Source organism: Helianthus annuus, chromosome 13 (assembly GCF_002127325.2).
Source record: "Helianthus annuus cultivar XRQ/B chromosome 13, HanXRQr2.0-SUNRISE, whole genome shotgun sequence".
Taxonomy (NCBI): Eukaryota; Viridiplantae; Streptophyta; class Magnoliopsida; order Asterales; family Asteraceae; genus Helianthus; species Helianthus annuus.
In genome coordinates, this window is record NC_035445.2 from 68,047,107 (window position 1) to 68,119,195 (window position 72,089).

General features: G+C 36.6%; 3 protein-coding genes across 5 annotated transcripts; 2 read left to right on the forward strand and 1 right to left on the reverse strand.

Moving 5' to 3' along the window:
* Positions 1 to 2,407: 2,407 nt before the first annotated feature.
* Positions 2,408 to 28,697, forward strand: LOC118485773 (glutathione S-transferase T3-like). The gene is made up of 4 exons (XM_035982220.1): positions 2,408 to 2,825; positions 2,904 to 2,942; positions 24,789 to 25,078; positions 28,659 to 28,697. The coding sequence occupies exons 1-4, from the start codon at positions 2,429 to 2,431 to the stop codon at positions 28,695 to 28,697; spliced, it is 765 nt and encodes a 254-aa protein (XP_035838113.1). The 5' UTR covers positions 2,408 to 2,428.
* On the forward strand, positions 27,849 to 32,681 carry LOC110898050 (BEL1-like homeodomain protein 8). 2 transcript variants are annotated; one of them, XM_035981953.1, is made up of 6 exons: positions 27,849 to 28,081; positions 28,290 to 28,358; positions 28,659 to 29,792; positions 31,355 to 31,749; positions 31,835 to 31,895; positions 32,045 to 32,655. In XM_035981953.1, exons 3-6 carry the CDS (start codon positions 28,725 to 28,727, stop codon positions 32,516 to 32,518), a joined length of 1,998 nt encoding a protein of 665 aa, XP_035837846.1. In that variant the 5' UTR covers positions 27,849 to 28,081; positions 28,290 to 28,358; positions 28,659 to 28,724; the 3' UTR covers positions 32,519 to 32,655. The 2 variants fall into 2 exon arrangements, with proteins under 2 accessions (XP_035837846.1, XP_022000478.1); XM_022144786.2 differs by lacking the exon at positions 28,290 to 28,358 and having other exon boundaries at positions 27,853 to 28,081; positions 32,045 to 32,681.
* A 1,629-nt stretch (positions 32,682 to 34,310) lies between these two features.
* On the reverse strand, positions 34,311 to 55,648 carry LOC110898051. Of its 2 annotated transcripts, none has more exons than XM_022144787.2 (2): positions 55,478 to 55,648; positions 34,311 to 34,755 (listed from the first exon to the last, which is right to left on the reverse strand). In XM_022144787.2, exons 1-2 carry the CDS (start codon positions 55,596 to 55,598, stop codon positions 34,328 to 34,330), a joined length of 549 nt encoding a protein of 182 aa, XP_022000479.1. In that variant the 5' UTR covers positions 55,599 to 55,648; the 3' UTR covers positions 34,311 to 34,327. The 2 variants fall into 2 exon arrangements, 1 of the variants encoding a protein (XP_022000479.1); XR_002569205.2 differs by lacking the exon at positions 34,311 to 34,755 and adding an exon at positions 36,231 to 36,270.
* Positions 55,649 to 72,089: the final 16,441 nt, after the last annotated feature.

The following is a 72,089-nucleotide window of genomic DNA, read 5'->3' on the forward strand; positions in this document are numbered from 1 at the left end:
TTGCATTTTATAACTGTTTTAGCCCCTAACACTAACTTTGTTACTTTTTTGCATTCAAGTGTGAGAGTAATTAGGTAATTATATACCTTAGGGCTTTTTTTGATAATTACAAAGTTCTTTTAATATTTAAGAGATTATTAATGCAATTACTCAAGTTTTTTTTTATTATTTCGCTATTTTCACAATTATTATTTAATAAAATACGTTTTAAATATGCAAATAAATTTGTATTTTCATTAACTGTTTCTTTTTATAATTATCGTTTTAAAAAATAATTTGTTTTTAGCATTTTGTTTAAAGCGTCTATCGTTTTTTAAATTGTTCCTATTTAAACCATTTGGTTTTCTTAAAATCGTTCTTTTTAAAGTTGTTTGTCTTTTAAAGTTTTTTTTAAACACTTCATTTCATACCATTCTTTTTAAATCATTTTGAATCACCTCATTATTTTAAGTCGTTCATTTTTTTTTTAATTTTACAAAACGACATGTATAAAAAACAAAAGAAATGTAATATTTGAAAAAAAGATGAAACATTCTAATAAAAGATATGCAAATAAACGTTTATTTTTCAAAACTTTTTTTAGAGTGGTTTAATTCTTTTTCAAATCTTCCATTTCTTTGGACCGTTGTTTATTCAAAATTCGTTATTTTTTAACATTTCGTTTATTAATTTAGTGTGTTTTTTAAAATCTTACACTTGTTAACTTATTTTTTAAAGTTTTGCTGTTTTATAAACGTCCTTTTTTTAATCTTCGTTTTTTAAAACACTCGTTTGTTTAAAATCAATCATTTTTAAATTCCTTCAATTTTTGAAATCGTTCACTTTCTGAAATTCATTTTTCCTGACGGCTATAAGTAAACCGAATATAAAAATGAACGATTTCAAAAACGGTTCTAAAAGGAGTGGTTTAAAAAGAAACGCATTTAAAAATCAACAACTTAAAAAAACGAATTGTGTAAAAAAGTTTAAAAAATGATTTTAAAATGAACGGTATTAAATGAATTGTTTAAAAAAACTTTAAAAGACAGACAACTTTTAAAAGAATGATTTTAATAAACAAACGATTTAAAAATGAATAACTTTAAAAACGATATACGGTTTTAAAAAGGTTAAAAAACAAATGATTTTAAAAACGACGTTTATAAAAAACAAACGCTTAATGAAAATACATACTTATTCGTATATATAAAACATATTTTATTAAATAATAATGTGAAAATAACGAAATAATAAAGACCTAATTACCCTTACACTTAACTATTAAAAAGTAACAAAGTTAGTGTCAGGGGTCAAAACCGTTATAAAATGCAACATCGGGTTCTGATATGTTAAAATATTCATTTTCGGGCTGAAATGGTTAACCTGACTAAATTACAAAAACCAAAATAGTAATTTACTAAAAAAAATCCACATGTCAACCCAAGCCCCCAACTCACGCCACTACCAAACCCCACTTTTTTGGGGGTGACCTGATGGATCCCATCTCCGCCACATGTCAACCCAAGCCCTACACCACACCCAGCGGTCTAACTAAAAAGTGGATAACTTCCTATTACGTAAGCAATGGATTTTAACTAACTCACCCTTCAACAATAGCGTTATGGTTTAACTAAAAATAAAATAAAAAACCTTAAAAAATAAATGTGTGTGATTAGTGAAGGGTGGTGGACTCTGACTCCCTTTAGTCTTTCGATTAATAAACTTTAAGGGGGGATACGCCTCCCCTTTTGACGCCCCCCTTAACGTTGGTGTGCCGGTGTTTGGCGCTAGTTTGAGGTTAATGTCGCATGGGTGTCACCCACAACAAGTAATATATATGGCATGTTTAAGCTCATTTTAACCTGGACTTGATTGTCTCCTTAAATCATTTCTCCCTTGCAATACTCTCAAACCATTAAACCAAACAAACCCTTGGTCAGTCTTGGTATTTGTATTGGATTGGCAAATTTTAGTTAACATATTGAAATTAATAAATCCGAACTGATTGTATATTTATTCATGTGAAGAAATCAATCATAACCATGACACACTAGGGACATGTAATATGAACATTTATCTTGTTAATCCTAATGAGGCGTGTAGAGGTGTAAGACCAAGCGTAATGGGGCGTTTTTTTTTTTTAAAAATTGCCCGAAAACGCCCGAAAACGCCCAACCCCCCATTACAGGGGGCGTTTTACGGCGTTATTTTCGAAAAAAATCCCCTCCGGCGTTTAAATTATAACGCTTAAAAATGTGGGGGCCACCATATTCGACCGTTTTCAAACGGTAACTTTCTTTTATTTTATTTTTTTTTAATTTAAAATAATCCCCACTATATATATTTACCCCACATTCACACCATTTTTTATACAAAAACTCACTATCTCTCCCACTTTCTTCCAACTTTTATAAAAAAAAACCCACTTTCTTCTAATTTTTATACAATCATGCATCCATTCCGCCCTCCTTTTGGTGTCCCCGCTAGACCCGCAAACCCGAACTCAACCCAACCGCAAACCCCATACAACCTTCAAGACATGGACCCGAGCTTTTTAACTTACGCGGCTTACTTGAGTGGCGCCCCTCCGTTTGTTCCTCCCACTTTCGGCTATGGTCAAGCCGGCGGGTCTCAACCGTCACAACCCGAAGCCGAACCCGATGTGGAAGTCGTACCGAAGACGCAACCCGAACCGGTGCAAGAAACATCGAAACGCGGCAAAAGGTCGCATAAGAAGAAGGATAAGGACGCACCGCGGCGTACAAAAAATATAATCAAATGGACGAAGGAAGAGGAATACGCGTTGACTCGGGCGTATGTCGACATTTCGGAGGACGAAGAGACCGGTAACTATTTTATATAAATATTATTTTACTTATTTTGTTAATTTATTTTTTAACAAACAACTTATTTTTTTTTTGTAGCAAACTTTCAAACGGGCCCGGTTTTTTGGGATAGGGTTCGTGCACGCTTCTTTAGCACGTGGGGTCAAGGCGAACATCGTGACAAAGACTCCATTTCTAGCAAATGGACCGACATCAACAACAAGTGTCATGGGTTCCAAGAAGTCTTCCAACGTAACTACGATAATCGGCCGAGCGGTGAAGGTGACGTGGGGGTTTTAACGAAGAGTTTAGAGGAGTTCGAGAGGACAAAAGGCCCTTTCACGTACTACAAGTGTTGGGAGCTACTTCGAAAAAGTCCAAAGTGGGCGGTAGTTAATCCAATGACGTCTAGTAGTAGACGTCGGGCTAAAAGGTCAAAAACATCATCCTCCGTTGACCCGTCAACTCCGACATCGGATGCCCGCAATGTTGATTTAAATGAGGCGGTGGACGAGGGCATTCAAGAAGAGTTGGTCCGACCCACCGGTAGAAGAAAGGGAACCGGGAAAAAAACGGTCGAGTCGTCTTCCGATCTCGAGTTAAAGGATGATTTCGAGGAGATGAACCGTCGTCTCCAAGACATTCGCGACCTCGGCCACCAACGTTATGAGATTATGAAGGAACGAGTGGCCGAAACAAAAAAATTTAACGAGATGCAAGAGGCGAGGCAAATGGAAAAGGACATCGAGTTTTTGTCCAAACCTATCGACCACCTACAAGGCGATGCGTTGATCCTTGCGCAAATGCGTCGCCAAAAAATTAAAGAAAAATATGGACTCTAGATCATGTTATTTTTTTATGTTTTTTTTTAATTTTTTTCAGCTTTTTTTCTGTTTTTTTTTATTTTTTTTATTTTTTTTCAAGTAATGTAATTTTATTTTTAAATTAATGAAGTTTTTTTTTATGTTTTAAATTAAAAAAAATAATTGGGAAATGATTGTAAAATGATTGAATGGGGGTTATGGCATAATGCCCCACTACACCACTTTTGCTATAATGCCCCTTTGCTGACTAGGACGCCACGTGTCGTATAATGCCTCATGGTGGGGGCATTATAAGCTTCTACCACTACACATGGTCTAAGGAGATCAAAATCAAGTGTAATTAATTTGAAAACGGGTTATACATGGGTTGATAAGTTGAGCACAAAAATGATATATTTATAAAAGAATGTCATGTTTGATAATTGATGGATTGACCTGTTTAATAAAATTATACATACTAACCATCATTTGCTTATGAAACGGTTTAGCATGGCCAGCCCTGAGGGTGGATGGGAGGACCACTGGTTAGGGTCCGATATTTTTAAGGACACGTTATTTAAAAAAAAATCCGACATGTATGTGTAAAAAAATAAATTAATATGGTATACTCATACAAACACCAACATAGGTCCACTTACAAAACTATTTTTATGATTTAGATTAGTTATTAATCTATTGACACTAGATTTAGACCTTTAGTGAGTCGAATACCCAAATTTATCAAGGCTTAAGTACATGTTAGCTCAATTGCCATTCATACTTTCAGTCTTTATCCACTAATAAAAATGATATACACCTAAACATGAATCTAGAGATAGATCAGTATAAGAATCGTGACATGTTAAAAAATAATTAAAAAGTCAAGGACACGCATTAACTTACATTTTTCCCACTATTATTCTTGCAAAACAGGAATACAGTTAAGACCGTGAGGTATGGTGGGGCTTGGGTTGGAGCATTAGTTGACACATGGAATTTTAAAACTCAAGTCTTCAACCCACTTTAAAGGGGGTATGGTGGGCATGGCTTAACTGGTGTGGCCAAGCCACATTAGCTTTTTTTTTTAATATATATATATATATATATATATATATATTTATAACCAAAAACTACATAAACATATAACATAATTATTAAAATAAACATACAAAATAATTATCAAAATGGAAAACTATCATTCTTCGTCGTCTTCGTCGGTTTCGAACCCAGGAATCCTTGAAACATGTTCCACCAAATCAGATCGAAGGTTGTGATGTATATCCCTTGACCACCACCGTCTCTTCCTCATCGTCTTCGTCTTCCACGATAGCTTTCACCACGCCGCGATCGTTTGTAGAAATATTTCCGCACCATCGTCAGATGATGATGATGATTCACTATAACTTGAATAACTCATGTCAAGATTGTGTTTTATGTGTTTGATATTGTATGAGAAAAATGTTAAATGTGGTAAGTATTTATAAAGGAAAAAACAATTTTTTTTTAAATAGCCCCCAACGGCTAGTTTGAATGGTCCTCACAACCCGCCATGTCAGTTTGCTCCCCCGCCCCACGCCCGGCTTGAAACCCAAGCCCCAAGGGCCACGCCCAACCCAAGCCCACCCGGGGTGGTGGCTTGGGCGTTTTTCCCCAACCTACACCCCAACCCAAACTCCATACCCCATGCCCTAATTAACCGTCTTTAACTTTTCTTAATAACTATTTCTAGATTTTCTAGGATAGATGCATTAAACATGCACTTTGCATGATCTAAACTCACAGTATTAATAAAAGAGACACGGACATGCCTTAACTTACATTTTTTCCACTATTTTTTTAGACTGCGGTTTTATAAATATATTCTTGCAAAAAAGAATACAACTAATTAACCGTTTCTATAACAATTTCTGAATTTTCTAGAATAGATACATCAAAACTTGCACTTTACATGAATTAAATTTTCAATATTTAGGTTGTGAAGCACATACTTAAGCACCACGACTCTTACTATTTTTTTAATAACCCTAATCTAATTCTAGTATATTCCAATCAAAAACTATTTCACGTTTCAAACGAGGCTAGAATCCAAATAACCTCATGAATGAAAGGCATACACCTATCCAGACAAGTTGGTCTAGTGATTAGTGTTAGAAATAACCTGTTGATGTGGCCTTACGGATCATTCTGTAACATTACCAATATGACATAATTAATCCCTGACAATTACTTGATGGTAGTAATTGTAATTATTGATTAGTTTAAGGGGCAATTATAATTTCCCTTTAGGTACCTTTAATAGAGAATGTAAAGAGTTTTCATAACCTACTATCACTTATGATCATTATATATTGATCATTGGTATTGATAAAAAGGTATGAAAAACTCCTTAAGAACACCAACACTAAAATTCTCTCTAAGGTGATCCATCAACCCAAGGTACCATAACGGGAATCATGGCCTTATCTTCGTCTTCAAAGATGACCACTCCCACAAGTAAGTGTCTCTAACTTGGTATCTATATTTACGTTATGATTGAATAAACATGATTACGTTCTATATTTTGACCCATGTTTATAGATATAATCAACATGTGGTATCAGAGCAATGTTAATTATATCAGGTTGATCATATAAATCGATTTGTTGCCATGTTTTATGTGACATGATCTTCTGACCTGCAAGTTGATTTAGAAATTAAATCATGTAAGTCAATTTGTTAATAATATCACGAGCTCTTTTGAACAATTCAAATAACTGGCAATCATGATGTAATGGCTTTCTTATGGAAGTAAAATATATTCATTCTCAAATGTTTCATTCTGGCACTCTTGATAACCGAAAATATATGACATACAATCCAAAACAAAGAATTGTCTTTTTAACTATATTTACATCATCTTGAATTGCAATTGATGGTGATTTTAATTAGTGACATATTTTTAATTGTGTTTTGTCTATTGAGTTTCACAATACTCTATTGCAATTCTTTATTCAATGTGATTAATTAGTGAATTAATGATATATTAATTTTATATTTATGGTATATTAATTTTATAAATGCATGGATCAATTCTATTAATTCTCACGTAAATAATTTTAGTGTAAGCAATGTTTTAGTTGCATTTCATGAATTGAATGCATGAATCAATTCTATTAATTCTCACATAAATAATTGATTGGAATGATTTTTCTTATGAATTATTATATACTAATATGTATCTGTCTTCGTTCACGATTATGATTATTGGCAATTTTAGTTCATATATATGAACTATGTGTGTTAAACCTTAATTGATGGGTTTAGATTGCTATGATGTGTTTTATATACGGTTAATTGATCAGTCATTATATTTAAAATTTAGTGCCTTGCCTTATGTCGATGGCTATCAAAACTAAATTGTATATATTTGTTGGTGTGAATCCTATCTCCAATTTCGCATGGCTCATTTAATTTATTAAATTAATTAATTGACTTTTTTGTATGATCCAAAAAAAAATTCTATATTAAGCTTTCGCATGTGATATTTTGTATAAATTATTTCTGCATAAATTTTCGCATAACGTTTATACGAATTCGCATGCCTTATGTTAACTTTTGGAAGCCTTATTTTATTTGGTTTCGTATGACCATAACTTGCGAATGGCCCAACTTTAATTTATGTCATTTTATGTTATTATGTGTATTATTGGATAATGAACCCAACAACTAATTGTTTAATGACATACATAATGAATTATTAGCCTAATTTACATAAATATTTCATTTCTAGCCCAAAGGTGTTATGTTATATTTATGTGTTTTACCTTATTGTGTATGTATGTTCATCATAATACACGAATTTTGGTCAAAGCCAAAGCGAAGCTAGAGTTCATGTAGAACATTGAGACAGTCTATATTTATGTGTGTTCATAATATGTGAATTTTGGTCAAAGCCAAAGCGAAGCCAGAGTTCATGTAGAACACTAAAGACGGTCTATTATTTATATCGTTCATAATGCTGAATTTTGGTGAAGCCAAAGCAAAGCCAAAATTTAGGTAGAACATTAAGCTGAGATTTATTATTTTATATCGTTCATAATGCGTGAATTTTGGTCAAAGCCAAAGCGAAGCCAAAATTCAGGCAGAACATTAAGTTGGTTTTATTTATTTATGTTCATAATACATGAAATTTGGTCAAAGCCAAAGCGAAGCCAAATTTCATGTAGAACAATAAGTCAGTCTATTATGTATGTTCATAATGCATAAATTTTGGTCAAAGCCAAAGCGAAGCCAGATTTATTATAGGACATCAAGACAATTTGTTATTTATGTACGTTCATAATGTCTGAATTTTGGTCAAAGCCAAAGCAAAGCCAAAATTCAGGTAGAATCTTAAATTAGTCTGTTATTTTGGTGTTATAGTAGACTATATCTTCAATATAATAATTTGTGTGTGCCTTACTTGATTACCCCATAATGTAAATCACTCCAAGCTTCTTCTTAGGTTTGTATCTCATCTATTTCATCCACTCTAATTTCAAAACCTAAAATGTTTTGCTTACTAAAGAGTTTCTACAAAATTTGCTCTTGTTATTTTGTTGATTATTTCTTAAGATATGATAATCCTACTGCTCTTTTCTGATAAAAGTTTTACAGAAGACAACTAGAGTATGACTAGTGGGATAAGTCAACCATTATATCTTTTATGATAATCAAGAACTAACTTAATTATTGCTATCATGTGAGCTATTATAGATTCTAAATTTCCGAAGACTAATTTGTTTTCTTTGGAAGAATCAAAATAACTCCTAAGATGCATGCATTACTCTAGATTCTTACTAAAAAGTTAGTGGCATATGCGAGTACATCATGGTGTACAATACCATGACCCATAATTTAAAGGTTTACACATGGAAATCAGTACACTTTTCCGGTGCATTACATATAACTTTTCCACCAATACCATAAGTTGCCTTAAGAATCAACTATACCACTCAAGAGTACCAAAGGAAAATGAGTGTGTTGATTAGCAGCATATGTACAGGAAAAGGAATGCATAAAACTGGAAAATTAGATGTTGTTCATCTCACCACCACTAAACCTTAAAGGAGGATACTTTTAAGATTCAGCGATAGTGTACAAGTACTATTTCCAGCTATAAGTTTCTTCAAAAGGAAAGTCTCGCTGCAAATTTGTGTCATTAAACCAGGCATGAGCATCGAGACTATCCATTATTCAATGGAACAGCTGGCTAAGATAAGTAGTCAGAAATTTATGATATTTAAGTCTGCTAATGATGATATTCCAATCAACACATGACGAGTTGACTCTAGTTCTTTGTGTTTCCTTACCAGAAATCAACAAATAATTAATATGAGAGTTAGTGGCAAAATTTTATGTTAAGACTATAAGAACCATAATAAACTGCTTTATAATTAGGCTTTATGATACCTTATATATTCTGTAGATTATTCAGAATTTAGTATCAATATGAAAGCTACATTATGACAGTTGTGAGGTTTGCATGGTTAAAACAAAGTCACTCTTACCTTAAACTCTCATATTATTTGTCATCTCAATCTGGATAGAAACCTTATAAGATAGCACTAGATGATGCTACACTTTTTCACAACCTTTTGTTATCATGAAAATGAAAATTTAACAAAAGAAAAATGAGACTTACAAATTCCATCCATTAAGACCAAATTTCATGAGAAATCATGACTAGGTTAATGAAGGATGAAATATTATCAAATCTCATTCTTAGTGACTTATGAGCATGTGTTATAAGCCTTAATATTTAAATGGCTAAGGGAATAAATTAAGTTCCATTAGAAGTTATATTTCATTGGAACTTATCCCAAAATGGAATATTCAGACATAATTAATTTATCATAATATTTACTTGTATTTAATATGTCTTATATGAATAAAGATATTAAAGAAATTAATTCATGTATACTATGATTCCTTCTAAATATTTCCTCAAATATTTTATAGCATCTGGACATTAAGGAAATCAAGTCTAACATATATGAAAGGTTCCCACAACACGTACATCACTGAAACTCATCTTGTAGCATTCCTAGAGATCTAAAAGGTTAGTGGGAGCATTAAGTGTCTTTATCTTAACTTGCGAGAGTTGCAAGAGGTAGGGGAGTGAATGCTTGTTGTTACATCAATTTGTACCTCTTGTACAAGACCCTTCTCCTTCACAACTTTTCTCTTTAAGAATATACTGCTACTTTAACAAAAGTTTCATTGTTGCTTAGACGTGGGCACAATCAGATTTCTTGCCATAATTGGAATCCTCAAACAGAGAAACTACAAGGAGTAACTTCATTAATTTGTTACTCTATTAGAATTTATTGGTCTCTTAATGTTGACCATAAGCATGCTAAATTGTTAAAGATTTCTAAGTCAGTGGGAGCAGTAATAGTCCTTATCAGGACTTGCAAGAAGTACAAGAGGCGGAGGAAAGAGACTTATTAATTTTTACTCTGATTACACCTCTTGTACACTGTCGCGACCCCCGACCCACCCTGGACGGAATCGGGAGCCGCGAGCAGTCCCAGTGGTACCCGTGGTATTTACTTTATGCGACAGCGGAAGTCTTTAATTAACAGGATCTTTTCACCGGAAAATACTTGTTTAGTATATTACATAAAGTTTAAGGGATAAAATCCAAAATTTACAATAAGTTGATTTCACACAGAAATCTTTATTTTTCCAAAACATGTTTTATTTATTTACAATGAGCCACTTCCCTGAGCTTGATAGTGCTTTACTGCACTTTTCCTGGATCACACAGATCACCTGAAACATGTTTGAAAAATGTTTTGTCAGCGGGGAAATACTGAGTGAATCATTCCATTTTCTAAAACGACCCGTTAGTTGTAAATTACAGTATTAAGAGCGATTACAATGTTTCTATCAACCAATTATCAAGAATGGGTATTTGTCACTCGACCGGATCTGTGACTGTGGTCATACCACTATTGGGTCCCGTCGCCCCAATAGTGACGGTTTACTCACACAGAGTAGTAATCACTCACATAGAGTGATACTCACTCACATAGAGTGATAAAATAGTAATGTGCACAATACCCCACATACCGGCTGTAATTTGGTGATTACAAAGACTTAATCCCTGTAATTATAACCTTGAAAATAATTTTGAGGTATTGTAATACTTACTCACAAACTGTGAGAAAACAGTTAAAAAGAAGAATGACTCACATTGCAGATTAACGAGCAAATAGATAAGCCTACTGATTAGCCTTGATTAAACCTAATTTAACACAATGCACACACAGGCAGGTTAGTAACTAATACAGCAATTACGTCAATTCACGAGATTAAACCTTCACAACGATTAATCAGTGCAATACTCGGTAATTCAATCGGATTCACAACGAACAATAGAGCATAGTCCGAATTCGAACAGCACTCTAATATTCAAGTCGAAATCACGATGAATAATCAAAGTACAAGCTCAATTTGAGCAGCACTCGGACAATCGTTGGATAGTTATAATCGATCGGACGTTGAATCGTAATAGCAATCGAGTTATTACCCTGATTGCGGCAGCACTTTGTGATCGGTGTGTGTTTTGTGTGAACGATATTCGCTATAACTCGATGGTTACAGAGAATTTGGACGTCGAATGAACACCAAAATTCAAGTGCCAACGTCCCCTATTTATATCTGAAAAATGTGCTCCCTCGCGTGTCGCGACAGGGAAACCTGGTCCTGTCGCGTGGCGCGACGGGTTACATTCTAGGCTAGGTTAGGTTCGTGTCCCAGTAGCTTGGATGAGTTGTTAATCAAACGAATTTTTACTTCTCCAGCAAGTTTAGAGGATAAACATCCACTAGGGTTTAACCCCCCTGAGTTTTAGGGGCCCTGATCCTGATTCCGATTGTTATGAAAATTTTAGGGTTTATGCGGAATCACTTGGGTTTCTTAATTAGGGTTTCCTTAATAGCTAATTACCATCCTAATTATGGATTTTAGTGGCAGTTGTTACATCCTCCCCACCTTGAGAAAAATCTCGTCCTCGAGATTTATGGGAATAAATGAGGATATTTGCGCTTCATTTCTGATTCTAGCTCCCAAGTGTATTCTGGTCCTCTCCTTGAATTCCATTTGACTTTGACCAACACCAGTCGTTTGTGTTTGAGAAATTTGACTTTTCTATCTTCGATCTGTAGTGGTTTCTTTATAAACTTCAACTTTTCGTTCACCTCTACATCTTGAAGAGGTACTATCAGGGACTCATCTGATAGACATTTCTTGAGATTAGATACATGAAATACATCATGTACTCCAGCTAATTCTTCTGGTAGTTGTAAACGATAAGCAACTAGTCCTATTCGTTGGCTTATTGGAAATGGTCCTACGTATCTGGGACTCAGCTTTCCTTTCTTACCGAATCGTACTACTCCTTTCCAAGGAGAAACTTTTAAAAGTACTTTATCTCCGACTTGAAATTCTAAAGGCTTGCGACGATTGTCTGCATAGCTTTTCTGACGATCTCGAGCTGTTTTCAGTCTTTCCTTGATCTGAGTTATCTTGTCAGTAGTTTCTTGTACAATTTCAGAACCTGATAATTGACTTTCTCCTATTTCTGCCCAACATACTGGGGTTCTACACTTGCGTCCATACAGTGCTTCGAATGGTGCAGCTTCGATGCTTGAATGATAACTATTGTTATAGGAGAATTCAATTAATGGTAAATGGCTATCCCAATTACCACCAAAGTCAATTACACATGCTCGGAGCATGTCTTCTAGAGTTTGTATTGTCCTTTCACTCTGTCCGTCTGTTTGTGGATGATATGCGGTACTTAGATTTAGTCGAGTTCCCATTGCTTTCTGAAAACTTGTCCAGAAATGAGAAGTAAAACGACTATCTCTATCCGATACAATGGAGAGCGGGACTCCATGTAGGGATACTACTTCGTCCACGTACAGTTGTGCTAACCTTTCCATGCTAAAGGTTTCTTTCATTGGTAGGAAATGAGCTAATTTGGTTAATCGATCGACAATTACCCAAATAGCATCATTACCTTTTCTGGTTCTGGGTAACTTGGTAACAAAATCCATTGTTATGAGTTCCCATTTCCATACAGGCATTTCTAATTGTTGTAGTAGTCCTGAAGGTTTCTGGTGTTCAGCTTTAACTTGTGAACAAGTTAAGCACTTGGATACGTATTCGGCTATATCCTTTTTCATTCCTATCCACCAGAAATTATTCCTTAAATCTTGATACATTTTATTGTTTCCTGGGTGCATGGTATACCTAGATTTATGAGCTTCTTCTAAAATCTTATTTCTTAACTCTCCTTGCTTAGGTACCCAAATTCGTTTCTTATGGAATTTCCAAATTCCATCATTTCCTTGTTCTAGTTCTTTTAGGTAACCTTTCATTCCTTCAGCATCATCTTTGATTGCTGTTTTCTGAACTTCTTTGATTTGTGCCATTAAATCTATTTGTAGATTTAACCTTAGAGCACGGACTCGTTTCTGTTTCTCATGGTACTTACGACTTAAGGCATCGGCAACTACATTTGCCTTTCCTTCGTGATATTGAATATCACAGTCGTAATCGCTCAGCATCTCCATCCATCTTCTTTGCCTCATGTTTAACTCTTTTTGCCCAAATATATATCTTAAACTCTTATGATCTGTATAAACAGTAAACTTACTTCCATACAGATAATGTCTCCATATCTTAAGGGCAAAAATTATGGCTCCTAATTCTAGATCATGAGTCGTATAATTTTCTTCGTGCTTTTTCAATTGTCTAGAAGCATATGCAATTACCTTCTTGCATTGCATTAACACACATCCATAGCCTAATTTTGAAGCATCACAATATACTTCAAAGTTTTCTGTTCCTTCGGGTAAAGCTAAGATTGGTGCATTCGTCAATCTATGCTTTAAAATCTTAAAAGCTTCTTCTTGTCTAAGTCCCCATTCAAACTTAGCAGCTTTACAGGTTAACTTAGTTAATGGTACGGCTATCCTAGAAAAATCTTTGATAAATCGTCTATAGTATCCAGCTAAGCCTAGAAAACTTCTTATCTCCATAGCTGTTTGTGGGACTTTCCACTTTGTAATTGCTTCTATCTTAGCAGGATCTACATGGATACCTTCATGATTTACCACATGACCTAAGAATTGTACTTCTTGCAGCAAAAATTCACATTTCGAGAATTTGGCATAAAGCCTTTCTTTTCTTAACAAAGTTAAGAGAACGTGTAAAGTGTTCACAATGTTCTTTTTGGCTTTTGGAGTAAATAAGTATATCGTCGATGAAAACGATCACAAATTTATCCAAGTATGGTTTACAGACTCGATTCATCATGTCCATGAATGCTGCTGGGGCATTCGTTAATCCAAAGGGCATGACTGTAAACTCATAATGACCATACCTAGTTCTAAAAGCAGTTTTAGGTATGTCTTCTTCTTGCACTTTCAATTGATGGTATCCGGATCTTAAATCTATCTTTGAGAAGTACCTAGCTCCTTGTAGTTGATCAAAAAGATCATCAATCCTAGGTAATGGGTATCGATTCTTAACCGTAACTTTATTCAATTCTCTATAATCGATACACATTCTCATTGATCCATCTTTCTTTTTCACAAACAACACTGGTGCACCCTAAGGGGATGAACTTGGTTGTATGAATCCTTTGCTTAATAATTCATCTAATTGCTTTTTCAATTCTAGCATTTCGGTAGGTGCTAATCTATATGGTGCTTTGGCTATTGGTGCAGTACCTGGAATTAAATGAATTCTAAATTCTACTTCTCTATCAGATGGTAATCCAGGTAATTCTTCTGGAAAAACGTCTGGGTATTCTGAGACTACGGGGATGTCCTGGAGTTTCTTATCTTTAGTGTTAATGATTACGGAAATCATATACACCATTTCCTGTTTTCTTGAATAACTAGCCAATTTCATTACTGATATGAATTTCAATGGCTTTCGAGGTTTATTTCCAGTAATCAAAATTACTTCTCCTGTAGGGGTTTGAATTTCTACGGCATTCTTATCACATAGGATTCGAGCATGGTTGGCTACTAACCAATCCATTGTTAGTACCACATCGAATCCAGCTAAATTTATTGGTATCAGATTTGCAGAAAACTTATGGCCTAATAATTCTATTTTTCCTTCTTGCCAGATTTTATCTATGTTCACAGAATTTCCTTCTGCGGTTTCAACTGTGAAAATTTGCCTAAGAGTGGTTAATGGTATCTTAAGAGCTTGACAAAATGAAGTATTAATAAAACTTTGGTTCGCACCAGAGTCAAATAATACTTTTGCAAATACGTCATGTACTAGGAACGTACCAGCTATCACATCCGGAATGAGTTCGGCCTCTTGAGTGGTCAGCTGGAATGCCCGCGCATTTCTCTTGGTTGCTCCTTCAGCTGGTTTGGTTTGGTTGGCTACAAGTTTAGCTAATTTAGGACATTCAAATTGGAAATGACCTCTTTCTCTGCAATTATAGCAAATTCTTGTTTTCTTCCTGCAGTCTTCTTCCCGATGTCCTTTCGTTTTGCAAAAATTGCAAACTATATTGCATTGTCCATAACGCTTCTTTTTGCAATTTCTGCAGAAAGGAGGTGATGAGGATTGCCCCGTTCCTCTTTTCTTGGTATTACCCACACGAAATCCTTGGGTAATCTTTTGAGCTAATTCTTTCTTGCGGTCTTCCTCTCTTGTGCGTACTAATTCATCCGTCAGGGTGTTAGCTAATTCTACCGCATCGTCAATGGTACGAGGTCTCGCAGCTTTAACGATGTTTCGGATTTCACTAATTAACCCCCAGATGTAACGAGAGATAAGTACCGGTTTTGGCGAAGCCAGTGTTGGCACTACCCTTGCGTATTCAAAGAATGTCGAAGTATAGCCCCGGCAATCTACCCCTGTCATACGGTGACTTAGGAATTTGTTTGCCATTTGGTCTTTTTCATATTCGGGACAGAATTTTCTCTCTACAAGACTCTTAAATTCTTCCCAACTCATAGCATAGGCTATCCTTCTTCCTTTTGCCTGGAGGACCGTGTTCCACCATTCTAGTGCTCCTTCTTTGAACAGATTTGATGCATACATCACTTGATCCTCTTTGGCACATTTGCTTATTGCAATTACTGCCTCGGTTTTCTCTAACCAACGCAGTGTTGCAGTTGCCCCTTCATTACCTACAAATTCTGCGGGTTTGCAAGCAAGAAATTCTTTGTAAGTGCAACCAGGCGTTGCAGTTTTTATTCTCTTAGGGAGTGGGGCCTGTTGCGGATCATGATCATCATGATTGCCGCCTCCATTTATGCTGTTACTGCCGTTATCTTCTGGAATACGTTTACTAGGAATTAATTGTGGTTCGGCAGGTTTCTGAACAGCAGCTACAATTTCTGGAATAGCATTGGCTATCCCTTGGGTGATAAGGTGCTCAATATCTTGTCGGGTTATATATTGATCTTCCTGTTCTTGCTCAAATTGATTTACTTCATTAATTGGTTCATTGTTAGCGTTTTCCATCTGCTAATTAGTAGGAATTATTAGTGTCTAACTTAATAACAAATTTAGCACAGATGAACATATAAATTACTACAACATACAAACATAACCAAAATTGTCGATTTCTCGACTTTCATTTTGTTATTGTATATTGTATATGCCTCCGTACACACCATATCTTACAAGGTTTTATTACCCATTTTACAAAGTTTTTAAGTTACTTATTTACATCATTATACAGTACGGCTTCCTGTGGTTTAACTGACAGTTCTAGTAACGATGTTCCCTCTCATCGTACTTCCAAGTTAAATGCTCTCCCATTTCCCTGATCCTATTACCTGTACCTATCAGTTCTTCACCGAACTGACGAAGTTCAGCTAGGTTTTCATTACTCATGGGAGGATTCGGGATTGGTTCTGGATCGAATTGTGGAAGGAAACTATAAGGACTGTTGACTATGTTTTGGAATTGCCAGTCGTTTGTCCACCATTTCTCTAGTTCGCCTAGTGGTCGGGTGTGGATTAAAGGTTCAGGAATAGCTGGTGCTACGTTTAAGGGAAATTGGATTGTAGCCGGGTAAGGGTACAAGTTAGTGCGGATTGGGCTTATGACCTCACAGTTTTCTAAGAGACGGTCTATTTCGTCTTGGAACGTAATTTCTTCTGTTTGTTTAGAGCTTTCGCCAATCTCTATTCCCTTTTCTCTGGGGAGAGAGGATTCTCATAGTTTGCCTTGCGGACAAAGATTCCTTCTTCTAGGCTTACTGGGTTTCTAGAAGAAGATGCAATATCTAATTTGTGATAGATAGCAGACAGCTTTTGTTTACCCATACTGTAATTAACAAATAATCAGTTAATACAACAAATAATCACAGAATGATAACTAGTAGGATTAAGTATTTTGTCAAATACTTAATTCCGTAATAGGCTTAAATCAGTGGCTCGATCAGTGGCTCAATAGTTATCAATTATTGGTTATTAGCTCTGATACCACCTTCTGTCGCGACCCCCGACCCACCCTGGACGGAATCGGGAGCCGCGAGCAGTCCCAGTGGTACCCGTGGTATTTACTTTATGCGACAGCGGAAGTCTTTAATTAACAGGATCTTTTCACCGGAAAATACTTGTTTAGTATATTACATAAAGTTTAAGGGATAAAATCCAAAATTTACAATAAGTTGATTTCACACAGAAATCTTTATTTTTCCAAAACATGTTTTATTTATTTACAATGAGCCACTTCCCTGAGCTTGATAGTGCTTTACTGCACTTTTCCTGGATCACACAGATCACCTGAAACATGTTTGAAAAATGTTTTGTCAGCGGGGAAATACTGAGTGAATCATTCCATTTTCTAAAACGACCCGTTAGTTGTAAATTACAGTATTAAGAGCGATTACAATGTTTCTATCAACCAATTATCAAGAATGGGTATTTGTCACTCGACCGGATCTGTGACTGTGGTCATACCACTATTAGGTCCCGTCGCCCCAATAGTGACGGTTTACTCACACAGAGTAGTAATCACTCACATAGAGTGATACTCACTCACATAGAGTGATAAAATAGTAATGTGCACAATACCCCACATACCGGCTGTAATTTGGTGATTACAAAGACTTAATCTCTGTAATTATAACCTTGAAAATAATTTTGAGGTATTGTAATACTTACTCACAAACTGTGAGAAAACAGTTAAAAAGAAGAATGACTCACATTGCAGATTAACGAGCAAATAGATAAGCCTACTGATTAGCCTTGATTAAACCTAATTTAACACAATGCACACACAGGCAGGTTAGTAACTAATACAGCAATTATGTCAATTCACGAGATTAAACCTTCACAACGATTAATCAGTGCAATACTCGGTAATTCAATCGGATTCACAACGAATAACAGAGCATAGTCCGAATTCGAACAGCACTCTAATATTCAAGTCGAAATCACGATGAATAATCAAAGTACAAGCTCAATTTGAGCAGCACTCGGACAATCGTTGGATAGTTATAATCGATCGGACGTTGAATCGTAATAGCGATCGAGTTATTACCCTGATTGCGGCAGCACTTTGTGATCGGTGTGTGTTTTGTGTGAACGATATTCGCTATAACTCGATGGTTATAGAGAATTTGGACGTCGAATGAACACCAAAATTCAAGTGCCAACGTCCCCTATTTATATCTGAAAAATGTGCTCCCTCGCGTGTCGCGACAGGGAAACCTGGTCCTGTCGCGTGGCGCGACGGGTTACATTCTAGGCTAGGTTAGGTTCGTGTCCCAGTAGCTTGGATGAGTTGTTAATCAAACGAATTTTTACTTCTCCAGCAAGTTTAGAGGATAAACATCCACTAGGGTTTAACCCCCCTGAGTTTTAGGGGCCCTGATCCTGATTCCGATTGTTATGAAAATTTTAGGGTTTATGCGGAATCACTTGGGTTTCTTAATTAGGGTTTCCTTAATAGCTAATTACCATCGTAATTATAGATTTTAGTGGCAGTTGTTACATACACCATACTCCACCAACTCTTACACACTTAGAATCTTGAAAGCGATAGAAACTTAATCAAGAGTTAATCCATAAATCTGAAACTCATTATACAACCCAATAATCAACTACGGATGTCATATAGGTTTAACTTTGATGATTATGTATCCTACTTGACTGAAGTTGAAATGGATATTGGAAAGTTTACTGATTCTACCTTTCCTAATAAAGCCATTTGCGTTAATCAATTTTCTAAATGGAATAAAAATTATTTTAGTAAAATTAATTTTTTGTTTATAATAACGTTTGTAATCAAAGAATCATCTTACCTTTTTGCAAAAGTTTTCTTTGAGGATCATTGTTGTTCTAGTAGCTTATAATCTTTTGTAGCTACATTAAATGGATATTAAAACAACTTTCCCTAAACAAAGACTTACATGTTCAAAACAACCTGAAAGTTCTAAACTGAAAGGTCAAGAACACTTAGTTTCTAAGTCGATGAAATTCATATATGGGTTGAAGCAAACATCAAAATGTGACGAAATCTTAATGCAATTCTTTTCATCACGAATTAAGTGGATTTATGTGTACCAACCTCAGGATGAGTGGGAGCAATTAATGTAAACTTATCCTTATATAGATGACATTCTTTTGATAAGTATATGTTACATAAGTCAAATAATTTCTCACACATATTTTGATATAATGAATCTCGGAAATACCACTTACGTGAGAGATATCAAAATATACCGAGATAGACCCATTGGGGCATTAGTTTCATGCCATAAGCTTTACTCTAAAGTGGGTCCTTACATATGTAACAAACAATATTGCTCTAATTAAGAGGATAAAATGATAAATGAGATTACTTCCTTATTCTTCGTTAATTAGAAGCCTTACGAAGGTTCAAGTCTATACTCGTTTAGATATTGCTCACATTGATGAACATTAGACCACTATAGATTATTGTGAAGCATCTTACGATATCTTTTAGCAACGAGAAAGACTGTAAGACGAAGTGAGAACTCAAACAGGTTAATTACTTTTCCTTTGAATGTCAATTTCGGGGTATATCCTTACGTCAGCAGATATAATTGTCTCATGGAGGAGTCATAAGAAACTGATAAAACAACATAAATTATAATGACATAATATGTTGTTAATTAACAACGCAATTGTCACTAAGTGTTGTTGAAAACTTATCAGTAGACTCATAAACTTATGAACTCCATATAAATACTATATTGAAGACTTACTGTGAAAAGTCAGCTACCTTATTTCCTCGAACAGTAACAGTTCGAGAGGTGCTGCATTAAACTTCGATACAACATTATTGTTCGTTTATGAACAAGAAGAGGAAACTAATTATTTGTATCGAATACATTACATTCATGATATGCTTGCGGGTCCGATAACTAAGGTCTACACCCAAAGTCTTTTTAAGAGCTCATAATAAAGACGGGTTTTACTAAAGGCCTTACATAATAGCATATCGTACATGTGAATGATTAGTTATTATTTTTCCTCAATTATACAATTTGTTTGTCTATAAATACGTATGTGCACCTAATGACGTATAGACAAGAATTATACAAATTAATTTTTAAAGGGCTTACCTTAGTCATTTTGGTCTTAAATTTACGTATGTTTTGATTTGGGGTTGTAACATGATTAATGGGAGTCTTGAATTGAGAATAACTCAATGACTGTATTTTTCTTTTGCAATTTCAATTTGAAACATTGATTAATGTTTTAACTTGGCCAAACTTACTTATACTTATCACAAATGATCACTCGGCCAAGTGGGAGAATGTTAGAAATAACCCGTTGATGTGGCCTTATGGATCATTCTGTAACATTACCAATATGACATAACTAATCTCTGACAATTACTTGATGGTAGTAATTGTAATTATTGATTAGTTTAAGGGGCAATTATGATTTCCCTTTAGGTACCTTTAATAGAGAATGTAAAGAGTTTTCATAACCTACCATCACTTATGATCATTATATATTGATCATTGGTATTGATAAAAAGGTATGAAAAACTCCTTAAGAACACCAACACTAAAATTCTCTCTAAGGTGATCCATCAACCCAAGGTACCATAACGGGAATCATGGCCTTATCTTCGTCTTCAAAGATGACCACTCCCACAAGTAAGTGTCTCTAACTTGGTATCTATATTTACGTTATGATTGAATAAACATGATTACGTTCTATATTTTGACCCATGTTTATAGATATAATCAACAGTTAGTCATTTGGTTTCTCTTCTTGAAGTTCTAAGTTCAATGCCCACTTGCATCATTTGAAGGACAATGTTGGTGCCAATGAAGTTTAGAACTAGCTCTCTCTGGATGTCGATAATTCCAAACCTAGCCGAACCGGGGTTTACCGCAGTGGGCCTTCGGGAGGCGGGTTTTCACCAGAACTAGTGGCTTGGTGGCTCGGGTATGCATCAAACTCTAACCATTATGAAAGAGTGGATGCATTTACTCGATTGAGTACATCTCAGGATGCTTATTCGGAGATTTAGTTGATTTAAAAAAAAAAAAATGAAACACATACACCTTTGTCACTATGCGATTGCCTACGATGTTAACAATGACTACCTAGCAAAGTAATATTTATGTGTAGATTTCATATAATGATGATGATGATTTAAAAATTTGAATTAAAGGGGCTTTTGTGGTATAAAATGGTGATAATTTACCCCTACATTGGGTGGGGGTAGTAGGGTTTACTTTAATTAGTATTGAATTCAGACGATGGGGGTTGAGTAAAAGCATAATCAGTCACTTTCCCCCCGTTTTCCATGGGTTCCTCTGCATTTATTCCTGCCACCCAACTCATTTTTCTTTTCACTACTTTTTTCACCTTTGCCTTTTCATCAATTACCGCACAGTCCTTCTACTATTACACCTAAAATCACAATTCTATGTTAGTAATGGATATAGAATACAATATTCAAATGGATGCTGTTAAATTTACCATCCCTTTAGATCACTCGTATTGGGGCGGTATCTCACGCGAAATAAGGCCATGGCGTCCTATAGCGTCTGGCCACACCACTACGCCCGGTGCTATAGGTGAGAAAATTTCAATCCCGTGAAAAATATCACGTCATGCCCCTTCCTCCTCCACTCACACGCACATGGGCGTCTCTGAGAATTCATGTACCCTGTTCGAGTTTGAAAAGATGTATCATTCCGTAATGTTTTATTATTATTATTAATTATTTTTAAAATCAAATGGGTATTGGGCTTACTAAAGCTAATGTCAATCTTGGAGTTGGTATATGTATACTATTTAAAAAAAATAACATATATATCCGATTTTTTTATAAAAAACACGTGCCCCTCGAAATCACGGGCCCTGTGCGGTGGTCCTCCCCGCACACCCTCATCACCGCCCATGCACACACATATATATACATACATATGTATGTATAATTGAAGGGGTTATATAACCCCTTACCACTATACACTCTTGTGATATAAAGCCCCATAAAGACCCCCTATTGCACTTTTCGTAATTCGTCGCATAACGCCCACACCCCTAAAGGGCTTTATGACTACACATGACCTTAGGGATGGGAAAAAATCAGAGCTTGACGGCTATACTTGAAACCTGAAGCATTCAAGACGGGTATACTTGATATCCGACATGCATGGGACCTAGTATGGGATTGAAAAAAAAATATTTTGTGAGTATAGGATGGATATGATATTAAGTAATACTCAACCCAATTACATGAAACTATATATACCTGAAACAAATACCCAAAACGTTTAGCTTTCTATTTGATACTTTAGTAGCTTCATTTATCCATTTATCCATTATGAATTATCAACATATTGATGCATAGAGAAGTTGTACCCTATGTTTAGAGAGATTTTCAAAAAAAATTGATATAATTACACTTTTAACGTAAAATTATTTTGGTTTTTTACTTTTAACCTCAAATCTTTTTATCTTTGTCAATTTAACCTAAAAACTTTTTTACTTTCAACTTGGTACCCTATACTTTTCATATTTCGCAAAAATTCGTTTTACGTTTTGTTCTAAATTTTGTGAGTTAACACGACGCAACGTTCATGTGTGGTTCAACATTTTTACGTTTTGTTTTACGCTTCGTGCTAAATTTGTCGAATTAACATTCCGCAACGTGCGTGTGTGGTTTAACGTTTTTATGGTCGTCTATTTTTTCCCGTTTGATAGATTCATCATGACGCACTGGTCCTAAATCGACTTAGTTATTATTTTCTATGTTTTATGTTTCGGTCTAAGTTCTCTGCATTAACACGTCGCAATTTCAGTGTTGGTGGTCACTAACGGTGTTGTGGCCTTGGTGCTATTTGTCATGATTTTACGCTCCCACCGCAACGCGGGAGGCTTAATACTAGTTTGGAAGATATTTTAACTATTGTTTTGTGATGTTCTATTCTAATAGTTCATTATATTAAAAACTAGGTTAGAACCCGTGTATTATACGGGTTGAATAAAATAAATATATATGATAATAAAGATTAAAATATTATAAAACAGATTTTGTGATAACGTATTATTGACTTTTTAAACTAAAATTTTAAAATTGAATAATAGAATCTGAAAGAGAATAAAATAAGAGGAGAAATAAATGTTTGGCTCACTAAATTATAAATATGACGCAAAATTACAACACTAATAGTAATCGTAATAATAAAAGTGTTTTATGTACTTTGGTAGATAATTTGTAGGAATATATTTATCACACGTCATGATAGCCAAGGGCGTAGCATAGTAGGGGCGGGAGAGGGCGGCCGTCCACCCGAACTTTTCGCTCAGTAGTGGAGAGTATGTAGTTCTCGTATAGAAATTTTTTGGTATATACGTTTTCGACCCCAGGTTTTATAAAAACTTTTGGGTATATACGTTTTCGACCACCCGGTCGTAAATCTTAAGCTTCGCCACTGGCTAGGTTATAAGCCAGTTATATTTTTTGTAGTTTCAAATTTGTGTAACATTCTTATTATAAAATCACATAATAATAATAACAATAACAATACAATAATAGAGGACTCCATTGTATGGATTAAAATATTTTATGTTATATAAAGTGTACTCGGTATTAAAAATCCAAAATAATAATATATAAGCGAGACTTGAAATAATTGAAGAAGTTGGCAATGGTTCATATACCCATAATGGAAGATTTAAAAATTTAATGGATTAAATTATCTTTAAATCATTAGGCAACAAACAACCATGAATTATTCAAATATTGAACAAAAGATATTATCACTCTTAAATAATATTTATAAAAATCTCAAATTTTGATAGCCTCGTTGATTGACACGTGTCCTCAAAGAGGTTTCTTTTATTAGACCGTGTGTAATGGGGCGTTTTTTTAAAAAAATTTTGCCCGAAAACGCCGCATAACGACCACCCCCCCATTACAAGGGGCGTTTTAGGGCGTGTTTTTCGAAAAAAATCCCCTCCGGCGTTTTAAATATAATGCTTAAAATCGCATGGGGCCCACCGTTTTCGACCGTTTTCAAACGGTAACATTCCTTTATTTTTTTTTAATTTAAAATATTCCCCACTATATATATTTACCCCACATTCACACCATTTTTTATATAAAAACTCACTATCTCTCCCACTTTCTTCCAACTTTTATAAAAAAAACCCACTTTCTTCTAATTTTTATACAATCATGCATCCATACCGCCCTCCTTTTGGTGTCCCCGCTAGACCCGCAAACCCGAACACAACCCAACCGCAAACCCCGTACAACCTTCAAGACATGGACCCGAGCTTTTTAACTTACGCGGCTTACTTGAGTGGCGCCCCTCCGTTTGTTCCTCCCACTTTCGGCTATGGTCAAGCCGGCGGGTCTCAACCGTCACAACCCGAAGCCGAACCCGATGTGGAAGTCGTACCGGAGACGCAACCCGAACCGGTGCAAGAAACATCAAAACACGGCAAAAGGTCGCATAAGAAGAAGGATAAGGACGCACCGCGGCGTACAAAAAATATAATCAAATGGACGAAGGAAGAGGAATACGCGTTGACTCGGGCGTATGTCGACATTTCGGAGGACGAAGAGACCGGTAACTATTTTATATAAATATTATTTTACTTATTTTGTTAATTTATTTTTTTAACAAACAACTTATTTTTTTTTTTTTTTGTAGCAAACTTTCAAATGGGCCCGGTTTTTTGGGATAGGGTTCGTGCACTCTTCTTTAGCACGTGGGATCAAGGCGAACATCGGGACAAAGACTCCATTTCTAGCAAATGGACCGACATCAACAACAAGTGTCATGGGTTCCAAGAAGTCTTCCAACGTAACTACGATAATCGGCCGAGCGGTGAAGGTGACGTGGGGGTTTTAACGAAGAGTTTGGAGGAGTTCGAGAGGACAAAAGGCCCTTTCACGTACTACAAGTGTTGGGAGCTACTTCGAAAAAGTCCAAAGTGGGCGGTAGTTAATCCAATGACGTCTAGTAGTAGACGTCGGGCTAAAAGGTCAAAAACATCATCCTCCGTTGACCCGTCAACTCCGACATCGGATGCCCGCAATGTTGATTTAAATGAGGCGGTGGACGAGGGCATTCAAGAAGAGTTGGTCCGACCCACCGGTAGAAGAAAGGGAACCGGGAAAAAAACGGTCGAGTCGTCTTCCGATCTCGAGTTAAAGGATGATTTCAAGGAGATGAACCGTCGTCTCCAAGACATTCGCGATCTCGGCCACCAACGTTATGAGATTATGAAGGAACGAGTGGCCGAAACAAAAAAATTTAACGAGATGCAAGAGGCGAGGCAAATGGAAAAGGACATCGAGTTTTTGTCCAAACCTATCGACCACCTATAAGGCGATGCGTTGATCCTTGCGCAAATGCGTCGCCAAAAAATTAAAGAAAAATATGGACTCTAGATCATGTTATTTTTTTATGTTTTTTTTTTTTATTTTTTTCAGCTTTTTTTCTGTTTTTTTTTTCGGTTTTTTTTTAGCTTTTTTTTATTTTTTTTTCAAGTAATGTAATTTTATTTTTAAATTAATGAAGTTTTTTTTATGTTTTAAATTAAAAAAAAATAATAAGGAAATGATTGTAAAATGATTGAATGGGGGTTATGGCATAATGCCCCACTACACCACTTTTGCTATAATGCCCCTTGCTGACTAGGACGTCACGTGTCGTATAATGCCCCATGGTGGGGGCATTATAAGCTTCTATCACTACACATGGTCTTATATGTATAGATAAACATTTCTTTTTGAATATATATTTTATGACATTATATATATTTATATATGAAATACAATTTCTTACAATAATATTATAATATATTTGTATTATTAATATATTAAATATATTTATGGCAAGGAAGATATGTATTTTATTTATCATAATTTAATTACTGTATAGATTTTAAAAACATAAAATTATTAAAAATAAAAAATAAAAAATATATATACAAGAAAATTCAAAGGTGTAATTTTTAAAACACTAACGTGTATACATGATACTCGTGAGTATACCCGATACCCAACGAGTAAATATCCGATAAATACCTGACGAGTAATGAGTCGGGTATGGGTAAGACTTTATAATCGAGTATGGGACTAGAATTAGTCATACCTGAGCAATTGACATTCACATCCCTACCTCTCTCACAAATCATTATGGGCTCTCTTCATTAAGACCACCCGTAGTGACCCAATTTTTAGGCTTTTGTTCAAAAAAGCACGCCCCACCTTGCCTAGAAGACTGCCTCCGGGGAGCTTTTGAGCAAAAAAAAAAAAGAAAAGCGTTGTTTAAAAAATGCTCTCTCCACAAGATTTTCGAAATAAGACCGTTTAACAACGGTCAAAAGAATTAAAATTTTAATTTTTTTTATTTTATTCAACTTTTAACCTATATGATACATATTTTTTACCACATTTTTTATAAACTTTCTTCACTTTTCACACACATTCTCTACTTTTCACCTCTATTTTTATAAACTTTCTCTAGTCTTTCTTTTCATTAGTAAATCATGAATCTCTTCTGACCCCCATTCGGTGTGCCATCGAGACCCGGTAACCCCAATACGTATCGGCCGAACACCACGCAACCGCAACTGAACTTCAACCTATTTTTATAAACTTTCTCTACTCTTTCTTTTAGCATTGTAATTTTTTATTTCTCATTTCGTTTTTTTTTAATTTATTTAACAATGTAATGTTTTTTATTTAATGAATTTTATTGGTTTTAAATTTTAATTAAAAAAATTAATGATTGATGTGCCATTATTGGGCATTATCCCTACTACGCTCATTTGTGAAAAACGCCCCACAATGCCTCTTTGCTGACTAGGATAACACGTGTCACATAATGCCCATGGATGAGGGCATTATTCAACCTCTCCACTACGCATAGTCTAAAAGAAAAATATTTGTCTCACATGGGGTTATGTTCAGGTCAATAAATAGGGCAAGTTTAGTGGCACGGTAAGTGAAAGCTAAAATTATTTAAATTTAATAACCCTTTATTATATTTTACTTGAAGTTTTATATAGTAAAGCCCTATATGGTTAACATATGATTTGTTTATACTTTATATATAGTAAAATTCCATGTATGGTTAACATATAATTTGTGTATCTAAGTTTTTTAAAATATAAATCAAATAGGACAAAAATAGGTATGAGCATTGGGTACTAGGATGAGCATTTCGAGTTAGTTAGGTCGCGTATAATACGTTATGATTGTAAGATTTAAATTCGATTTACATTACGTTTTGATATAATCGCAATGCAACTATATGATACATTGAGTTCAATTGGATACGTCAAAACGTGCGTTTTCATATAGTTTACACATCACATAATGCTTGGACTAATTCGTTCCATATTTGCGAAGTACCCGCGTTGCAACACGCGTGGTTCTTATTACTAGTTAATATTAATAAGTTGACCAATCTGTCGTTAAAAAAACGCCTTATTTTTTTTGAACGGCAAAAAAGAAAAAAAACGCCTTATTTAATAAATTCGAACATACATACATACACACACGTGAATTAACCCAAAACCATGGTAGCAAACGTTACAAAAGAGTCCAACATTTTACAAAGTGGAGAAAAATACACTAAACCAGAATTCAGGTACACCCAATTAATTAATAAACGTCAAATCCACATGGCCCCTACAAAAAGGCAAGTAATCATGCCACTTTCGTAATTAAATAGCCGACTAGGGGCATTTCTTACCATCCATCCATCCAACCCCCGTCAACTCCGCCGCAGGCAATCCAATATCATCGTAACGCCGTTAAATCTCTAGGTCTGTCTGTAACACTCTAAAAAGCCAACTGCACTTCATTATCACCTTTGCAATCATTGTCCTTCACACTCTCCTCTTATTCTTCTTCTTCTTTCTCCTCCTCCATCGACGACGACGTCGTTTCAACATTCTCCGGCCACTGAACATTCTCATATTTTAACTTGTGAGTAAATCTTTACATCTTTTTTTATATTTTATATTTAAAATCTTTAACTTAATAGGGTTTTTGTTACATAACTTGTTACTTAATCTTTACATGATTTTCATAGATTTTAAAACTTTTATACTAATAGGGTTTTTTTTTTTTTTTTTTTAAATAAGTTATACTTTGATTTAAATCTTATTCTGATTTTTCCTATAATTTGTTTTAGAATATAAAGAAATGAAGTCTTAACACTTCATTACGTTAAAATACCCGACAACCTAACAGCAGCAAACTTGTAAGTAAATCTTTACATGATTTTCATAGATTTTTAAATCTTCAACTTAGGGTTTTTGTTAAATAAGTTGTTCTTTGACATTTTATTTTATTACATTAAAATACAATATCACTAGACGGGTATAAAATTAGTTTAGGACGATAAAACTAGTTTATAGAATCTTTAACTTACTCTAAATTTCTTTAGAATTTCGACATTTTATTACATTAAAATACCGGACCACCAGACGGTATAAAACTAGTTTATAGATGAAACTTAACTTAATTTTACATTGTTTAAACTGTTTTTTTTTTCATGCAGGAAGTTTTGACAGTTGTTAATCAAGTTATTATATTATAACTTTTTGTAACAAATTTTGTGAGTTTAATGGATATGAACAATTTAAGAACGGAATCTCATGTAGCCCAGAAGATCCGGCGACATAAGTTAAGGTTTCAGCAAAACTCCGACGACCCGACCCACCAACAGTTACCACAAGACCCGAACTTCGAAGCTCCACGACCCAGATACGGACCCGTTTCGTACGACCCGAATGTATTCCCTCAAGAAATGCTTAATTCCATTGCTATGTTACAACAACCTAACCATGGTTTTGTAGATCAAGAATCTTGTTCCGGTTCGGGCTCCAGGTCGGGTATGGGTACGGGTTCGGGTCAAGGTAACCTGCAAACCGGTGGGAATGAGTGGAGTGTTGTTGCTCCGATGAATATTGATCAAAGTTATAATAATAATAATGAAGATTTGCAAAATGGGTTGCAAAATATTCAAGTGTTTGGTTGTTCACCGTTTTACCAAAATACCCTTCAAGAAGTTGTGACATCTGCCACCGTTGGATCACATGTTGATCAAAGTAAGAATGTGTTGGAGATGAATCAGTCTATACCTTGTTGGATGAATGGTTCTGATCAGTTAGGGTTTGTTGGTAATAGGAATAATAATAATAATAATGATCATGGTACAATTGAGAATAGTCATATCACACAAGGGTTATCTTTGTCATTATCATCCGTTCCTCAAACGAAGACTGAGTACCCGAACCTACTTTCGGGTTTGAAACCGTTGAAAGTTGAGAATGTAACGATTTCAGACCCGAAACAGTTGGTGGGTGTGTCTTGTTTTAGGAGTATGGGCCCGCTTGGCCCGTTTACGGGTTACGCAACGATTCTTAAGAATTCGAAGTACTTGGAGCCTGCTCAAGAGTTATTGAGTGATAGTTGTGATGTTGGGGGTGCTCATGAGTTGGTTCAAACATGTGATAGCACACATAAGATTCTTGAAGAAGAAATGAGTCGGGTTTCGGGTGAGTCGGGTGCATCGTCTTCCACTATTTATGGTGCAAGTGAACATGTTACTGGCCGGAGTAGCGCTCTTTCGGAGTCGTATCTCCCGGAGTTTCATCATAAGAAGGCTAAGTTGATATATATGCAAGAAGAGGTATTAATCTAGACTCTTTAATTTATGAATATTGACATTCATTAGTGTTCATGTAGTTCTTGGTTTAAAGGGTTTAAGGGGATTATGATTTAAAGTGGTTATGTGATTTAGGGTAAAAGCTACTATCAAAACTAATTTTCAAAACTAATTTTCAAAAAATCATTTTGGGTAAAAGCTACTATCAAAACTAATTTTCAAAAACTCATTGTTTCACTTTGATAGTTTCATTTAAACACAATGTGTGATTTTAAAACCTAATAATAAAATTAAAACATAACATTACCTCAAGAGCATTTGCAATGTTATTGTCATTTAGGTTTTAAAATTTCATTCAAAAAGACCTATTTGTTCTACAACCTTACAAACATCCTTACATTTCCACATCATCATCATTTTTATATTTATTTTCAATAATCAATTTTTTTTGTATTAAATCAAATTATTTGTAAATTTGTAATTAACTTTTATAATAAATAAATACTTTTCATTAAATAATAATTTATATAAATAAATACCATTTTAGTAAAATATTTTGTATAATATAAATGACTATACGAATTATTAATGTTTTTATTATTAAGACATTACAGATTTTTGTTATTTTCCTTATTACAATCATAAATTTACAAAACTTTGGCGTACAAGTCACTAAAGCATTGGAAATCAAATTGAAACAATGAAACCATAAAAATATGTTTATGGAGCTTCACTGGTGCTCTTCACCAAAGGCGGTGCCACGCATGTGACGTGGGCGCCCCTCAACGGCGCCCATTGGAGAGTCTTACATTTATAGCCACACATATCTATTTGCCCATATAATTTTCCTTGGCCCGCTTTTAATAATAAATTATGTATTTTGAAACTCGAGGCCCCCACCTCTGGGTGTCCCGTGTCCTTCTAGACCGACGAAAGTCCATTTTTTTTGTCCATTGAGGATTGATGCCTGTTCATCGACTTCCTTTACTATGCATTATGGATGCTATTATGTTTTTAGACGGTTTTGTTGACATTCTTGTTAATCTTTTTGTGATTCCAAACGTACATTTTGGGTGTTGCACATGTTTGTGTTGTTTATATTCTTTTTGCATAAATGGTGGTGGTAGAATAAGTAACATAGATTCTTTAAGTTTGCAAAGCAATTCTATGCTACATGGATTAGTGTGATTGTTTTCATGAAATAGTTGTAGCATGTGAAATGATTGAAATAACCTCAACGTAACGATCCGACAATATTAATAGTTAAAAGGAGAATATTTGGAAGGTCTATAATCTAGCAATATGCATGGAACTATTAAAACTCTAATAAAAGGCCAATTAAACCAACTTTAAACTGTAGTTACCCCACTATAAGGTCACTTTCAAACTCCCTAATCTCTCCATAATTGAGATTTCACATGCTATGTTTTGCATCCCATCAAACTTTTTGTTACATGTCCAAAGATCAAGTAGACATCTTCCCCACTGACCAAACTGTCGTTGGAACTATCGTTTAGCGACTTCTTTTTAATGAATTTCGCCTTTTCGTTTTGAATCTTTTGATGGTTTTGTTATGTTTCAAAAAGGTATGCAGAAGATACAAACAATATCATCAACAGATGCAAATGGTGATTTCGTCTTTTGAAACAGTTGCGGGGCTTGCTACTGCGACACCTTACGTTTCTTTGGCTCTAAAGTCTGTTTCGCGACACTTTCACTTTGTGAAAAATGCCATTTCTGAGCAACTCACACAAATGAAGAAAACCTTTGACGATTTGTGTTCTCCTAGTAAAACTTTTGATGCTAATAATGCAACTGATTCGTTGAGATCTATTGAACATAACTTGCAAAGACATGGGAAATCTAGTAGCGGAACAGGCTTTTTAGGAAACCAACAACCTGTGTGGCGGCCTCAACGAGGCCTTCCTGAACGCGCTGTCTCGGTTTTGAAAGCTTGGTTATTTGACCATTTTCTGCACCCGTAAAACCCTACGCTTTCTCTATGCATATTTACTTGCATTTTTTAATTCATACAATATATGTTTTTAAAATTCTATTTTTTCTAGGTATCCTTCGGATGCAGACAAGCATATGTTGGCAACTCAAACCGGATTAACAAGAAATCAGGTTAAGTTTGCTATATTTAATATGCAACAAACACGAGTTAAAAATGCAAAGGGATTTGGTGTAATTTTAGCCGTTAAAAAATGCAAAGGATTTTTATGCAAAAAATGTGGTCTAAATATATAACAGAATTTTAAATGTTATTATATTAGGTTTCAAACTGGTTCATAAATGCACGAGTGCGCATATGGAAGCCGATGGTTGAAGAAATACATACCCTTGAAACAAAAGGCTTAGCCGCCTCGAGCTCAAACAAACCTCTAGCTGACGGTCAAGACACGAGCCGTGTGGACATGGGCTCAATGACAAACAAGCAACAACCCGAGAGTTCAAGGACTTCTGGCGCCTTAACGGTAACAAACGGTCAAAATGAACCAAATGAGCAACTATGGAATCAAGAGAAACGGGCCAGGCCCGATTATCAAATCCCTCAAGCCACAATGGACCGATCCTTTACAAACATGATGCCGTACCCACGAGCCGCATTTGAGGCAGGTGGGGTCGGGCCCGTTTCGCTTACGTTAGGACTCTGGCAGAACGCGGAACATGTACAACAGTTGCAGCAGCATGAACATCAGTTTCGACAGCATTTCGGAGGTCACTTGATTCATGATTTTGTGGGGTAGTTTTGTAATAATTCCACTGGGATAAAAACACTACATTAGCATCAAGAAATCCTACAAGGTGCAAAATATATAATTGTAATTTCAGGAATTTAATTAGAATTACTGCAATGGTAGATTGGCATATTAATTGGTTATCATCAACGGTTTATGCTTGTTTTAGAAACCCTATTTTTTTTTGTTACGTTTCTATGTTAGCAACCACTTTTACTTTTTATAGTAATAACTTTTGTATGAAGTAGCAAGGTATGCAAATAAATCCTGTTATGTAAGATTTAGTTTTACTATAGCACCATGAAAACTACAATCAGTACTCGAGAGTAGGGGTGCAAACGAACAGACTATTAAGCGAACAATTCATGAACTGTTCGGCGGGAAGTTCGTTTGAGTTTGTTCGTTTAGTGTTTAAATAAACAAACATGAACAGAGGCTGCGTTAACGTTAGGTAACGTGTTCGTTTGTATTTGTCCGTGTTCATTTGTGTTTATGGTTTTTAAATCTTTATATATATTAGTAATTAATAATATATATATATATATATATATATATATATATATATATATATATATAGGTAGAGGATCCTGTAAAAAGTGCTCAAAGTGTAAGAAGTGTGAGAAGTGTATTATAACACTATATATAATACTATATAACACCATATAAACACCGTATAACAATATATAACACCATATAATACCATATAACACTTTGTAACACTATATATCATTATATAAAAAATATAACACTATAGGTTGTCTGATAGCATGTCTATGATAGATGTATAGTGTTATATTTGTTATATAATGATATATAATGTTACATAGTGTTATATGGTATTATATGGTGTTACATATTGTTATACGGTGTTTATATGGTGTTATATAGTATTATATATAGTGTTATAATACACTTCTCACACTTCTCACACTTTAGGCCCTTTTTACACTATCCTTACCCTATATATATATATATTTATTTATTTTATATTTTATTACCCAAATAATATACATATTGATATTCCTTTATTTATATTTATTTTATTCTTTTGTTATAATATAATTTATTTATAATATATATAACGTTCGTTTGTGTTCGGTGGCTATGTTTAACAAACGAATACGAACATAAAATCTCGTTCGGTAAACTTTCGTGAATACATGTATATCCTTAACAAACGAACACCGTTTATAGCCCTACTCAAGAGACCATAACAATTTAGTTGAGATTTTTATTATAGATAAATACCATGATATAAAATTAGAATCCAAAGGAAATTGGTGAATGGTTTCAACTTTCATGTGGGTTCTGCCAAAGGGTAAGGTGGCGTGACTGATAACCCAACAAAAGGAAAAGCATAACGAAGTGGAAAACATGCATTTATAGTTTTATACTTGTTAATTATACACATGTTCGAAAGAGCTGTAGAGGTCCAAAGTTTAAATCTGGACAATGGTGTATTTTTTAGTTATTGGCGTAAAAGTAGAGTATAAGTAACATTTGACGTTATACACTTGTAGAAGGATCGAAACAATGGGGTTGTATGAAAGATTTGTGTCGGCGACATTAGGGAGACGTCCCAAGTCATATGAAACATCTGAAACGGGTATTTAGGTATTAGTTTAATTATAAAAACTTTTTGGGTATTGAACTAGGATGACCGGGACGGGTAACGGGACTGTGTATGTGATTAGTTTTAAATATTTCCTTGTTTATGGAACGAGTGTGTTGTTAACTTATGTTTTTTTTTTTTTTTGAAACTTCAAATTGATTCACAAACAAACCGACGTAGACCTCAAAGCAAGGACTACCGGCACATTACAACATATACAATGGCGATTTTAACCAGTTTTCCCACGACAAATCCTTAAACTTGGACCTATGTTTACACCAAAGGAAAGCCAATCGTGTAATGTTAGCAATCACAATTCTATCTGAGGTCTTCTTATCTTGAAACACGCTCTCGTTCCTTGCTCGCCAAATGCACCAACAAGAAACCATGATAATGTCGTGAGCGATGATCTTTCCCCATTTCCCTCCTTCTGCGCCTTTAAAGGTCTGCAGCAAATCAGTAACATCAAACGCTATAATAGGGCTGAGCCGACACCAATGACCGATAGCCGACCACACCTCCTGAGCGACTGAACATGCCGCAAATAAATGGACTACAGAATCATCTCCCGAATCGCAAAGGGGGCAGTGCACAGAACCGACATGAACGTTCCTTTTAACAAGCTCACTTTTAACTTTTTATGCAATGAACATGCAAGTAAAACACCATGAATTCAGCAAACTACTTACAGTAAAACACCATGAACGTATATAAGACACCATAACATTGCAAATATCATTGGATTCAACAAACTACTTACAGTAAAACACCAAGAACTTATATAAGATACCATAATATTGCAAATATCATTAAATTCAGCAAACTACCATTTTCTTATGTGGAACACCATGAAACTAAAATAAAATACCGTAGAAAACAAGACACTATACAAGTATACAAAGACACCATTCCATTAGCAATTTCAAAAATATCATTATATTCAACGAGCTAACTTTTTCCTTTTACTAGACACCATAATCTGTTTTGAATTCCTACAATAAAAATACCATAGAAAACAAGATTGGAAAGTTGAATATAAATGGTATTTGAAATGTTATGGTGTCTTATATACGTTCATGGTTTTTACTGTAAAACACAATGGCTTAAATCATTATACAAGTAAAACAACATAGACAAAACACCATGAACTAAAACATCCGATCGAAACGTAATTTTTTTCTCTATATTAGTATAACAATATAGTACTCATATTAAAGATTAAGAAACACTTGTTATTATGGTGGAATTTGTTTTTTTAAGTTACGTATAAAAAGTTATAGACGTTTAAAAAAGACGGGGGAACTTGCATGTGCATTGCATGTGAGTTTTTGAATTTTATCTTTAATTAGATTTTTTTATTAAATTACTTAATTACCCTTATCCTAATAAATTAAATAATGGTATGTGTTCTCATCATGTTCTTTCTTATCTTTCTTACAAATTTCATCTTTTTTTTACAGGATCATAAACATATATATATATAGGGTGAGAGTTGGCTACAAAGTCTATTTTTCCTACAAAGTGTAAAAAGTCATAAAACACCATAATGTCAACCATAGAACACACTCAAAACCCACAAATAACAAAGTGAAGATTATTAAAACGGTAGAAAGTGTGAGAACGGTGAGAACGCTTATGGATCGTCCGATTAAAACAATCTATGGACTAGATTTGCGCGGTGGCGTTTTCGTAAATAACATCAATTTTATTACGTGGACGCGCCTCATTAAGGGTAAAAAGGTCGTTACACCTCTATACCAAAACGCCATACTGATGAATAAAACGCCATTACGGACCAAACACACATCGCTATATAAACAAAAACATCACAGACATAAAAACACACCCCCCCAGAACCTGAAACGCCATATTTTCTACTATATACCATTCATCTTACAAACGCCAAAATCCCCAAAACATCAAACACAACTATTCAAAAAACGCCATATTTTCTACTATATACCATTCATCTTAGAAAACGCCAAAAACTCAAACATCAAAGATTCCAAAAAAATCGATGGTTCTTTCAGATACACTATTTCCTCAGTAAAACGCCAAAAATGCCAAATATTGTTTCTTGTATTCTTCTACGCCAAAGTTTCGGATAATGCATTCTTCCCTGAGGTGTTGTGACTCAAATAACATTTTGCTGCATGAAATAGACAAATCATAAACAAAAAACATGCTGGGGCCAGACTTATGTCATTTTTTGTATTTTGTTCTTGATGAATATTTTAATGGCATGAAAAGACGAATGACACTGATGAGTTGTTTGAAAATACATATTCAAACAAAAAACTTATGTCATTTTGTCTTTCCAAACGGCCACAAAAACACAAGCATGGCTAAGCCAAACCACCAGCGAACATGATTCAAAGAAGAAAGAGACTGATGACAGTGAAGATTTGGAAGATGAATTGTTTTTATTTTTATTTTTTTAATTTTCTTTTTCTGTTGTTTGTTATGTATTTTTCAACTTAGAATAAAAAAATACATTATGTTAATAAAACGCCAAACAGTCATAATCAGTGTTGCAGAAATCGGCCTAGGCGGCCGATTAATCGGTCAAAATTGGTCCTAGGCGGTCCTAGGCGATCAAAATTGGTCAAAATCGAACCATACTATCTGAAACTTGAAGTATTTATGTGAATTTTGAAGTATTATTTTTATATTATTGGGTATATATATATATAATTTTGAAAAAATACATATAAAAATCTCATTCCGATTAATCCCTAGGCGGTACCTCACCGCCTGACTAGCGCCTAGCGCCTTCTACAACATTGGTCATAATGCATATGAAACGCCATAAACGGAGTAAAAACGCCAAAAACTCCCAAACTATAATGAAAGTAGTTTGCAGAAGTATTAATTAACAAAAGCTAATAATGGAAAAAACGCAAAAAACTACTTAAACCCATTCAAAAACGCCAAACTTGGGAGATGGAAAGTCTATAACCTTAAAAACTCATAAAAATCTGAACAAAAACAGTAAAAATACACACTAACTGAAAAGACGGCTACTTTATTAATATCATTTATTATAAATAAAATCCCGCCTAAACTACGCGCCAAAAACATCCTATAAGAGAGACGTCTCTGCACAATCAACTGATCACAAAAACCAAAAACAAACGCCATATTTCCTAGAAACCATTCACTTTAAAAACGCCAAAACTAATAGTTAAAACGGCCACAGATGCAGAACCTCGATTCTGCTATATTGAGTATTGATCTGAATGGATTCTTCTCTGAGTTGGGTATCTGTATAATCTTTTGCTGAATGAGATGGACAAATATTCAAGATAAAGAGACTGATGAAACTGATATGACATCATGTCACTTTGTTCTTGATGGATATATTGATGGCATGAAGGGATCAATACATTAGAGCAGGCGTTGGTCTTCAACATGTCATCAAACAAGTATATATATCCACCCACCATAAAGGATGCCACAAAAAATAAGCATCTTCTAAAGACGGCCATTATGTAGGAAAATAAGGATCTACATAAGGTATTCAAAAACAGGTTCAAAACGCCAAAAAGGTTAAAGTAGAAGAGGCTGATGACAGTGAAGATTTGGATGAGAAATTAGATTATAATTTTTCTTTTTTTTCATTTTCTATTGTTTGTTATGTAATTCTCTGTTGTTTATCATCTAATTCTCTACTATTTTAAAAAAATTGAGTATAAAACGCCAAAAACTACAAACACCAAAACGCCTGATAGTTTGAAAAACTGTGAGAACGAATGCTAGCAAAGCACGAGGTTGCTATATAAAACGCCAAAAACGCAAACAAAGTATTACTGGAAAAATCAACACTAATTGACAGATGAAAATTGAAAGAAACAGTAAAATAAAGAGATGGTATCATTATTGCCAAAACATTATTGCCAAAACATTATTGTTATATTAATAACACTACATGGAAAATTGAAATTTATTTATCTTTTCAAAACGCCATAATTTCCTGTAACATTATAGGCCTGTATCCTAAATGGTAAAACACTTAATATAATAAAATCAAGAAAATTACTGATATTTTTACATTAAACGCCTGCATCCTGATCTAAAAAACAATAAAAACGCCAAAACAATACTTAAAACGCCAAAATGTTTACTATGATTCTGATCTAAAAAAATAAAAACGCTGCGTATTTATTAAACGCCAAAAAATGAAAAGATGAAGTGACACGCGTTAAAAAAAGAAATATGAAAGGACAAAAAAGCCCCTCCGCCCTTCTCTAAGCGGCGTGACACGTGTTGGGCCAGAAAGCGTTCTCACCGTTCTCACACTTTTGAGCGTTTTCTCCTGATCCCGTTTCTCTCACTCTATATATATATATATATATATATATAGAGAGAGAGAGAGAGAGGAATAGGATCAGAAGAGAACGCCTCAATTTTTATTTTTTTACAATTTTTTAACAAAAAATCATTAGTTTTTATACATAAAAAAATTTCAAAAAAAAAAATTGTTGTATTACACATGTGCACTATATTCGTAATAGTGCACATGTGCAATACAACCAAAAACTTTTTTTTTTATTTTTGAAAATTTTTTTTCCATGCATAAAAAGCTGCGATTTATTTTATAAAAATTAAAAAAAAAATTGGCATGTTTTTTTGGCTCTTTTAGTTAGGTTTTTGGTTTTCTCATTTAAACTAGTTTTGTCATTATCCATCCCCTATATATATATATATATATATATATATATAGGGAGAAGATCATGCGAGAACCACCTCTTATTGTGAGAACCGCGAGAACCAATGTGAACACACCAAAAATGCCTAAAAATAGCTAAAAATCATTAAAAAAAATTTTTTTGAATTTTTTATAAAAAAATCGCTACTTTTCGAAACAAAAAAAAAATTAAAAAAAAAATTTTTTTTGTCTTCTAAAAGTAGCGATTTTAACATAAAAAAATATTAAAAAATTCAAAAAATTTTTTTTAGATTTTTTGTTATTTTTTTAGGTTTTTTTGGGGTTTAGTTTTTAGCATTTTAGCTTGGGGGGGGGGTGTTTAGGTTTTTGGGGGTGGGGGAGGGGGGTTTAGGTTTTGGGGGGGGGGGGTGGGGTTAGGTTTTTTTTAGCATTTAGCTTGGGGGGGGGGGGGGTGGGGGGTTTAGGTTTTTTTTTTTTTTGGGGGGGGGGTGGTTGGGGGTTTAGGTTTTTTTTTGGGGGGGGGGGTGGGGGTTAGGTTTTTTTAGGGTTTTTTTTAGGTTTTTTTTAGCTATTTTAAGTTGTGTTCACATTGGTTCTCAAGGTTCTCACAATAAGGGTGGTTCTCGCATGAGCCCCTCCCTATATATATATATATATATATATATATATATATATATATATATAGGGAGCCGCTAAAATAAGAACCACCTCCAGTTGTAAGAACCGCGAGAACCACTCTAAGCCAATCAAATTATGCCAACATAAAGGGTATTTTGGTCTTTTACCCCAAGTGTCATATCTTCCCTCTCTCTTCATTTAATATACATCTCCTCTCTCCTCTCTCCTCTTTTTTGTTTAAATATCTCACTGCACATTGAAAACTCAATTCAAATATAAATTTCCTTTGATAAAAATGAGAAATTGTGTCACCCTCATGGAGGACGAACAACCTGCAACTCCACCTTCATCACATATTACCCCTACCTGCAACTCCACCTTATAACAACCTCCTTTTCTCTGCTGATATCTTCTCCGGCACCGTCTCCGACCAACCTGCAACTCCACTCCATCTTCATCTTCTCCACATCACATCGACGACGAACACCACCTGCAACTGTTCGTCACCGGCACCGGTGGTGGTTTTTGTGGGGAGACCAATGGGGGTTTTGGGGGGTTGGCGGCGGCGGGTGGCGTTGGGGATGGTGGGTAGGTGGAGAGGGCCGGCGGCAGCGGCTGAGCCGGTGAAGCCGTATCCAGGTTTGAGTTGGGGGTTTCATGATTTTTGATGGGGTTTCTTTATTTTGTTTGATGGGGTTTCATTTTTGTTTGATGGGGTTTCTAGATTTTTGTCTGATGAACTCTATGGGTTTATTCTTGTTGATTTTTTATCAACGATTTTTTTATTTTCTGGTGATTTTTGTTTGATCAGTGAACTATGTTTGTTGATTTTCTGGTGATTTTTATAAGTGGATTATGGGTTTAATATGTTGGTATAGATCTGTTGGTTTAGATCTGTTGTTTTAGATCTGTTGTTATTGATATGTTGGTGATCGATTGGGTTGGCAATGATGAAAAACAAAAGTAGATTTTGATCTGTTGGTTTAGATCTGTTGTTTTAGATACACTTTTGTTCATGTTGAATCCGGGTTGAATCTGGGTTTAAATGTTGTTCATGTTTGATTTGTGGGATTTGATTTTGTGATATTTAATTCTGTGGGTTTTGATACGATCGACGTGGTGGCGATGATGCAAAAAAAAAAACGTAGATTTTGATGACGATGGCGTGGCAAGGACGGCGGAGGGTAGGGTTTTTGACCCTGCAACCCCACTTTTGCAGCCTCTTGATTATCGAATAATCTGAGCCAAACCCCGTTTTTTTTCGAGATACCCTTTGTTTTTTATGTTTCTTGCGTTTTTATTTTTTTTTGAGGCGTTGATGATGATAACAATATATCTGAGACACCTCCCGAGTTTGCGATTTCTGGGTACGTTCGTTTTTGCGTACAAAAAAATTTTCTAAAAAAAATAACCCGTAAAACTTTTTTGACGTAAAACGTAAAAACGTGAAGCGTAAAAAGTTTTACGTAAAACGTTTTACGTAAATCGTAAAAAGTCTTACGTAAAACGTAAAACGTAAAACGTTTTTACGTAAAACGTAAAAAGTAAAAAGTTCTACGTAAAACGTAATTTTTTTTTTACTAAAACGAAAAAAACGTTAACGTAAAAACGTTAACGTAAAAAACCGTTAACGTAAAAACGTTAACGTAAAAAACCGTTAACGTAAAAACCGTTAACATAAAAAAAAACCGTTAACGTAAAAAAACCGTTAACGTAAAAAACATGTAACGTAAAAAAACGTAAAACGTTTTACGTTTTACGTAAAATGTAAAACGTTTTACGTTTTACGTAAAACGTAAAAAGTAAAAAGTTCTACGTCAAACGTAAAATTTTTTTATTCAAACGAAAAAAACGTTAACGTAAAAACGTTAACGCAAAAGACCGTTAACGTAAAAACCGTTAACGTAAAAAAACCGATAACGTAAAAAAACCGGTAATGTAAAAAACCTGAATTTTAAAATGTTAACGTAAAAAACGTTAACGTAAAAACCCGGTGCGTAAAATGTAAATAACGTTAACGTAAATTACCGGTGCGTAAAACGTAAGGGGTTTTACGTAAAATGTAAAAAGGTTTTTCGTAAAAACGTAAAAAGTTTTAAGCAAAAATGGTAAAACGGGACACCAAAAACCGGCGCGTAAAACGTAAAAAAACCGGTGCGTAAAACGTAAAAAAAACCGGCGTGTAAAACGTAAAAAAACCGGTGCGTAAAACGTAAAAAAACGTTGATGTAAAAAACCGGTGCGTAAAACGTAAAAAAACCGGTGCGTAAAACGCGAAAAAACCGGCGTGTAAAACGTAAAAAAACCGGTGCGTAAAACGTTAAAAAACCGGTGCGTAAAACGTAAAAAAACCGGCGCGTAAAACGTAAAAAAAAAAAAACTTTGACGCAATAAACCGGTGCGTAAAACGCAAAAAACCGGCGTGTAAAACGTAAATAACGTTAACGTAAAAAACCGGCGCGTAAAAACGTAAAAAACCGGTGCGTAAAACGCAAAAAAACGTTGACGCAAAAACCGGGACGTAAAACGCAAAAAAACGGCGCGTAAGACGTAAATAACATTAACGTAAAAAACCGGGGCGTAAAACGAAAAAACGGCGCGTAAAAAAAACGACGCGTGAAAAAGTCGGGCGAAAAAACGGCGCGTCAAAAAACGAGGCGTGAAAAGGCCAGGCGTAAAAATATTAAAAATTAAAAGAATTATAATAAAAATTTGATTTAATAAAATTGATTTACAAAAAAAATCTGTGGATAAATAAAAAATAATTAAGTAAAAAAAACTAATTAATGAATAGGACAAAAAAGGTAATTTAAAATTAATATATATAAAAAGACAAAATAGATTGATTTTACTTAAATACCCTTTTGGATTATAATATTAAAGACATAATAAGACAAAAATCTTTTAATATTAATATTATCTACTTTTAATCACATCCATCCATCTAGTTGATCTAAGGGCCAGAAAGTGGTTCCCATGGTTCTTACAACTAGAGGTGGTTCTCATTTTAGCGATCCCCTATATATATATATATATATATATATATATATATAGGGAGCCGCTAAAATAGAAACCACCTCCAGTTGTAAGAACTGCGAGAACCATTCTCAACCAATCAGATTACGCCAACAAAAAGGGTATATTGGTCATTTACCCCAAATTGTCAAATCTTCGCTCTCTCTCTCTCCATTTAATGCCAGCACCACCTCTCTCTATTTAATGTCACCACCATCAGAGATTTAATCTCTAACATTTCTCTCTCTTCAAAGTATAATCCCCCCTCCCATGTCCCTGCTCTCTCACTCCCTCAAACCCTAACCCAAACACACCAGCCCGACCATCATTCTCTCTCGCAACTCCGGTCGACGGACCAACTACGACCGGCTGCCAGCGGCGATTTCTCCAGCAAAGACACCACCAACCCGGCTGCCAGTGGTGATTTCTCCATTGATGACGATGATGATCAGCGATTTCTCCATCGATGACGATGATGATCTCTCATCCAACCACAACACCCACCTCTTTGTCTCTCTGTCGGCGACGGTGGTGGTGGGTTTCGACGGCGACTGTGGTGGTGGGTTTTGACGGTGACGGAGACGGCGGTGGTGGTGAGGATTGACGGAGACGGTGGTGGGTGGGAGTTGTGCAGAGGCGGAAGGCGAGGGTGGGGCGGTGGTTTGGTGGGAGTCTTTGTTACAGCTGCGGTGGTGGGTTTTTGACGGTGTCCCTGTTTTTTATGGTGATTTTGATGTTTACGGCTCATGATGCAGGTGATTTTTGGTCCTGATCTTGTGTCCCTGTGTTTTTTTATGGTGATTTTGGTTCTGATATTGTGTCCTTGTTTTTTTATGGTGTTCTTTTATGGTGATTTTGGTTTTTTTATGGGCAGAGGTGATTTTGGTTCTGATCTTGTGTCCCTGTTTTTGAATGTTGTGGGTTTTTTACTGTTGCTTTAGAGTTCTGTTTTGGAACAAAACAGTTTTATAGTTATGTTTTGGAAAGTAATGATGTAGTTTGGCCCCTGCTAACTGCTACATCAACATGATCTGAACATGTGTATCAAAGCAGGTGCAGTTCTTGGTTCTAAAAATTTCCCATAATTGGTTTAGGTTTGGTTCTAGGTAGAACCCAACAACACCCATAGAAACCCATAAGACCCGTTTGTCAATTTTGTTTTTTCCACGCACAACTTTGGAACCGAACCATTTAGAACCGTTTAATAACAAACTGAACCGACTATGTAGTACACGGTTTGGTCCCGGTTCTTGAAATACGCCACCATTGATTCTCGGTTCCGATTGGTTCAGTCCAGTTCCGGAGGGTCCAGCCCGTTTGCTCACCCCTAGTTTTATATGGTAACTTTGTTTAATTATTTTATATGACTTTGTTATTTTAAAACTAATACAGTAATGGATATGTACTTTTTATTATCAATGTATAGAATATTTTATTAATGCACCTTTGCCGCCTTCAACTACATAAGTCTTTGTAATTAAGTGGGAATTTGATTTTTGTTGTATCTTTGTATCTTTCGATATAAAAAGATGGTAAATAGTATAGCAACTGTAAAATTGAGATTGTAATGCATTCTTTTATTTGAATATAGCAAACCAAACATCAGTTTTGGCAGCAGTGATAATGCAAAAAATGGGCGGCGATGCATTTGAATGTTTTGAAACAGTGAACTATGTGTGGGCAAAAAATTGATCTTGACGATGGTGTTCTTGGCACTGATGATACAAAAAACGTATATTTTTTTGACGATGGCGTGGCAAGGATGGTGGAGGGTAGGTTTTTGAACCCGCAACCCCACTTTGCAGCCTCTGATGTTCGGCAAATCTGAGCCAAAACTTTTTTTTTCCAGAATCCACTCGTACTTTTTTTATTTTTGTTTGTTGGGTTTTTTTATATTTTTTTTGAGACGTCGATGATGATAGCAAACTATCTGAGACACCTATCTGAGCCAAAAAGTTTTACGTAAAACGTACAACGTAAAAAGTTTTACGCCAAACGTAAAACGTAAAACTTTTTACGTAAAACGTAAAACTTTTTTATGTAAAAACGTAAAACGTAAAAATTTTAACGTAAAACGTAAAAAAACGGCGCGTTAAAACGTAAAAAAAATTAACGTAAAAAAACGGCGATTTTCTGTTGCGTTCGGTTTTGCGTAAAAACGTTTTTGTAAAAAAAAAAAATTAAACCGTAAACTTGTTAACGTAAACCGTAAACTTTTTATCGTAAAACGTAAAAACGTGAAGCGTAAAAAGTGTTACGTAAATTTTTTCGTAAGTTTTACGTAAAACGTAAAACGTAAAAAGTTTTTCGTAAGTTTTTCGTAAACTTTTTCGTAAGTTATTCGTAAATTTTTTTCGTAAGTTTTACGTAAACTTTTTCGTAAGTTTTTTTAACGTAAAATATAAAAAGTTTTTCGTAAAGTTTTACGTAAACTTTTTCGTAAGTTTTACGTAAACTTTTTCGTAAAATTTTTAACGTAAAATGTAAGTTTTACGTAAAGTTTTACGTAAACTTTTTCGTAAGTTTTACGTAAACTTTTTCGTAAATTTTTTTCGTAAATTTTACGTAAATTTTTAACGTAAAATGTAAAAAGTTTTTCGTAAAACGTAAAAAGTTATACGTAAAACGTAAAAAGTTTTACGTAAAACGTAAAAAATTTAAATTTTTAACGCAAAACGTAAAAAGTGTACAAAAAGGGGCGCGTTAAAAAAAGTGAAAAAAACGGCGCGTTTAAAACGGCGTATAAAAAAACGACGCATTAAAAAACGTGGAGAAACGACGTGTTCTAAAAAAACGACGCTTTGAAAAAACGGCGCGTAAAAACGCGTAAAAAAACGGCGCGTTAAAAAACTTCGGAAAAACGGCGCGTTAAAAAACTTCAAAAAAACGGTGCATTAATAAACTTGGGAAAAACGGCGTGTAAAAACCGTGTAAAAAACGGCGTTAAAAATGGCGCGTTAAAAAATCGGTGCGTTAAAAACGGCGCGTTAAAAACGCCGATTGAGAACGGCGCGTTAAAAAACTGCGTGTTAAAAACGGCGCGTTAAGAACGCCGATTGAGAACGGCGCGTTAAAAAACGACGTTAACAAACGACGCGTTAAAAACGGCGCGTTAAAAAACGGTGCGTTAAAAAACAGCGCGTTAAAAACGGCGCGTTAGAAACGGCGTGTTAAAAAAACGCCGATTGAGAAAACGACGCCTTAAAAAAACGGCGCGTAAAAACGGCGCGTGAAAAACGGCGCGTAAAAAACGGCGCGTAACAAAACGGCGTTAAAAACGGCGCGTTAAAAAACGCCGTTAAAAACAGCGTTAAAACGGCGCGTTATGCTTGAAAAACGGCGCGTAAAAAAATGGCGCGTTAAAAACGGCGCGTCAAAAAAACGTAAAAAGTTTAACATAAAACTTAAATTGTAAAAAGCATAAAAATCTTTTAAAAAAATCTGAATTTAAAAATGTTTTTAATAAAGAAATTATGTTTAAAAAATAAAAGTAATAAAAGTAATTAATGAATAGTACAAAAAAGGTAATTTAAAATTAATATATATAAAAAGACAAAATAGAGTTATTTTACTTAAATACCCTTTTGTATTATAATATTAAAGACATAATAAGACAAAAAACTTTTAATAATAATATTAACTACTTTTAATCACATCCATCCATCTAGTTGATCCAAGGGCCATAAAGTGGTTCTCATGGTTTTTACAACTAGAGGTGGTTTTCATTTTAGCGATCCCCTATATATATATATATATATATATATATATATTACATACAAAAATCAATTTATAATTTTTCAGTCTCACCACCATCCTGCCATCTCTCTCTACCATCAGCATACACCACCGCCACCACTGTCTTTTGAATCAACAACAGGTTCAATGTGACACTCTAGGTTTTCCCGAATAACCCTCTTGTATTAACAGTGTGTACGTATGAAATATTAAATGAAAGATGTGAATTATCTTGATGTGCTATGTGTTGATAACGTGTATGTAATAAATATATATATGTGTGTGTATAAGTAGTAGCGAACCGAGACCACGACTCGAGACCACCCGGTCTCGAGTGAACAGTAAAACAGTGGGCCGGTTGGGCCATGGACCTCCTTTGGTCCACTCGGAACCCATTAGGGAGCACCACTTGATATATAAACCCATGCCATCATCCACATTTCCCTTACACTCACTCCCTCTCTCTCTCTCACTAAAACCCTAGAACACCACCACAAACCTCCTCTCCTCTCTCTCTCTCTGATTCAACCGGTAGCACCAAAACTGTCGGATCAAGCTCGGGATCATCAATTGGCAGTTGGTTCATTGATTCTTCAAATCCGAACACCATCCGGTTAGTGTTTTATGTTTCTAGATATTACAATGCTTGGTTGGTAAATGACATACATGATAAAGGTGTTGATTTGTGATGATATAGGTTAGTGTTGTAGTATAGTTTAAAAGCTATAGATATATACTCGAAAATGTGCACTTTGTACAATGATGAGATGAAATGATGATGCTATCATGATATTTTACTAGTCTCTACACATGAAGATTTTTATGAGACATCACATGATTTTGGCTTATGAATTAATACATAGATTGCTTATGAAATGTACATCATGTGTGTAGTGGTGTTGTAGGCTTATTGTTATGTCTTAAAAATCATACTTGATGAACCGAATGAATATGGAGACGAATGAGAAAACCCTAAAATGATGAACTGTTTGAATATGTGTTGAACATTTAAAAATTGCATGTTTGATCTATTTTGAATCAATATTAGACAAGGAAACATGTTTGAGCATTGTGGTTGGATAGTACATAAACATCATGAAATCGAAATTCAATTGGATGAGAACACTGTTGCAGTTGTTCTAGAATCAGCAGGTGATGGGAGTCGAGACTCCTGGTTTCGACTCGAGACCATCAAGGAGACAACTCAAGATCAGCGGTCGCGACTTGAGAACAACTGTTTCATCAGTGGCTTCGTCAAGGGTTTGGCCCCGGAAATGCTGCTCTTTGCCCAAACATGTCTCGACCTGTGTATCGAAGGATCGAATTGTACATCAAGGGTTTGGCCCCGGAAATCCGGAGCCATGTGACCGCAGCCAACCTCAATACCATTCAGCCAGTCGTTTGTCTTGCTCACAAACTCACTGATCAGGTTGTGGAACAGGGCAAGCTGCCCAAAAGGATCAGTGCTACTGCTAGAACTTCTAGTGACAACAAGCGTAAGTGGGAAGGAAATCAAAGCAAGGATGCTAACCCCACTCAGGCTCCAACCCAGCAAAGGAAAACTGAAAACAACAAGGGCTCTCAACAATAGGGTAGGTATCGCGGAAACCACCCCAAGTGCAACAAGTGCAACTGACACCACAGTGGGCCTTGTGGGAAAGGTCAGTGTCAACGATGTAACAAGATGGGGCATGAGACCAAGGACTGCAGGAGTCCACGCCCCGCAGGGCAGAACCAACAACAGCAGCAGCAACATCATGGGAATGTCAAGGGTTGTTTCCAGTGTGGAGCTGAGGGACACATTAAGAGGAATTGCCCTGAACTGAACCAGAACCGCAACAACAATCAGGGAGCTGGAAACAACGATCAAAACAACAACAATGCCGGGAATGGTGCAAGAGGAAGGGCTTTTGTGATTGGAGCTGGAGAAGCAAGGAATGACCCCAACGTTGTAACGCTCCGCATTTTTGTACCTTCTTATTTTAGCAAGTCAAGTTGTACTTTTCGTTTTAGACACTCGTTGTAATCTACTTTCGTTCCAATTATAATTCGAGACTATTGATCATAATGAAAACGAGGTTATTTTTAATCATGTTCGTGTATTCATGCTAGTCTGATGTGCAACTGATAATCAAATTCACGTTTGAACGAAATATTATTCAAGGTTCTTGATCCTTTATTATACTCTGACGTTCAATACTCGTTAAACTAATTAAAGCTTGTAAAGTAATGAAATTCGGATCCTAACCCTTGAAACTCGAAGGCCTCAATAAATAAATCGTCTATCCTTAGTTTAATTCGTTATAAATATGGTTATTTAATTGTTTAATTAATTAAATAAATTAATTTGCAAATAAATGTTTTGTTCTTTTTATATTTATAAAAAAATAATCTAGTTAGTCTCGTTATGTCTTAATGTTAGTCTAAGGTGATAAAGCTAACCAAGTTAGTTTGTAAAGTTAGTCTTCCTTGTTAAAGGGGAACATAACTTAGCTTGGTTAAATTAATCTCTAAAAGTCAAGGGGCTGTTTGTGCATTAACTCAAAGTATGTAACAATTAATAAAAGTCTAACCAAACATGATTTAAAAAGGATAAAAAGGGACGAGCTGACCGGGACTCGAACCCGGGTCCCTACTGTCACAAACGTGCACATTAACCGCTCCACTAAGGCCTTGATATCGAACTAAGGTCCTATCCTTAAAACTTTAAACAAGCGACATTTTCGTTCTTTTGAACATCATGCTTGCCGCCAAACACAGCAACAACCCACTGTCTTCTTTCCTTTTCCGCCATCGCTGATTTCTCGGTAACAAATTAATCACCGCGTTTCCATCTTTACAATCAATCAAGTATTCGTTTCTAAAGTTACGAGATTTGTAAACTCTATAAAACCGAAGCCTTTTACTCCCTCACAACCAACACCTCTCGCACGTAGTTCAACCATTCACTGTTACTCGCTCTCTCTCTCGCCGGAATACCAAACACGCCGGAGGAACCGCAACGAGCCGGGGATACGAAAACGGCATCAGAGACATCCATTGTTTCACGTCACTTCGGTTCGATTACTCGTCGGCGCAAACCCGCAACGTACCGGAATTTCGAAGGCTTTGACGGAACCGAACGGAGATCGACGGGAAGTCTTTCGACTCGTCTCGGTATACATTCTCATTCCCTTGTTTCGTTCGTTAATTTTCTGTTGATGTAACACCATTTACTTTCTTATTTTTTAAATCAAAGATGTCGCGGACTTTTTCGGTATATGTTTCTGTTATCAACTGTTTCATATAAACTCCACCGTTAAAATCATTACATATAATAGGATGATAGGCTAATAAACAACCTAGAAAGAGTGGAAAAGTAATATACAGTTGAATGTTTTGAAGAACAGGACATGCGGATAGTGTTTAAATGAATTAGTCGTTCAAAGATTTTCAAATATGCTGATGCGGTCTGGTGTTCACTGTTATGCGTTTCAAACGCCGAGGTCGCGGGTTCGAATCCGGACCTCCGTTTTTCTCGCTGACATGCCTTCTTTTTTAAACCAATATATGTTGAGTCTTAATATCTGTTTAAGATAATTTTTTATTCTTTTTAAACTCTAAAAATAACTAACCTGATAAAAACCAAAGAGAATTAGGGATAAAACTGAAATTACATTCTTCATTCTATTCAACATTACAATATATAGAGATAAACATAACCATAAACCCTAAAGCCCATAACTAATGGGTTGGGCCTAAAATGTCTGGTTTATAACACTCCCCCTCAGACATTTAGAATTATACACAGTTTAACAACATACTTCAGGATGATGTTAAATAGGTACTTCTGGACCTAAATAAATAAACTGATATTACTGGATCAACTATGCTGCCTCATTAAAAACCTTACTAAGAAAACCCAGTGGGACAAAACTTAGTTAAGGGAAAAAGAGTACAGCGTGTATAATTCTCTCCCCAGAATACAACAAACATCTTTTAATCTACGAAGACCAATCTTGTGTGATATCTGCTCGAAACTGCTTCAAGGTAAAGATTTTGTAAACAGGTCTGCTAGATTTTCACTTGACTTGATCTGACGAACATCGATTTCCCCTTTTTTCTGCAAGTCATATGTTGAGAAGAACTTTGGTGAGATGTGCTTTGTCCGATCACCCTTGATATAACCTTCTCTGATCTGAGCTGTGCAAGCAGCATTGTCTTCATAAATAATTGTCGGCTCCTTCTTGATCTGTTCTAATCCGCATGCTTCTTGTATGTGATTAATCATTAATCTCAACCACACGCATTCTCGACCAGCATCATATAGTGCTATCAATTCGGCACGATTTGATAATGTTGCTGTAAGTGTTTGCTTAGTTGACTTCCAAGAAATTGCTGTGCCGCCGTATGTGAATACATAACCTGTCTGAGATTTTGATTTGTGAGGATCTAATAGATATCCGGCATCAGCATACCCAACAAGCTGGGACTTTTGATCTTTCTGATAGAAAAGACCTAAGTCTTGTGTCCCGCAAATATACCGGAATACATGTTTTACACCATTCCAGTGTCTACGTGTTGGATTCGAACTGTATCTCGCTAGTACATGTACTGCAAATGCAATGTCAGGTCTTGTGTTATTTGCGAGATATATAAGGGCACCGATCGCGCTTAAGTATGGTACTTCTGGACCAAGTACATCTTCGCCTTCTTCTTGAGGGCGATAAGGATCCTTGTGTGGATCTAGCGGTCGGACAACCATAGGTACGCTAAACGGATGTGCTTTATCCATATTGAAACGTACTAACATCTTCTGGGTGTAGTTTGATTGATGGACAAATGTGCCATTGCACATATACTCAAATTGTAGTCCGATGCATACTTTTGTCATACCAAGATCTTTCATCTCAAATTCCTTCTTTAATAACTGAGCAGCTTTCTCTATCTCTTCAGGAGATCCGATGATGTTGATATCGTCAACATAGACTGCTATTATAGTGAAATTTGAGAGTGTTATTTTTATAAAAACACATGGACTGATTACATCAGACTTGTATCCTTCTTTTTCGAGATATTCACTAAGTCGATTGTACCACATACGCCCAGATTGGTTGAGACCATATAAAGATCTCTGGAGCTTTATAGAGCACATATCTCGAGGTGTTAATTTTAATGCTTCAGGAAATTTTAATCATTTAGGGATTTTCATGTAGATGTCATTTTCAAGTGTCCCATATAAGTATGCAGTGACGACATCCATTAGTCTCATATGAAGTCCTTCAGAGATTGTGAGGCCGATTAGGAACCTAAGGGTTATCGCATCCACTACAGGGGAATACGTTTCCTCATAATCAACTCCTGGGATTTGGGAAAACCCTTGTGCTACAAGTCGAGCCTTATATCGTATAATCTCATTCTTTTCATTTCTCTTTATTGCAAACACCCATTTATAACCTACTGGTTTGACGTCTATGGGTGTTCGGACTACAGGTCCGAAAACATGTCGCTTTTCGAGCGAATTCAATTCGGCGTTTATGGCTTCTTGGCATCTTGGCCATTCATTTCTGTGCATGCACTCTTCTAAAGTTTTAGGTACGTAATCATTTTCATTGATTACATCCGTTGCTATAGCATATGTGAATATATCATCAACACGTGTTTTATTCCGGTTCCACATTGTACTATCTTGTACATAATTAATAGAGATCTCATTTTCGTTCGGTACCAGTGTTTCTTCTGAAACTTCATTTTCCTCTGGATTCACAGTTGTCTCTTCTGGGACATTTACCTCTACTGGGGTTTCACTTATAATCTTTTGTGAGTTTTCACCAACTGCGTTACTTTGCTCTTTTCGTTTTCGTGGGTTTTTGTCTTTGGAACCGATTGGTCTCCCACGCTTTCGTTGTATAGTAATCGCTTCTGGGATTACTTCAATTCGATCAGGTGCATTTGATACTGGTACATGTGACTTTGTCACTCTATTCGTGTCTGTGAATGCATCTGATAATTCATTCGCTATTCTTTGCAAATGTATAATCTTTTGGACTTCATATTCACATTGACCACTTCAGGGGTCGAGATTTGATAGCGATGATGCATTCCACGTTATTTCGTGTGTTACCAGTCTTTCTTTATCCTTGTCTCCTCCTAAGACTGGGAACATCATTTCATCAAAAATGACAATCAGCATACCGTGCTGTAAACATGTCTCCCGTCATTGGTTCTAAATATTTAATTATGGACGGGGAGTTAAAACCAATATAGATACCCAGTCTTCTTTGGGGTCCCATTGTAGTACGTTGTGGTGGCGGTATTGGTACATATACCGCACAACCAAAAATTCTAAGGTGGGACAAACTTGGTTCTCGTCCGGAGACCAGTTGCAATGGGGAGTATTCGTGATCAGCAGTTGGTCTCAATCTAATCAGTGCTGCAGCATGCAAAATAGCATGACCCCATGCAGAAGATGGTAGTTTACATCTCATTAAGAGTGGTCTAGCGATTATTTGTAATCGTTTGATCAGAGATTCAGCTAAACCATTTTGTGTGTGAACATTAGGTACTGAATGTTCAACATTGATCCCGATTGACATACAATAGTCATTAAAAGCTTGAGATGTGAACTATTAAGACCAAGAAATAGCGGAATGGTCCACACGGAGGATGAATAGGCCCACAAATATCCCTTTGGATTCTTTCTAAAAATGATGGGGTTTCATGTACCAATTTAGTTTGTGAGGGCCGAGTTATAAGTTTGCCCAGAGAGCATGCTGCACATAATAAGTCCTGAGGTAGCAAAACTTTTAGGTTTTTGAGAGGGTGCCAGGTTGCACTTTTGATTATTCGTCTCATCATTATGCTACCAGGGTGACCTAGACGGTCATACCATATATTGAATGTATCTTTATCTAACAGCTTTTGGTTACTCACCATGTATGATTTGATAGGGTTGATATTAGTACAATATAACCCAGATGATAAGGCTTCTAATTGTTCAACAATTGTTTCTTTGCCATTTTTGTTTGAAGTAATTTGAAGATATTCAATATTATTTTTAGATATTGTTTTTAGGTGGTAACCGTTTTTTTCGAATATCTTTAAAGCTGAGTAAATTTCTTCTGGATTTACTAGAATATAATGCATTATCAATAGTTAATTTGGTACCCGAAGATAATGTTATGTGTGCTCTGCCAGAGCCTTCGATAAGGTTACTGACACCAGATATAGTACTAATAGGTGTCTCTGCCGAACACAACTCAGAGAAGAATTTCATATCTTTGAGAATAGTGTTAGTACTACCGTTATCTATCAGACATTCATCACCAATAATAGCTCTGCTGGAGCTAGTATACATATTTCTTCTGGAAATAATAAAACACGTTAAGTATAAGAAATTGCGTGTTTGAGTATGATAAAAACACGCATTTAATGATTTTGTAGTATGAGCTTGTTGTTTTGTTCCGCGACCAACAAACATGATATTAGCTCAGAATATTATGTAAAATTACGTTCCCTGTACTGCTGCGCCAGGAGCATGTTGGATAAATGGAACGTTGAGATAGTTTGCTCAATCATGTCTTTGTCGGTGATTTGTTCACCACATAATTTAAGCTCAAAGGTGATGCGAAGAAGGGCAGAGTTGTACTCACTAACAGTCTTATGATCTCGTAGCCTTAAATGAACCCACTTGTAGCGAGTTTTAGAGAGTAAGACCAACTTCAGGTGGTCAAATCTTTCTTGAATTTTTTTCCATAACTCGAGAGGGTCATCGACAGTATGGTTTTCCCTCTTTAGGTCTTCATGAAGATGAAGGCGAAGGAATGCCATAGCTTTAGGTTTTTTTTTTCTTCTTGAAGGGACGTTTTATTCCCATCAATGATTGTCTCCCCCAGATTCATTGCTTCCAGATGGGTTTTAGCATCAAAAGCCCACGAGGGGTAGTTATTGCCCGAGATTTCAAGTGCAGTGAATTCAAGCTTTGATAAATTCGACATTTTATTTATAAAGGAAAAGATAAGGCATTTTAAAAACAAGCCTTCAAATGAAATGTATATTGTATGAGAACTTCGAGTTTTCTTTTGCTAGAACTGCATGTTCTAAACTTTAACTATGTTTATAAAATAGAGAAGGAAAATAAACTCATTTATGAATTTTGTATCCTGTAATGTGATTGTCTGGTAACATTATAATTGTGGGTTAAATTTGGAATTCAAATTCATTATACTGACATAATATATTATTAATGGTACACTTTTTAAATACTTTGAGTGAAACCACCCTTTGTGATCATTTTCAGATTTGATTTGCCTCATATACAACATAAATTTAGATTTTTTTTTTCAACTTATCATATACAATATAATATAGGCTCCGCAAGCCACTAACAAGTAACAACCCAAATTATATATATATATTTTTTTAGAGCCCGTTATATATCTTATGTATGTAAAGCCATTCCATAATCTTTCAAGCCCAACATAAAGCCTTTATTTGGAGACGACCCAGGCCCAGGCATTTGACAAAGGCTGTCTTTGGTTAGGGTTTATTATTGCCTTTTGAGAGAACCAAGCGACCACCGTGACTTCTGAGTTTCGTTGCCGATATTTAACAACCACCACCCCTTAATCTTACCCGTCGAAGCAAGATTCCCACTCGCTTTTGCTCAGATCAAAGTTTATATGAACGAAAAAAAAAACTTCCGGCGAAATTACGCTGCGATCGAGATGGCATATGGAGCATTGAGAGCGGTATAGTCCGAAACCGAATCCGAAACGTTTGGTTCCGTTGCCTGATGGATACAAAGCGCCGCTGCGCCGGACGGCGCCGGAGAAAAGTTTACGGTTGAAGAACCACCACAGGAACAGTTGGCGGTTGAGGACAATCGCCGGAAAAAGGTTGTCGGGTAAGAGTTTTGTGTGCGGCGGTAGTGACCGCCGTTGGGTATCGATCGATTCATTGATTCGTATGTGGATCGATTCTTAAAATTTGTTTCCGTAAATACAAATCAAAGGGAAATCCTATGTTGCTCTAAAGTCCAAGAAAACTCCTATGATATTCATTGATGTCAGTAAGTGTAGATCGGGAAACCCTATTGTGTGTTCTAAAAATCTAGATAATGTGTCACGATATTAAAAAAAATTCAAGAATCCGGCATACCAAGGGCGTTAAAATCGTTGGAAAATTATTGAGTATGTTTTGTGTGGAAAAGAAATTTACTTTTCCTAATAACTATTCTTAAACAATACAAATTTGTATATCTTCCTGTTGAATATGCCTATGTATATACTATTGTGAAAAAAGGAAAAGAATATATGAACATTGAGGTAATGATATGTACCAGTATGTGAGCAATTGATGGCCGGTAAATTCCAGTGGAGAATCATCGTGCTGATAACGTGATAAAAACCAAAGAGAATTAGGGATAAAACTGAAATTACATTCTTCATTCTATTCAACATTACAATATATAGAGATAAACATAACCATAAACCCTAAAGCCCATAACTAATGGGTTAGGCCTAAAATGTCTGGTTTATAACATAACCCTTTTAATTCATTCTATAATAAAATCCCTTAATATCAAATAAACTATTTTAACCCTTTATTTCTTTTCTCTATTTGTTCAAGTTAAATTATAATACTTATTTTAAACCAATAAATATTAACTAGATCGTTACGTGATATTTTAATATCTAGGATAACCATCTCGTTCGTCCCCTTGGCTTCTCAATCTCACTCGTGCGTTATTACAAGAAATCGCAACGCAATCAATGTGAGTATACTCGATCCCATTTTCGTTTTAAACACATTTGGGTGCAACATGTATTCCATATTCAAATTACACAACACTTGAGTCTTGTTTTTAATCACACTCTATCCGCATTTAAACATGAAACAATTTGATGCTTGTTAATCTCTTATGCTATGCAAGTTGAACGTGTTAATCTCAATGCCCTTGAGTCTTGGGGTATTGCGATGTTGAACGATATTTGAACGATGTTGAACGATGTTGAACGATATTGAACGATGTTGAACGATATTGAATGGCAAAGCAGTAACTTGTATCATTGTATTCATGTTGGATATTAGCACATTTAAACACTTTATTCTACTATATTATGTATCAAACTTGTATACTCGTCAACATATTTTTGTTGATGTTATTTTAATACATGTTACCGGTTGTTAGACGAAGTGATCAAGAAAACAAGCTAGGATGAACCTAGAAACCCATTTCAGCAATTAAACAATGCTTGAATTTATGTTTACTATTTGAAACAATGTATCACTCTTTAGAATTTAATGAAATGATTTAATCTATATTGTCACAGTTAGTGTTATGTTGTTTTGAGCAATTTGTTCGTCTCATCCCGATGTTTCCGCCATCGGTTGCGGTGTGACAAACGTCGTGACGGGTAAGTTCCTACTCGATGATCGTTATGTTTCCATATTATTTGATTCTGGAGCCGATGCTAGTTATGTATCCCTACGTATTAGTAAGAAGCTTAAGCACCCGCCTATGTTACTAAGTTCTAAGCATATCGTCGAGTTAGCTAATGGTAGAAACATCGAGGCCTCACATGTTATCAGCAACTGCAAACTAGTACTGTCTGGTCAGACCTATAGAATCGATCTTTTCCCTATCGTTCTTGGAAGCTTCGAAGTCGTCATCGGTATGGATTGGTTATCCAAACATCGCGCTGAAATCCTCTGTCAAGAGAAAAAGGTTCGCATCCCCCGCCGTTCTGGTAAACCCCTCATCGTACAAGGTGACAAAGGCGGAGAAGTCACATGCATCATCTCGTTCTTAAAAGCCCAGAAGTGTTTACGAAAGGGGCACACCGCTATCTTAGCACTTGTCACCAACACACAGGAAAAGGAAAAGAGGATTGAAGATTTTCCAGTGGTACGCGACTACCCCGAGGTATTTCCTGAAGAACTGCCTGGACTCCCTCCCCACCGTCAGGTCGAGTTCCAAATCGAGCTAGCTCCCAGAGCAGCACCTATAGCTCGTGCGCCTTATCGACTAGCCCCTGCAGAACTGACGAAACTCTCTACGCAACTACAGGAATTATTGGATAAAGGATTTATCCGTCCTAGTTCGTCACCCTGGGGAGCACCAGTGCTCTTTGTTAAGAAGAAGGATGGCACATTCCGAATGTGCATCGACTATCGTGAGCTGAACAAGATTACCATCAAGAATCGCTACCCTCTCCCACGTATTGACGACCTATTCGATCAGTTGCAAGGATCAAGCTACTACTCCAAGATTGACCTGTGATCAGGTTATCATCAGCTAAGAGTCCGCGACGAAGACATCTCCAAGACTGCATTCAGAACTCATTATGGTCATTAAGAATTCCTTGTCATGCCCTTTAGAATGACTAACGCACCTGCGGTTTTCATGGATCTTATGAACCGAGTGTGCAAGCCTTACCTCGACAAATTCGTAATTGTGTTTATTGACGACATCCTGATCTACTCGAAAAGTCAAGAGGAGCATGAACAACACCTGCGTCTTATTCTTGAACTCCTTCGCAATGAACAACTATACGCCAAGTTTGAAATGTGACTTCTGGCTTCAAGAGGTCCATTTCCTTGGGCACGTGGTCAACAAGGACAGAATTCACGTCGACCCAGCTAAGATCGACTCTGTAAAGAACTGGCCTACACCTAAAACTCCGACCGAAGTTCGCCAATTCTTGGGATTGGCAGGATACTATCATAGATTTATCAAGAGATTTTCGAAGATTGCTCAGCCCCTCACGACTCTCACCCAGAAGGGCATTGCTTACAAATGGAATGAAGCTCAGTCCGCATTCCAGAAGCTGAAGGATAACCTCTGTAGTGCTCATATTCTCTCGTTACCCGAAGGTAACGACTTTGTGGTTTACTGCGATGCGTCTATTCATGGGCTCGGTTGCGTGTTAATGCAACGCGAGAAAGTTATTGCTTACGCTTCTCGAAAACTTAAGACTCACGAAAGGAACTACACTACGCACGACTTGGAACTGGTAGTAGTGGTTTTTGCTCTTAAGATATGGAGACATTACCTGTACGGTACCAAGTGCACCATTTACACTGATCACAAGAGTCTCGAGCATATCTTCAAGCAAAAGGAATTAAACATGCGACAACGTCGATGGGTCGAACTCTTGAATGATTACGAATGTGCAATCAAGTACCACCCGGGCAAGGCCAATGTCGTGGCAGACGCCCTCAGCCGAAAGGACACTACACCCAAGCGCGTGCGAGCGCTACAACTTACCATCCAGTCTAACCTCCCTACTCAGATTCGAAATGCTCAGGTTGAAGCACTGAAACCAGAGAACATCAGGGCTGAGTCCCTGCGAGGATCGATGCAGCAATTAGAACAAAAAGAAGACGACGCTTACTATGTGACAGAGCGCATTTGGGTTCCACTCTATAGAGATCTACGTGAACTTGTGATGGACAAAGCTCATAAGTCCCGTTACTCAGTACATCCTGGTTTGGATAAGATGTACGACGACTTAAGGACTACATATTGGTGGCCTGGCATGAAAGCCCACATAGCAACATATGTCAGCAAATGTTTGACTTGTGCGAGAGTCAAGACTGAGTATCAGAAACCAGCAGGCCTACTCCAACAACCAGAAATCCCGAAATGGAAATGGGAGCAAATTTCCATGGATTTCGTCACTGGCCTACCTAGATCCCAACGCGGGAATGACACTATTTGGGTGATAGTAGATCGATTGACCAAGTCTGCACACTTTTTGGTTATTAAAGAAACAGACAAGTTTTCTACCTTGGCAAACGTTTACTTAAAGGAAGTGGTTTCGAGGCACGGGGTGCCAACCTCCATTATTTCAGATCGAGACGCACGTTTTACTTCTAAGTTGTGGCAAGTTATGCACAAATCCTTTGGCTCACGTTTGGACATGAGCACCGCTTATCACCCACAAACGGATGGGCAGTCTGAACGCACCATCCAAACCCTGGAAGACATGCTTAGGGCATGTGTGATCGATTTTGGCAAGAATTGGGAGAAGCATCTACCGCTAGTGGAATTCTCGTATAATAACAGCTACCACACCAGCATTCAGGCAGCACCCTTCGAGGCATTATACGGTCGTAAATGCCGATCACCTCTTTGCTGGGCGGAAGTTGGTGACAGCTAGGTCACAGGCCCAGAATTGGTGGTAGACACAACGGAAAGGATTGCCCAGATCAGACAACGCATGGCGGCAGCTCGAGACCGTCAGAAAAGCTACGCTGATAAGCGTAGGAAACCGCTAGAATTCCAGGTCGGGGACCGGGTTCTACTCAAAGTCTCACCCTGGAAGGGTGTGGTTCGTTTTGGAAAACGGGGCAAGCTGAATCCGTGATATGTGGGACCATTCGAAATTATCGAGAGGATCGGTAAGGTTGCTTATAGGTTGAACCTGCCAGAAGAGCTGAGTGCGGTGCACTACGTCTTCCACGTGTTTAATCTGAAGAAGTGTCTGTCAGATGAAACACTCATCATTCCTTTCAAGGAACTCACCATTGATGAACGGCTACACTTTACTGAGGAACCGGTTGAGATCACAGATCGAGAAATCAAAACCCTCAAACGTAGCCAGATACCTCTCGTGCGAGTTCGTTGGAACTCGCGACGTGGCCCATAGTTTACCTGGGAACGGGAAGACCAGATGAAGCGCAAGTACCCCCAGTTGTTCCCAAACGAAACTCCCAGCACTGAAGCTACAACAGAATTTCGGGACGAAATTCCAAGCTAACGGGGGGATGATGTGACACCCCGTTGAAACGTTCTCACTAGCTTGTCAGTGGTTGCCTTAACTTTCGGGACGAAAGTTCTCAAAACTTGGGGATAATGTGACACTCTAGGTTTTCCCGAATAACCCTCTTGTGTTAACAGTGTGTACGTATAAAATATTAAATGAAAGATGTGAATTATCTTGATGTGCTATGTGTTGATAACGTGTATGTAATAAATATATATATGTGTGTGTATAAGTAGTAACAAACCGAGACCACGACTCGAGACCACCCGGTCTCGAGTGAACAGTAAAACAGTGGGCCGGTTGGGCCATGGATCTCCTTTGGTCCACTCGGAACCCATTAGGGAGCACCACTTGATATATAAACCCATGCCATCATCCACATTTCCCTTACACTCACTCCCTCTCTCTCTCTCACTAAAACCCTAGAACACCACCACAAACCTCCTCTCCTCCCTCTCTCGGATTCAACCAGTAGCACCAAAACTGTCGGATCAAGCTCGGGATCATCAATCGGCAGTTGGTTCATTGATTCTTCAAATCCGAACACCATCCGGTTAGTGTTTTATGTTTCTAGATATTACAATGCATGGTTGGTAAATGACATACATGATAAAGGTGTTGATTTGTGATGATATAGGTTAGTGTTGTAGTATAGTTTAAAAGCTATAGATATATACACGAAAATGTGCACTTTGTACAATGATGAGATGAAATGATGATGCTATCATGATATTTTACTAGTCTCTACACATGAAGATTTTTATGAGACATCACATGATTTTGGTTTATGAATTAATACATGGATTGCTTATGAAATGTACATCATGTGTGTAGTGGTGTTGTAGGCTTATTGTTATGTCTTAAAAATCATACTTGATGAACCGAATGAATATGGAGACGAATGAGAAAACCCTAAAATGATGAACTGTTTGAATATGTGTTGAACATTTAAAAATTGCATGTTTGATCTATTTTGAATCAATATTAGACAAGGAAACATGTTTGAGCATTGTGGTTGGATAGTACATAAACATCATGAAATCGAAATTCTATTGGATGAGTACACTGTTGCAGTTGTTCTAGAATCAGCAGGTGATGGGAGTCGAGACTCCTGGTTTCGACTCGAGACCATCAGGGAGACAACTCGAGATCAGCGGTTGCGACTCGAGAACAACTGTTTCATCAGTGGCTTCATCAGAGGTCTCGACTCAGCTAGTGGCCCATCAGTGTTGCGACTCGAGATCACTAGTGGTTGCGAGTCGAGACACGGCCTGGTTGCAACACATATGCACAACTCGAGACCAGCGGCTGCAACTCGAGACCACAGACAGCAGTGGAAGGCACTTAAAACCCCTGTCCATGTCTACATCATGGTCGCGACTCGAGACCACTTCTCGGTGGTTTCGAGTGGGGCTGTGCTGCTATTGGGCCATACTTGGTTTAGTGGGCTGCTTCTCGTGCTAACTAAGTACTAATAGTTTCCTGCATGAATTGCTAGCACGAGAGGGCAGGCCCAATAACCTTGAATGAATTATGTATTGTGTGTTAATTGCATGCTATGTGTTAATTGCTACTGCTTAATCCAGAACCGACCCAACACTAGGAAATGCTAGTACAATATGCATGTTATGTGTTAGAAATGTGTAAGATATACGTGACTTGTTTGTACCCAAACCTGACCAATACTGGTAACCATGCTAGGATGTGGTGACCAGCGTGCTTGACTGTCACACCCCGATTTCCACGTGTCTCACCGGTGGGCCCGGTGGGGGATTTCCGTGACGTAGTTGGCAACAATATAGTCAAACCACACAATATATATGAATGCACAGCGGAAGCAAAAGATAAATATATTATATTCCGAATAAAAGTAATATCCAAGTATTACAACGGAAAGTAAGGGATCCACAGGCGGATCTATAAACATTGTTCTACAGACTTTAGACGCCTAGAACTTGCAAGATTCCTTATTAATGTCCTGAGCAGCTTCCAGCCTATTACGTACTTGTACCTGTCACTTAGACTTTTGAAAATACGTCAGTTTTCACTGGTAAATACACTCAGCTGACTCATTTGAAAAGAGTTTAGGAAAATTGATTTAGATGCACCAGGCACAAATTATTTTGACACTTTGATTAAAATGCACAGAGGCAAACTTAATCTTTTATAACTTGAGACAATCATAATTATGATATTGTATACAGATTTACATGTTCGTTGTACGTTCAGGGCCCGATATAGAAACCGAGTCAAGATTAACAGACACGTCACAAGTATAGGCCCACTGAGCGTGAGATACTGTTTCCCTTATGCAACTGTCAGGTGTATGCCTACACCCCGTGCATAAGACGTGACCATTTTATAATACAATGATGTCAAGGATATCCGGGACATGGTCATTAACCCCTAAAGGCTTTTATTTCAAACAATACAGATCAAACCGGGTTACCTCAATAACTTAATCACAATCCGATTAAATATTCAATACCTGACCAAGCGGTATTATTATACCGTATCCCAAGCCCGTATAGGGAAAATAAGTTAAGAGTATTTACCTGAGTTAGCTTCTGTCTTAAATAGCAAGAATAGTAACTCAGCCGTATTCACTTAAGTAAGCGTAGGTACAATTTACCGGAAGGCTTTAGTCTGGAACGACGGTATAAATAACCAATTAGGATGCTAAGGGGTCTTTAATTAAGCCTAAGCTTAGACCGGTTAGTCTTAAAGAATTGTTACGGTTTAATCGTGTGAAAAGCGAAAACCGTGAATGGAGTGTGATTTTGACCCAACAAGTTTGAATACTTGTTTCATATGGGTATAATAATCATACTCTGGATTTTGGGGTCAAAACAATATAGTCTGACCCGTTTCGGCTAAATTATGTAAACTAGTTACATAAGCCGAACCGTGCGCGCAGAAGGCGCAACGGGTATCCGTTAGAGTCCTACACTATTTTCCTAAGTCAATATACTTTAAAGAGGTTGTGGTATCAGTAGTATACCTTCCATAATGCCCGTAACGAGTTTAAGTTAATAATATGCCCCGTAGGGGTATTTCGGTCTTTTTAAAGATTATAAAAAAGGGTTTCTGAGTTCTACAGGAAATCTGAGTTTCCCGAACAGTTTATAAAGTCCAAAATACTTTATTTATTATTTAAAATCAGTAGCAACTGGAATCGGGTCAAAAGATCTTGTAGAACTCAAGTTATGGTCGAAAATGGTATATTCGGTATTTACCAAACCGTTGCCATAACCGCAGGTTATGAGCAGGTTAAAAATAATTAAAAATCTTTAAAAATCCCAAAATATTATTTTACAACAGTGAGTAAAAGCTTTGGTGTCGAAATCCGGGTTTAGATGGGCGTTATGCTAAATGCGCTATTTAATCACTAAAGTTTCGCAATTTGCGCTAATTAGCATAACTCATATTCTGGGCCTCGGATTGACGTGAAATTTTAGGGACATGCTTAGAAATCAGTAACCAAGGTCATGATCCTTTCACATGTCCGAAATTCTCGTTTTAAATTAAAAAGGGCGTTACGGTCAACTTTTAAGCAATTAACGGAAATGCGTAAAAGACTCGGACGAACAACGAACCGGTCACAGAGGGTTATACCATCATGTAACCTGGTCCTAAGAGAGTCCTAAGGCATACCTAAATCATACTTTAACGGGTCAGAACTGGAGTCAATGCAAAAGTCAAACTTTTGCGACTTTCGGTTCCGAACCGGGTCAAAACAATAAATGGTCGGATCTAACGAGCTTAGACTAGTTTATATACTTATTATCATGTTTTATGAACATCAAAATAGGTTACACATCACCTACATTACAGATTATGTATAAAATCACAAAATAGCTTTCTGTTGACTTTTTATAAACAACTTTGACCCGACATTCGACCTAGATAGAGTGGGAATCAGAGGGTGCCCTTTTAAGGGTTTATAGCCCACATGATTACCAACTTATAACTACCTTTGATTCAACAAATCACTGGACCAATTGTGATTAATCATTAAGTCAACTGTTAATTACGACGGTTTGACTTCTAGGCTATAACTAAGCGAAAACTCAACAAGAAAAGGTCAAGCATACTTACAAGGGTCCTATGAACGACCAGAGATCACTTGGGAGGAAGCTTGAGCTCCAGAAGTGCTCCAAAAATGCAGATGAAGGTGTGATGAATTGTTTGAACACTTGTGGCCTTTTATAGTGAATTCATTCACCACAATTGGTTGACAACAAGGTCTAGCACTCACCACAACTCATCAACATGTGTCCCTAGTGTTTAGGGGTTGATTAGGGGCCTCTTGGAAGGCTTTAAAGGCTTTACATGTCGTTTAGAAGGCTGAACAGGCGAGTTAAACATGTTTCTGCATCTGGGCGCCTGACGCGGCCCGCTTGGGATTTTAGCCAACTTTAACGCGGGCCGCCTGGCCCTTCTGATCTGATTTTATATTTTTTTAATTTTCACATCTTTGTCCCTTGGCTCTTCGAAAGGGCAACGAAGCTTATTTCTTGCAATTTGGCCCCTTCTTATTTACTCACAAGGGCTTAAAGACTTGTGCCTACTTTGTTAAGACCTCGGTTAACTTTATTGTTGCCCGAAAAGTCATAACTTTCGACGTTGACGCTTTTAACCCCTCGCATACGAATTTGATCATAACTTTCTCATACGATAACGGAACTTTATGAAATTTGAATCGTGTATTGTGGTGAGCATAATTTACCTTTACAAAGCTTCGGGTTTGTTAAAAGGTCACTCAGAGGTATAACTTTAAACATGTTGACACATTTAACCCCTGTAGTTTGTAATCTCTCACTTTTAGCTTCGTATGATCAATGATTTATTCGTTTGAAGGTACGAGCATCATTTAGGGTCACTATATAGTATATTTACCCTTTGTTGACATTTATAACCCTCGAATTTACATACTTTCAAGGTTTGTCAACTTTAGTCCTTTATTTAGTATTTAATACCACGTGTAAACTCATGACACGTGTCAACACATTATTGGACACAAAATTTCGAGGTGTTACATCCTCACCCCCTTAAAATAAATCTCGACCCGAGATTTACTGAAACAAATAAGGGTATTTCTCTTTCATCGTGGATTCAACTTCCCACGTGAATTTGGGACCTTTACGGGCATCCCATTTGACCTTTACAATAGGTACATGCTTCCTTCGAAGCTTCTTTACCTGTCGATTTTAAATTGACAAAGGTTTTTCCACAAATTTTAAGCTCTCATCTATATGCACATCTGTATGCGGTATCACCAGTGATTCATCAGCGGAGCACTTTTTCAGATTGTAGATGTGGAACACATTGTGAATTTCCACCGAGCTCTTCTGGTAAGTTTAACTTATAGGCAACTGACCCGATACGTTTGATAACCTCGAAAGGTTCTATGTATCTCTGTCTTAGCTTGTTTTTTTTTTCTTACCAAATCGCATTACCCCTTCCAGGTGATACTTTAAGCAATACTTTGTCACCTACTTCGAAGAAAAAGCTTTATGCTTTTGGGTCTGCGTAACACTTCTGCCTATCTCGGGCAGTTTTGAGACGGTCGCGAATCTGGACAATCTTGTCCATCGCTTCGAACACTATCTCTGGTCCGGATAATTGGACATCTCCGACTTCCGCCCACAGACGGGCGTTCTACACTTTCTACCGTATAATGCCTCGAAAGGCGCAGCCTTAATGCTGGTGTGGTAGCTATTGTCGTAGGAGAATTCGATTAACGGTAGGTTCTTATCCCAACTACCACCCAAATCGGGCGCACATGCACGTAGCATGTCTTCCAATGTTTGAATAGTACGCTCACTCCGACCGTCAGTCTAAGTATGATGAGCCGTACTGAAATTCAAACGTGTGCCCAAAGATTGTTGGAAATTCTTCCAAAATGCGATGTGTATCTGTTATCTCTGTCAGAGATAATGGACAGATGTACGCTAGGCAAGGCTACAATCTTAGCAACGTACAACTGGGCTAACATGTCGGAGCTATAAGTCTCCTTGATGGGTAAGAGATGTGCTGATTTAGTCAGTCTGTCAACTATAACCCATATCGTATCATTTCCTTTCCTCGCCCTGGGTAATATGGCAATAAAATCCATAGTTACCATCTCTTACTTCCACTTGGGAAGTTCAAGCGGTCGTAGCAAGCCCGACGGCTTTTGATGCTCAGCTTGGACTTGCGCACAAGTCAAGCATTTGGCTACATGAGTGGCTACAGACTTTCTCAAGCCTATCCACCAATGATTTGCCTTTAGATCCTGAGTATCTGATGGCAATTCTTAATCGTTGCTTAATTAGGGTTGCGGCCATTTAATATATAAACAATGTGAATCGTCTTTCTTATTTAATAACACAAAACCTTCAGGATATTGAATCAGGCTATATGAGCCTATGTCTTAAAACTTACTTAATCAAGGTTTTGATTGTTCTATAAGCAATATGGAGTTTTCGCAATACTCCAGCCCACAACGGGATGTTAATATTAATTCTACCTGCCTTCCTGGAGGTAAGCAGGGAAAACTTATGAGAAGATAATCTAGATACAGGGAGACTACAAAGATTTTTCATATCTCAGGCTCCAGTTCATTCATTATTGTTTGTGCCAAACAAGTGACACATATAAGTCCACGAATTCTCAATTCGGGAACATTTACTTGGACAATACCATTCTGGATATCTTCTTTGAATGCTACTTGTCGACTTTAGTGCAATATGACCATTGGGATATCTTAGGGGTTCCATGTATTAAACCTCCATACTGATCAGGCATGGAAATAATCTATGGGACACATTAGGATACGCCAATCCTCATATGGTACTTTTATCAAACATAGTTTGGCATTCGCAGGCGATAGAAAAACAAATGAGAAAAATATATGAAAATAACATATGTTGTCGTACTCTATGCGAGGAAAGAGTACTCCTAGATTTTTCGGAAGGATTTCTTGCCGATTTGAGAAAAATTGGTTAATTTGGTTTCCTTGGTAAGTTATATCTTGCGGATAATATAAAAGTTTGCTAAGCTTATGGTTTATGAAAGGTTTATTGGTATCCGATCCAAAATAAAACTCTTAGCATTTAAATTTCTTGATAAAAAGATAGGAAAAGTACCTGAGACCATTATTTATGAACTAGCTCAGGTATTTAGGCGCTTTCATTCTTAGACTTTCCTTCTTTAGCCGCTTTTCCTTTGACATATTTAGGGCACGTGGTCTTGATGTGGCCCTTCTCATTACAGCCGAAGCAGACTGCATTCTCCATGTCCCCGCAGTCCAACGTTGTATGTTCCCCCGATTTGCAGATCCCACATACCCTTGGTTGTGATCGGGATTTTGGTTCGAACCTGCACTTCCCATAGTGGCACTTCTTGCAGGTCTTGCATACCGGTTTCTTGTTGGACTTTTGTTTGCTCTTCTTTATAGAGCTCTGGGAGTTATTTTCCTCCCTTTTTCTTTTTAGCTTATCTTTGGCATTTGAGGTATGAACAAGGTCCTCCTTATGAGTAAGGAAATGTGGTCCTAGATAATATTTGGAGTGAGTAGCATGGGGCTCCTTGAACTTTTTCACAGCCTCCTTCACAGCCTTCCCAACCGCTGCGTTTATCATTGTTTGAAGAACATCTTCGGAAATTCTAAGGCTCACAATCGTAGCATCATCTGCATGTGTCACATCATTCATAACACGATCGACGGCTGTCTCATCTGAGTTTGCCATTTTCGATATTGGTCCCTAACACCAATAAAATAACTTCTTAGCTGCAATCCATCAACCGCTATTCTTTATCCTGATGGCCTTAACATATACTAACCATGGTATTTATAGACCATATGGGCTAATATAGTACTAACATTCTCAATGAATGTTATTTAATATGTTCATTATGTTTAGCCTAGGTCACGAAAGACCATCAATGGCATTTAAGGTTTGGGCCTAGTTCATCATCTTTTTGACAGGGGATCAAAACATCACATCTGTCTTTATTACATTGATGAATTTTGGATAGCTCGAAAGCTTGCCATAAGGATATCAGAAAAGAGTGATTCCTAATAGATATCAACATCAATCTAGGATTTGTTGGAGCGTTTTCTTAAGTATCAACGACAAATTTCCATCTCGTATTAAATGATCGAAGTCCTAAACAGGCGGAAACAACAGTTCACAGCAACTATGATTCATTATAGAATTATATGTGTCAGTAATAACTAATTTCTGCATAACTGCTTGATAAGGAAGGTACCTGCTATATATTTATCATACTGCACCATCTCCCGGGAGTTCATCCTGACGACTCATGCGTTTGTTCTTTTGGCTCCTTCGGGCTTCTTCTGATTCCTAGGGCAGTTGGTCTTGGTATGCTCCTTTTCGTTGCAACCGTAGCATGTTGCATCCTTCAACTCCTTGCATTCCAAGGTTTTATGTTCCTGAGACTTGCAAATTCCACACGGTAGAGGCTGAGATTCAAATCTGCATTTCCCGAGGTGGTATTTCCTACAGGTTTCGCACTTGGTCTTCTCAACCGACTGCGGACTGTCCCTTTTAAACCCGGAACTCTTCTTATCGGAGCGATGAGAATTCTCATCCTCCCTTTTTCTCTTTCCATCTACAGAGGCCTTGGCAGCCTTGTTTCTAACCACATCGAGTGTGAGAGATAGCGACAGATCTGCTGTTGACCTGAATGTAGTAGGTCTCGAAGCCTTAACACTGGCTTTGATTTCTGGGGCTAAACCCCCAATGAAGCGAGCAATCCTCTTGGGTTCTGGTGTTACTAGGTAAGGAACCAGTCTGGACAGAGTATTAAAATTGGTAAGGTAAGCTTGACAATCTAAGCTTGTCATAACCAATGATAAGAAATCCGATTCGATTCTTTCGACCTCATGTTGAGGGCAGTAGTTCTCCCTAATGAGAGTAACAAACTGCTCCCATGTCATGTTATAGAGCGGGATCTTCCCAGTAGCTTGAACGAGAGACCTCCACCATGCCAGTGCCTCTCCTTTGAACGATTGGGATACATACTTTACTACATCCCTTTCAGCACAACCGCTGATGTCCACCACCGTGTCCATTTCATCCAACCAAGTCATACAATCTACTACTCCCTTTTCCCCCGTGAAATCTCGGGGTTTACAGGAAGCAAAGTATTTATAGGTACAAGACTTGGTACGTGGTTCATTATCGAACACTTGCTTCTTGGATGGAACACTGTGTTCATTTGATGAATGACGATCGTCATCCTTCTTTGGTCCTTCATTCTTAGAGGGCGGCTCGTTATGAGGCTCTGAATGAGTTTTAGGGACAGATTTAGAGTGAGGTATAGATGAGGCTTTACTATTAGTCTCACTATATTCCCTAAATCGCTCCTCTACAGCTTTAGATACTGCTGAATCAATCAATGTACGAAGCTCTCCTCTGGTTATATTAATCCTTTCGTCATCGCGGTTTCCCAGAGAGTGACTGTTCTCTTCCTTTGACCTAGTCATGTAGCTTTATATGCTACATAAAATCAAACAAGGGCAATATTTATACGGAAGCTCTTACAGTTTTATCGTCTTAAACGATTTATTAACCATGGTAATATAACCCATATTGGTTAATTTGTTACTTATATTTAATTATCATTTTCATTATAATTTATCCTAGTTATAAAACATCAAGGATATTAAGGTGGCGCAGAGGGCCTAGTCTCAAGGACAATCATAAGCCATGATTTCAGAGAATCAAGGCCTTTAAATATATTAGCACAACAGGCTTAGTCACAAGGACATATATAAGTTATATGCTATGATTTTAGAGAATCAAAGCATTTGAGGTTTGAACCTAGTTCATTACCTTTTTTCTGACAGGGAGTCATAGACCACCGCTGCCTTTTGTCTTATGTGACAATTAGCATGGCCCGTAGGCACTACATCATTAATGGATGTTTAATAAGTCTGGCCCGTAGGCACTACATCGCTAATGGATGTTTAACCAGTTTGGCCCGTAAGCACTACATCGCTAATGGATGTTTAACAATGATCATCTTTATTGACGATTTAACCCATGATTTACCAATCATTAATTTGGGCTTTGGAATCCTTAGAAGGATTCTTATATAAGAATGACGCGTGTGATTTTAACGAATCACATCTGCCAAGGACGTTAACATGATCACAGAGGTTAACTGGGAGTCTGAATCTTTTAATCAGGTCTTACCATCTTGGCCCGGTCTTATAATTGACCCGAAGGCTAGGTTTCACACTTAAGATTCTTAATTAATAATTATCACAGAACAATTTTAAATTGAGGTGTTAAATATGGATCTGAATCTAATTATGGAACTACCATCTTGGCCCGATCTTTACAATGACACGTGGCTAGGTCTTGCCCTTTTTAGATTTTGCCATTTTTATTATAATGGTAGATCTTACAATAGGAAATATTATTTTCCATTTATTTAATATTCTTGTTTAGAATGAAAGTTTAAATTTAATCATTCCACTATATGAAAATAAAAATATAAGGTTGCCCTAAGCGGGACTTGAAAATAATAATGTTGTCCTCGAAGGGACTGAAAGGTAAATATGTTCTTATAAAGACTTATTAAGGAAACGATCTTCAGCAAGAGGAGTTTCTTCTTCATTCATTTCCTGAATGCTTTCTCCTTGGTTGCACGTTTCATCCTGGTCGCGGTACGAAGCTCAGCAGTTAAAAACTCCGGATGTGGAGACTTCCTATTACAGCTCCTTCGCTTGGCGACGTATAAAAATTTGGAAGCAAAATTTCCATATCAGAATTTAGAATATTCCTATGTTAAGTCTAGACTCGAATATGTGCAATTGTGTCATTGAGATTAAACACATAAGGATAGTGTTTAATTCACTCAATGTTGGCTCTGATACCAACCTGTCACACCCCGATTTCCACGTGTCTCACCGGTGGGCCCGGTGGGGGATTTCCGTGACGTAGTTGGCAACAATATAGTCAAACCACACAATATATATGAATGCACAGCGGAAGCAAAAGATAAATATATTATATTCCGAATAAAAGTAATATCCAAGTATTACAACGGAAAGTAAGGGATCCACAGGCGGATCTATAAACATTGTTCTACAGACTTTAGACGCCTAGAACTTGCAAGATTCCTTATTAATGTCCTGAGCAGCTTCCAGCCTATTACGTACTTGTACCTGTCACTTAGACTTTTGAAAATACGTCAGTTTTCACTGGTAAATACACTCAGCTGACTCATTTGAAAAGAGTTTAGGAAAATTGATTTAGATGCACCAGGCACAAATTATTTTGACACTTTGATTAAAATGCACAGAGGCAAAATTAATCTTTTATAACTTGAGACAATCATAATTATGATCTTGTATACAGATTTACATGTTCGTTGTACGTTCAGGGCCCGATATAGAAACCGAGTCAAGATTAACAGACACGTCACAAGTATAGGCCCACTGAGCGTGAGATACCGTTTCCCTTATGCAACTGTCAGGTGTATGCCTACACCCCGTGCATAAGACGTGACCATTTTATAATACAATGATGTCAAGGATATCCGGGACATGGTCATTAACCCCTAAAGGCTTTTATTTCAAACAATACAGATCAAACCGGGTTACCTCAATAACTTAATCACAATCCGATTAAATATTCAATACCCGACCAAGCGGTATTATTATACCGTATCCCAAGCCCGTATAGGGAAAATAAGTTAAGAGTATTTACCTGAGTTAGCTTCTGTCTTAAATAGCAAGAATAGTAACTCAGCCGTATTCACTTAAGTAAGCGTAGGTACAATTTATCGGAAGGCTTTAGTCTGGAACGACGGTATAAATAACCAATTAGGATGCTAAGGGGTCTTTAATTAAGCCTAAGCTTAGACCGGTTAGTCTTAAAGAATTGTTACGGTTTAATCGTGTGAAAAGCGAAAACCATGAATGGAGTGTGATTTTGACCCAACAAGTTTGAATACTTGTTTCATATGGGTATAATAATCATACTCTGGATTTTGGGGTCAAAACAATATAGTCTGACCTGTTTCGGCTAAATTATGTAAACTAGTTACATAAGCCGAACCGTGCGCGCAGAAGGCGCAACGGGTATCCGTTAGAGTCCTACACTATTTTCCTAAGTCAATATACTTTAAAGAGGTTGTGGTATCAGTAGGATACCTTCC

Excerpts from the sequence above, each read along its gene's own strand:
- LOC110898050 (XM_035981953.1), top strand. The coding sequence starts at position 28,725 with ATGGATATGAACAATTTAAGAACGGAATCTCATGTAGCCCAGAAGATC. Across the intron at positions 31,750-31,834 it reads TTTGACCATTTTCTGCACCC|GTATCCTTCGGATGCAGACA; the intron begins GTAAAACCCTAC and ends TATTTTTTCTAG. Across the intron at positions 31,896-32,044 it reads CCGGATTAACAAGAAATCAG|GTTTCAAACTGGTTCATAAA; the intron begins GTTAAGTTTGCT and ends TTATTATATTAG.
- LOC110898051 (XM_022144787.2), bottom strand. The coding sequence starts at position 55,598 with ATGTTGAATAGAATGAAGAATGTAATTTCAGTTTTATCCCTAATTCTC. Across the intron at positions 34,756-55,477 it reads CATCAATTGCTCACATACTG|TTAAAAGTGAGCTTGTTAAA; the intron begins GTACATATCATT and ends TTGCATAAAAAG.
- LOC118485773 (XM_035982220.1), top strand. The coding sequence starts at position 2,429 with ATGCATCCATTCCGCCCTCCTTTTGGTGTCCCCGCTAGACCCGCAAAC. Across the intron at positions 2,943-24,788 it reads GGTTTTTTGGGATAGGGTTC|CAAACTTTCAAATGGGCCCG; the intron begins GTGCACGCTTCT and ends TTTTTTTTGTAG. Across the intron at positions 25,079-28,658 it reads GAAAAAGTCCAAAGTGGGCG|GAAGTTTTGACAGTTGTTAA; the intron begins GTAGTTAATCCA and ends TTTTTCATGCAG.